At 44.5% G+C, this 53968-nt stretch overlaps 1 long non-coding RNA gene across 1 annotated transcript; it reads right to left on the bottom strand.

The window, feature by feature from the left end:
- Nucleotides 1-5980: 5980 nt before the first annotated feature.
- LOC309678385 lies at nt 5981-44016 on the bottom strand. Its single transcript, XR_014269747.1, has 3 exons — nt 44001-44016; nt 9770-9845; nt 5981-6038 (listed from the first exon to the last, which is right to left on the bottom strand). It is a non-coding gene; the product is annotated as an uncharacterized lncRNA (long non-coding RNA).
- Between the last annotated feature and the right edge of the window lie 9952 nt (nt 44017-53968).

Genomic DNA, 53968 nt, shown 5'->3' with positions numbered 1-53968 from the left:
ACCTGAACTTCAAAAAAAGAAAAACCCCAAAGAAACTAAGATTTACCAGACTGCAAACCTGGTTTTCCTTAAAAATAAAAAAACTGAAGAAAAAAAAAATTCTTCAAACATCTGCCCAACAAGCCAGATAAGTCACAAAAGTTAATACAAAGCATTTCTTTAACCACCACTAAATAATGATTAACTTTAGCAAAGTTTAAAGTTTTAAGAACAAATAATGCTCTTGCAGAAATCACTTCATTTACAACTTATTTAAACCAGGATGTAAGGTCTACAGGAAGATGTATGTGCCTATTAGGATGCTCAGCAGGTATCTGCCACAGGATGTAACCAGTACTGAATTGTTCAGACACTTAACAAAGACTTCTGCGATGGTGTTATTGGGGGAACAGAAATAAAGACCAGGCATGTAGGTTCATACTGTATATGTTTACCCTGGATATCACACCATTCGAAAACTCCTCAATTCCAACAAGTTTGTGTAGACATGTTGTTGAAACCCAACCACACCAGGAAATGCCAGTTAGCCATTCAGCTATCTACTACCCATTTAGCTCAGCTTTAGGTCTGTACACAGAGTTAATGGCATCACTACCTGCCGGTCCATCTGGACTGGCACATTGCTCAAGGCCAGTTTTATGTCAAACAAAGGAACAAAGGGTATCTTCTTCCACTGCTGCCATTAGAGAGAAGGAAAACAGATGACCAGGCAAGCATTTTAAAAATGTACACCACAAAATTGTCCAACGAAAACAAAACACACAATTGTTCAACACTCAATTAAAAGTCCATTATATTCAAACTAATAGAGAACTGCCTCCATAAATGTCGAAGATGTAGATTTCAAGATTTTAGTGCCAGTACTTTCATGATCCAGTTTGACTTGCCACATAGAAGAAGGCTACAGAACTCATCAACAGCATGCAAGATTTCAGCAAAGGCTGACAAAGAGCAATAAGGATGTAAAGCTACAAAGAGATCAGGACACAACAGGTTTGCTGCAGGGAGTTTACTCAAAATAAATATAAGTAAGTCTCAGTTATCTGGATTTTCAACAAACATTACCTAATGCTTTTCCATGTGGTATCACATTAAACATACAAAGTTGGAGACCAGTGACAGACTGGAGAACAGTGACAGCAGTAAAGATCCTGCCCAAAAGAGATGATGACAGACAGCATGGGAAGAAAAAGCTGCACACACCTTGGAAGTTGCTAATGGAAACACTAAACAAAACCCAACAATCAGTCGTCTTCATTTTTAACTGACTAATGGCATGCATACAAGAAAGGTAATTATGGCAGCCGATGACAAAGTTGGGAAGCAATTTGAACATGAAGGTGTATCGAGTAGTTATACACCATGCACCATGGCCCTAAAGACTGGAGACACAAGAGTGGGAGGAACGTCACTAATATACAATGCACACTCACATATATAAAATAAACAAGCCCCAGCTAGACACTGGAGGATGATCAGTGCCTGGAGCAGAAGGGCCTGGATGCGCTAGCCCATCCTAGCACAAAATGTCTGTGAGTCACCGCTGAGACACATCTGAGAAAAATGCACATGCAATCCTGGGATGCATCCAGAAAAACATTTCCAACAGAGATAGGAAGTACAGGGAAGTACATAAGAGGCACTGCTAAAATCCCATCTAGAATATTGCACAAGAAAGGCGGTCCATGTTGAACAAGGAGGCAATAGAAACACAGGAGGCTGAAGGAGGATTTCCAGCACCGACAGCATGCATGGAGACCAGCACGCACAGCAGAGGGATGTAGGGGGATTTATGGGGGATGCAGTTGCTCCCTGTAAGGCAGTAAAGATAACCACTAGGAAGGGAAATAAACCATTTGAGCCAAAAAAGTCTGCTGATACCAGAACAAACAGGTATCAACTGGCCAGGAGTAAGTTTAGGCTGGAGCCTATCAGAAAACAGTAAAGCTTTGGGAGAAGCTTTTGGTGACAATAAACATACATATTTAAGGAGGCCCTTGTTATGAGAAGGACATTATGACACACTACCTGCCTTCCATACCTCCAGCCATTTTTGTAGCTGTTCCATCTAAACATTCATTGAAGGGTCTATAAAACTATCACCAAAAGCAGCTGGTTCAGTTCTCATTGTAGGTGGAGGAAGGTGGTAAATGGAGTGTGAGTTACAGGGGGGAATAAAATAAAAAGCTGATTTATAGGGGACACTGTAAATTGTTATGGTTATCTTCCTGCATACCTAAAAGGCAAACAAATATCCCCTAATTTAAAATAATACTGTTTTGTTTACTCAAAAGTGGGCATATACAACTCTGTCTTCAGCATCATGTCACAAGGAGAACATTTCATTCATTTTTCTCTCTTTTTTTTGTTTCTTTTTTTTTTAGTTCAATAATTTACTAAAAGTACTTGTCCTGGTTTGAGGACATCCTGCTACTGTGACCATCACCTCTTAGAAAGAGAGCCCCTAAAAATTAAATGCTCACCTAATAATAATTGGAAATGATTGACTCTGAAAGTTCTTTCAGAAAAAGAACTCTTTGCTCATAGTAGGAAAAACTAGGAGAATGTCATAGATTATGAGGAGTTTACAACAAATAATCAGAAGTGTTCCCCTCCCCATAACGCATAACTGAACTGTGAATCTTCTTGCCATGGCTGTTAGAGGTGGCCTAAGTAGACTGAAGAGAGAGGGACTGGAATTATTAATGAAATAGAAATTAGGATATGACAGAGCAAATACCAGTCATTGTGTTGACTGTAAATCCTTTTGTAAGGCATCCACTATAAGCCAGACCACTGACCTAGATGGACCAATGACAGACAGACTCTCTCCCTTTTCAAGATGGAAATTAGAGTTCTGCAGCAAACAAAGAATTTAATTTTCCATTGAGACTTGCAATCAAACCCTTCAGTTTTGAGCTCCTCTCCATAAGATGGGGACCAGGTAAGAAAGAATGAAGTGGATGAATTTATCCGTGGCCTCATAACATCACAAAGTTCTCTGTTCACTCACAAAGAGAGAGCTTGAGCACCAGCAGAAGACAAGTTACATCTAAACTTGCCCATTGCCTCCTGTGGAGCCAGGGCTCTGATAGATAAACGTCCTCCTGCAGGTTCAGCTGTGGCAGCGTAAAACATTACTGCCCCCTCTTGTCCATCCCAGCCTTCTGCTAGGGACCACTGCTTCAGAGCTGGAGCACCTTCATAGCCTTCACAACTCAATGTGTTAGCTTAAACACCTGATGAGGGACTGGTTGGTTGTTGTTTATCTTTTTTTAAGGCAAACTCCACCAGAATTTTCCAGCTATGAACTGCTGGGGCTAAAGCACCTGCACGTGGTCCACCTGCAGTGCCAATAGTGGGTAACATCTCGGGGAGCAAGCAAGGTCCAAGATCATTGCAGCAAGATTTGCTAGACAAAGGATGCAAGTTGAAGAGGTTAAATTATTCTTAGTTAAAGAGACAACAATTCTTCTGATACCTGAGACTCAAAACAGGATAGTGCTCAGCAAGTTAATTCAGATGTTTGTACAGCACTATTGTGCTTAGTTGGAAAGCTTTCATCTCACTCCTAGCTTCAAATGTAACATACAGGAAAGGAAACCATGGCCATATGAAATGACGTAAGCTGGGAAAGCCACAGCTGCCCTCAACAACTAGGGCAGAACATCTTTGAACCAAGGTAAGTGTGCCCTGTCCTGGGAAATGTTACCGCAGTTACAGTCCAGACAGGATTACTCCCAAGAAATCTAATAATTTATCTGCAATTTCTTAGAGACTAGTTACCTCTGAGGTTTTGCCATGACTTATCCCTGATTAAAGGCCTAAATGAAAAACACAGCATAAAAGAATAAGCGTAAGAGGGGAATTTGAGTATGGTCAGGCAACGTTGCTGTATTTCCTTGTGTTTGGGAGTGCTTGGGTTTTAGCTAGGTTTATTAATGACATCTAAATTGTGGATAAATCTTGAACGTTGACGCAAGCTCATCCGTGCTTTATAAAAGAATTGCCTAAACTGACCCCTGGGAAGAAGGAGACTCTGAGAAGGGACCTAAATTATTTTCCCAAATCACAGAATCATAGAATAGTTAGAGTTGGAAGGGACCTTAAAGATCATCTAGTTCCAACCCCCCCGCCATGGGCAGGGACACCTCCCACTAGACCAGGTTGCTCAAAGCCCCATCCCGCCTAGCCTTGAACACCTCCAGGGATGGGACATCCACAATTTCTCTGGGCAACCTGTTCCAGTGTCTCAACACCTTCACAGTAAAGAATTTCTTCCTAATATCTAATCGAAATCCACCTTGTTTCAGTTTAAATCCATTACCCCTCATCCTACCACTTCTGCTAAAGAGTCCCTCCCCATCTTTCCTCTAGGCCCCCTTTAGATACTGAAAGGCTGTTATAAGGTCTCCCCAGAGTCTTCTCTTCTCCAGGCTGAACAACCCCAACTCTCTCAGCCTGTCTTCACAGCAGAGGTGCTCCAGCCCTCGGATCATCCTCGTGGCTCTCCTCTGGACTGGCTCCAACAGGTCCGTGTCCTTCTTATGTTAGGGGCTCCAGAGCTGGATGCAGTACTTCAGGTGGGGTTTCACGAGAGCGAGTAGAGGGGCCCAGTCACCTCCCTTGAGCTGCTGGCCACGCTTCTTTTGATGCAGCCCAGGATGCAGTTGGTTTTCTGGGCTGTGATCGCACATTGCTGGCACATGTTGAGCTTCTCATCAACCAACACCCCCAAAGTCCTTCTACCCAGCACTGCTCTCAATCCATTCTCTGCCCAGCCTGTATTTGTGCTTGGGATTGCCCTGACCCACATACAGGACCTTGCACTTGGTCTTGTTGAACTTTATGAGGTTTGCACAGGCCCACCTCTCCAGCCAGTCCAGGTCCCTCTGGATGGCATCCCTTTCCTCCACTTTGTCGACTGCTCCACACAGCTTGGTGTCGTCACCAAGCTTGCTGTTGCCAATAAAGATGTTAAACAGCATTGGTCCCAGTATCAACCCCTGAGTAGCACCATTTGTCACTCCTCGCCACTTGGACATCGAGCTGTTGGCTGCAACTCTTTGAGTGAGGCCATCCAGCCAGTTCCTTATCCACCAAGTGGTCCATCTGTCAAATCTATGTCCCTCCAATTTAGAGACAAGGATGTTATGTCGGACAGTGTCAAATGCCTTGCACAAGTCCAGCTATTAATTGTAAACATCTTTTTTCCTACCGCAATATATAACTTAAGTCTGTCGTGTTCAGAGTAATTCCAGTGATTTATTTTTTTTTCTTTCAAACACTGGAATATTCTTTTGCTTAGAATACGCCCATTATAGTAAATGCTTATGGCAAGAGCAGACACAGTTCTGCCTAACACAGAGCTACATAAAGGACTGCCTTCACAGAAACAAGGATAGTTAAGTACTAGAGAGAGACCTACTGAGGAGTGAGCATGGAAAACATATACAGGAATGATCTGCAGGGTAAGGGATAAGCTTCATTTCCTAATTTCTCTCCTTCTTCCACTTTTCAAGTCTTAAAAAAACCCCAAAACAGTTGCAAGCACCCTCCACTGATTTCCTCTGGCTGACCTTCATAACTACATGTTCCTTTCACTACGGCGGCCCTCTGCCACCTTCATTTTATGCCCTGCCCCAAACCCTGAAGCTGAGTGTCGCCACACTGCACTCTAGGGGAAGCCTCTATTGCACAGCTGGGGTTGCGCAAGCTTTTCCCCCATTGCTCTGATGTTTTCTTTGGTGTGCAATAGATTTATAGATAGCTTTTAGAGCTGTAGGTGTTTAAATAGCCTTCAGTCAGGAAAAGAAAACAATCCCAAAACACAATTCTTCATAGTTACCCACTAGCAAGAAGCAATTGATCGTTATCTTTCATGCTCTGATCTTCCACAAGCATACTTTCCAGGTACTCCAAATTAATCATTTTCTTAGGAATTCACAGATAAAGTTAATAGGAAGAAGTTACCTCGTGGGATATGAGAACTGCAGCAAGTCTTTGGCAGAAGTACCTTTCCTTTACCAGCCTCAAATCTGTAAGGTTCCAAAACAAAAACTTGTAGGTGAAGCATTAGTCACATCAGCATTAAAATTCCCAGCAACCTGTACATGCCCAGCACACCAGACTCACGTCATCTCCTTGAGCTCACTCACGCACACCCCTTCCCTGTCCACATTAAGTTCCTTTTTGCAAGAGACTGCCACCAGGGTCATGAGTCAAGCAGGCTTGGCTAAAAATATCCTCCAACACTGTCCTTCATCTGTCTGACTGTTGTTCACCTCATCCTCTGCCTTGATGCTTGGTATCCTTCAAGCTTCCAAGTTGTTCACAAAGCACCTACTGCTACCAGTGCTAGCACCAGCAAACCCCAGGAGACAGCCACATCCTAGCACAGGGCACAAACCTGCATGGCAGGTATTTGTAGCTGAGGGATCCTCCTCCTCGGTAGTTATTTTACTCCCCCTAGTTAGACTAAACTAACTACATGTATTTCTGTTTATTCACTATTCATAATTCAAATACAAGTGAAATTAAAAGGATGTAGAACGGCAATCTAGTTAAGAACTTTAATGAATGTGAATAGCATTTTAGAAATAAAGTCTATTATAAAGCACTTGAACTAATTAAAAGTTTACTCCCTGCCCAAAACCCTTAGCATTCTGCATTAAGAAAATAAAACCCTTTTAAAGAAAGCTTTCAAATTCTGAACGGCTGCAGGTAAGATCTGAACAGGCAACAGTGAAACTAGCCGCATTTCCTATCGTACCTCATTCACTAGCACAAACAAGGAAAGCACAGTTAAATACACCCAGATCCCAAGAAAAATATATTTTCTTTGTAATGGGTGAAGCCATTTCGCAGTTAACAAGGTGATAATTTTGGGTGCATCAGCTCTTCAGGATCTCTAAAAAATTATAGATATGCATACTCATACTATAGATATGCTTACTCATGATACAGATATGCATACTCCTTTCCAAGGAACAGTAGCTAACAATAAAATAATAAGAAAAAAAAAAATACAAACTTCAACAGAGCTAACAGCTGAGGCAGAGATGGCCTAGCTTATCTTCTCCAGGAGAACCTGTGTACAGGACCTTTTAATTAATGTCTTTTTTTCCTTGTTTACACAAGAAAAGTTTTTTAATACCATCTTAATAGCATTTTTAATTACTCAGAAATAATAGATTTCCAGAAGCCTGATGAAGCTTGAGCTAATTGTAATCTAAAATAACAATGTAATTCCTAAGAGGATGCATTATCTTTACATTGTCCTAGCTTGGTCTTGGTCAAACAGAGCAAGAGAGTAAATTGATATGTTAGAGGTTAAAAGAAGAGGAAAAACCCCAAGTCAAACAGAAGAGCATGCAGCTGAGGAGCCAGAAAACACTTGTGATCAAAGGGTGACACAGCATGGGTGTTTTATTAATCTTGCAGGAGTCCAGCCAACAACCCAGCCACGGGGTTGTCCACGCTCCTCCCCATGGCTGGGGCAGCTCCACCTGTAACAGGCGGAGAAAACCTCACCAGACCGATCTCGCTCACGCCAGCCCTGGAGCTGGCACAGGGGCAGCAGGGCCCCAGCTCACCCCTGGCCACCCTGACTGAAGCAGGTGCCAGCTATTTTTATGTCTAAACTGCTATTTACATCTGACCTGTTATTAAAGTTCAAAGGGAGAAGCCGTTGCAGCAACGCCACCAGGAAGGCAAAGTGATGCGCTCCCAGCTCATCGGTGAAGGCGAGGCTACAGCTGGGAGGGGGCATGTGGTCATGGCCCTGAAACACCCGGTGGGCTGCAGGAACGGTCTGCAGGAACGGTCTGCTCTGCCTGCCATAAACCAGCAGCTGCCTGATGCTGCACAACTTGTGAGATGGCAAAAATCCCTGACCCCTTCCTCCCCATGCATCACACAACCCATTCCTGGCAGCACCAGACTGGGTAGCACACATTTGCTTGGGCTGATCTCAATGTTTCTAGGTACCAAAATGCGTGCGTAGTTTGTAAATAAAGGAGTGCGGCACCAAATTATTACATTTTGAAGTTCTACATGACAGGACACTGAAGTAATAGGCAAATGAATCTTAAACTGATTTAAAAGTTTTAACTGATTCACCAATTCATTCTTGCAACACAGATCTCAAAGGACTATTCAGAATGTAATCAAGTGGCCAACTATGCAGAAGGAATCATGTCCACAGAAGATCAGCTGCAAGTTGATAATTACTTCAAAATCCATTTCAAGTAAATCATTCTCCCGCTACAAAAATCTCAGCTTCTAAGATCTTTTGGAAGATTATTCATTCCTTCATCTCACACTTAAAAGGATGCCAGAATTACTATATCCTGGACTGTAACTGAAGCCATTCAGTGCAAGCAGCTTTCCTAACAAGGGACCAACTTCCCAGTGAGATCCATTATATAAATATCTTAGGGTTTGATTGAGGTATTTAGTATCTTTTTTTTTCCATAAACGCAAGAGCTGAGCAGTCTTCTAATCTCTGAGATTGCAAATGCCCAGCTTCTACAGCTGCAGTAATTAAACCAACTTCTCATGCCATTACCCACATCAAGTCTCTTCCTCTATTCCCACACTGCACTCTTAAATCAAACCAAGATAAGCTATTTTCTAAGATCAGCTGACTTGTCTCTCCCTCGAAATCACTGCAGCCAAAATGATTCTGAACAGATATGAAGCATCTTGCTAAATATCTAAAAGGTCTCTTTTAAAGAAAAAAAAATAGACGTCAGTGCAAGCAGATATTTTTAGCACCTGAGTTGTTCTATATTTATTCCTTTATGTCTATCTAAAAAAAAAGCATGATCTCTGATGAAGCATTACCAGAAAATATATTCTACTGCAAAGTCTGCTTTATGAATCTTAGCTACACGACCACTGCAAGAAGTATATCACGCCACCCATTCAACCAACCATACAAGCCTAAGGGTTAGGAGTGTACACAGAATAATGTTTCCTCAGTTTCAAAGAGGTGCTTAAAAAACCAAAGAAATAAACCAACCCAAAAAAGCAAACTCCTCAGCATAATCATTTTGCCACTCAGCCTAGATGGAATGCTTCAGCCTCATGCTTAAAAACTGCCACCTTGATTTCTAACTGTCTAACCTCCCAAAAAACTCAAGACACCTTGTGGGTTAGCTGTTGAAAAACAAAACGAACCCACCGCCCCGAACTCCAGGACACACCATACTTCAACAAAACCTCAAGTCAGCAGCAACAGCAGCAGCTCAGGTGACACAAATATTCAGGCAATAAAACACTACTTATCTCTTCCTTATTCTCTTTCCTTATAGCTGTCACCTTCTTGACCTGAAGACTCCTGCCCTATTACCTCCAATGTGTTTACCCTAATAGCCTTGTGCCTCTGATCTTATGCAAATTATCTGAAGATTTATTTTCAAGGACAGGATACAGATTATCAAAGGTGCAGGTTATTTGTACAGGAAGAGATACATCAGATAGTTAGGAAAAGCAGAACTGTGTCTAGGAAGCTTCTCCTAGTTGGAGTAAACTTTAATTAAAAAAAGAATGAAAATAAAGTAGTTTAAGACAGGGTCTTACATCCACAAAAACTAGAAGATAACTTGTATTTTGAGGCTAACAGTATTTGAATTTCCTGCTCTAAAAAGATACCTGTTACCTACCCACAGTTATTTTAGATTTTTGAGTTACACTAGCTCTCTTATCATGGACATCAAACCAGGAAGAGGGGGAGTGTATGGGAAGATACTGGTAAAATACTTACCTCTGTATATAAACTTGAAACTTCTCTCTCCTCTGACCTTGAAGGACTCAGTCTTCCTTGCAGATATTCCCCCTACCTACAAGACAGACATGTCTCATCACTCAGCCATACCCTCCAAGTATTTTTTTAACTGGCATTACCTACACATTGACAGCTCTCTGATCTCAGGGTAAACCACAGACATTTGAGGGACTCCAGAGTACAAAACTATACCAGAATCATCTCAGTGCACACACTGGTATCAAATCAGTAAGTTTGGTCAGTGGCAGATTATTACTACTTTCAGACACTGCAAATCACTTTAGTCTGCAACTTGCCACAAGGCACAAGAATGGATTTTTCCAAAATTGTAGGCCTTCCAAGTTAAAATATATGTGCCTCAATTACCTCAATCTCAGACTGACCCTTGTATATTTGTCTTTGAAGACCTTGCACTGCATCACTATTGCACTATGGAAGGCAGCAAGACTTCAGGTTCATTTTACGCAATTTTAAAACAAGCTGCTCTGAAGGCTTTCAGCTGGGCAAACCCATCTAACTGGCATACTCAGTTTTGAACTATGTTTCTACAGATTCAAATGTTTCCCATCCAACTGTGATTTCATTTTAGTCTTCTGTAGAAAACTAAAGACAAGGAAATAGCTAGCTTGAATTCAAGAATCCTCTCTTCATAGCTGGACAAAATTCAGAAAAAAAAAAAAAAGGAAATTCCCTCAACTGTTGCCAGCTCCTCCCCTACTACCAAGAAGCACTTTATCACGGAATTTTCAGAGTTGGAAGGGACCTCTAGAGATCATCTAGTCCAACTCCCCTGCTAAAGCAGGATTGCCCAGAGCACATTACTCAGGACTGCATCCAGGGGGGTCTTGAAAATCTCCAGAGAAGGGGACTCCACCACCTCCCTGGGCAGCCTGTGCCAGTGCTCTGTCACCCTCACCGTAAAGAAGTTTTTCCGTGTATTTGAATGGAACTTCCTATGTTCTAACTTGTGCCCATTGCCCCTCGTCCTGTATCCTTTATCGTTGCAAAGTGCCCCAAAGCAATGCAACAGAAACATCCAAAACCTTAGAAAGACAGAAATCAAATGCTGCATATCCTCTCTGTTTACTAAAAACAAACCAAAAAATACATACTCTAACCAAAATAAAGTTTGCTTAACAGAAGTACATCTGTGGGAGAAGGGACAGCATAAACAATGTATTCTTATTTCCTGGATTAAAAGCCATTCAGCTGACAGGACCATTTTTTTTTTTTTAGACAATTTGTCTATCTTTTGTGAATTGCATAATCCCTTTTTCAAAATGGATTAAATTCTAGAACAAGCATGTCAAGAAAAGTACTCAGGTGACAAACTGACCACATATAACCTATGCATGCAAAGAGCAATATGCAGCTAGGTATAACCCATTTGCAACTACACACAGAGAGCTGCTCACATACCTTTCTCAGCACTAGAACTGTCTGATGTGCTTCTCTGAGCAGACCCACGCACACACCCAGCAGATACGAGCTGGTTCCTTAACATGAGCCACAAACACAAGACTCACAAGGACACATCCAAACAAACAACTTGGAAGGCCACTCCCAGAACAGCCATGCTTCAGTCAAGAGCACACAAACTACAAAAATAGCTTCTTTCAGAGGAATTAAGACAGCAACAAGACCTCCAGCACCTGCCCCTATTAAAAGAAGCCGGAAAAAGCAACAAGTGAAGTCCAGCAAGAACTCCACTAAGCCCTACAATAGCCAGCATCAAAAGCACCAGGGAAGCCACAGTCTCAGTTGATCTATACATTAATCCACAGCCCTGGGCTGCTTTTGAAGAGAATGCCCTATTGCTTCTGCGAGTTGGACCACAGAATGATTTTGGACCACAAGCCAGATTCCCGTTGGGTGAAACCAAATCAGAAGATCCACCTAGAGTGTGACTCTAAACCCCGCCAGTGACACAAGCTGGGGCCAGGGTCATCATACAGGAGATACTGTAAAGACAGCACAGTCTCTATGCTTCTCGTTCCCAGATGCTGCACGTAACTCCTATGAGGGAATATCGATGTTCAGGGAATGGACACTTCCCTTTGTCCATTCTCCCCCATGGCCAACACCAGCAACCTCCTACATTAACACCTCTGATTCCAACCCAGGTAAGCGCACTGCTTTTCTATACCAGTTGCTAGGGAAGAAGGATGTGTGCGTATGAGCCTTCAAGCTGAATTACAGCGCACTGCTCCTGGGCCTGCAGAGAGCCCAACACCACCAGCAGTCTGACTGGGATGGCTGTCATGCCTTTAAAAGCGATTCCACGAGGGCAGAAGATTGTTGTTGCTCACAGCGTGGCAAGGAGATAAACTAGAAAGCATCCCTCCACTCCTTACCCTGTACAACAGCCTTGCTCAGTCCTGCTGACCAAGCACACCCGCACACAGTGTATTCTGCTAACACAGCCCACAAAGGCCCTGACTAGGACCCCCTCCTTCCCCAGTGTAGTGGCACAACCCAAAGCACACAAGTTTAGGTCACCCCTTGATGCAGGCAGGCTGTTGTGTGGCAGAGAGCAGATTCACAGTAGTTACTGATGGGATGCCCTTAAAGGCCACCAAATATTCCCAACTACCTCTCCCTTCAGTGCAGGCCAGCAAAAAAACCAAAAACCCTAAGGGATCAACATTTTTCGGGGAGCCCTTTTCATTCCTTTTTGCTCTCTGCCTCTCCCCTTCCCCCTGCGCTCCCCATGCTTCTCTGCCTTCCCCTGCTGCAGATTTGAGGAGGTCACAGAACAGATTCCTGCACTACAGCACTGGCTATAGCAAAAAGATAATTACCATGCATGGTAGGATATTCTATTCAGAGCTCAACTTCACCTGTCCCTTACAGGAGGATCTCCATCTCCTCCTGCTGATCCCACTATGCTGCAGAAATCTGTCTTTCCAAATCTGGGGAAACTAGTCAGAGTCCTGCATGATATCGATACAGCAAGGACCAAACAGTTTTTTTCTCTCTTCCATAAGGTCCTCTGATATAGAGGAGGTCTCAGAGGCAAAGACAGCCCCTATTCATCAAACCCGGGCATCTTACTCCAAAGTTTCTGCAGGCAGGGGGGCAATATACACAGTGGCAGGGCAACCCACTGCAGCACTGCTAGTCTGAGTGGGTACTTAAGAGGTGAGGAGGAGAGAAGAGAGGAGGGAACCCTGAGCTGACACAAGAATTTAGGTTCAGCTCAATGCCAGATGGGCAGAGCCTGGTGAGGTGGCAGCTCAAACAAACCTGGACACAAGGAAGCCCCAAAGGGTCAGAGGCCCAGAAAAAATGCTGTCAAGGCTAATCAAAAGGGACAAAAAGGGATGATTGATTTCAGTGCCACCAGGAACAGAGTGCACACACGTGTGCACGCACAGGCACACAAACATGGGGAGAGCAGGTTTAGCAGATCCAGAGTAGCATCAGGAATCTCTTGCTTTTTATTCAGCACAGACACGTTTGCACACTGGTAAGTCATGGCACATAGTTTTGTTCCCCCATTCCACTTTGTCTGCTTCCAGCCACTGCTCACGGTGGTTTTCCTCTGTGATAACTGTCCTAGATGAATGTTATGCTGGGTGCTCCGACCTTTTGAAGCAGATGTGGTAGGCGGAAATTACAGCCTCAGAAAAGGTTCACCCACATGCTCAGTGTCCACAGCAGCCACCTGTGATCCAGAAGCCACTGGAAATATTCATGTCTGTATTTTGTGCAGGTGGAACCGGGCAGCACGTTCCACGTCAGTAACCCAAAACATGAGGCCATGGCCCGGAAATACCCTTCTGCAGTCCAAAGCTGGCAGGACTGCCAAAGGGCTGCCCGCACTGTTTACCTAACAGTGGTCCTGCGCCAGGCACCAGGCTGGAATCAATACTGCTCACGCTGCCTGTGCAAAGGCCCAGGTTATCTTGATGATAACTCCCACTACATGGAGGTGAAAGGTTTGGAAGATAGCCTTGGAAACCTTGATCATAACTACACCCAGACCGGAACTGCTCACCCCACATCAGCTTACCACTAGTAGTAGGAATTGAGGGTCACAAGACTTTACAGATGACAGTCAGTCTTTTGCGCAAGGTCTGGGCTGCTAAAATTTCATTTGGTGACAGCAGAGGTGCTGTACCATCTGATGGCAGAAGGCCTTGACTGTGCCTCTTCGCACACAAAAGCTCTGTGCCCACTGCTGGTCGTTTCATGTCTCCAGATCAATGGCATCCTACCAGACAAAGCATCTCCACCAGGGCCAGGGAAAAAGCAGCTGCAAAACTTCAGAGAAAGCTCTTACTTCTGCCTTCTTCCCCAAACAATGGGACGTCCAGGATGCTGAGAGTGTGGTCTTTTGGGTGTGCTCCTGGAGCAGCTGATGGTGGAAAAACACCCATCTTCCCTGACATCACTAATCTCAAGAGTCAAGAGGGGATCCAGGCAGCAGGTTGCATAGGTCACTCAAGAGAGCAGGAAGAGAAAAAACTCTGTTCCAAAAAGAGGCTTACACTGACACTACTGACGGGGCAATGACACGCTAGCATCATCCCTGTGAAAACGGGAAGAGGACAATTTGACACTTCCTGAAGCAACAGTCCAAAGAGCAGAGGTTAGTGGGACAGCTTTCCTTCAGAGAGCTCCTCGGCACACACAGAGGGAGGACAGTCAGTCTAGGGAGTAGGCTAACTCAAATTCAAAGAACATCAAGTAGACAAAGCACATAAAACAGAAATATGATCTGCTGGCCTGCTCCTACTGCAGTGCACATGTGGTTAATGCAGACACGGCCAGCCACGACTCCTCTGGTAAAGAGATTCTCTCCCCCATAGAGAAGAATCCACGGAAAGCAGCTCCAAAAGCCCAGCCAAAGCGCAGCATTAGCACTGCGGGGAAGAGGTGACTTCTGCTAGAAAGCATTATGAGTGTTACGTGCCATACTGCAATATGGTTCTGTTGCTTGGGGTTTTTGTTTGTCTTAATAAACTTTTGCTTCAGGTATCTGATGGACAGGTGCCTTTTCAGTCTTCCCTCCCCTCCAATATGTACCTTTGTTACTGTGGTTATAATCACCACAACTTCTAGAAAAAGCAGGAACTACCACATTTATTTGAACAACCGTTAAGGACATAAAAGCATACCATATAGTCCTTTGATTTCCAGACTGACCAATATCCTGAGCCTGAACATTTCACGCAGGTGTATTTTCCCCCTTCCTCCTCCAAACATGACATTAAATAACCCAGAGGTTATCAAACATAGAGCTAGTATTAAATCCCATGGGGCTCAGGGCAAGTTGCTGTAGAAGCCTCTCTCTTCTTCAGTGGATTTAGTGCTGACCCACAAGCCACACAAAGAGTGGCAAGGATAGGACTCAATTTTGGCACACACCCTGCCAGGCAATGCAGCCACTGCTACTTGAGGCACTACTCTACAGCTAGACTGATGCTGCCAAAAGGCCAGAAGGCCAAGGCTGGTCCAAAACAAGTCAAGTGGCAAGCCAACAGCTAAACAGGGAGGATGACAAGGGCTCCAGTCCTTATGATCATTTTTTGGACCTCTTCAACCAAAGCATCCTCTTGGGCCCTGCAGCAGTAAGAACACTTCAGCAAGTTACACCAAGTGTCTTGCTGACCAACCCACTGCTTCCAAATGTGGCCCCTTTCTGCCTTCCTATGAACCATCACCAGCCTCCCACACAAGGACTCCTCTACAGACATGCATGTAAGATGTCTACTGCCCTGGCCCTTCTTGTCCTTCATGATTTCGGATGGGTACCTAGATCCTATATAAAGGAGATTGCAAGGGATGGAGGGAGTATTTCCTCATATTCAGGCTCATCCTGACATGAGGACATTGTAAGGGCTCTCCAAAACTGAGGGAGGTGAGGACCAGTATTTTAACTGAGGGGAGAAAAAAACCCAGATCTTTATCATTACTTCTAAAGACTGGAATATTTTTTCAGGAATTTCTTATCCTATTTCTGTGCTTTCCCAACGCCTGCATGCTGATCTATCCTCCCAATCAAAAGCATTTATCAGCCATTGAAATCTGAGAAATACCAGATCTCACACACACTCACATTATCACCACCTATATGTAAATCCCCGGGTGGACCTCAGTGTTTGCTCCCCAAAGAGGGAAGAAACAGCTGCAGAACAAAAGGGGAAAAAATCTCTTTATCAGGAAGCTCACTTTGCTTCTAGGGGTTGGAGTAGCAGACAACAGGGAACAGCCAAATCGAGGGGTAGGGAAGAAAGGAATCGAAAAGCTCAATATAGGGAACAGACTAAGCAGAGCTGGCAGCTGCCTGCAAAAGGGGACAGAAATGGCTCCACCTCCAAGTGGAACAACAGGACCCTCAGAAATACTGAGGATAAATCCTGAGCATAGTTGTACATTAATACCTTAGCACCATCCACTCCTCTTCATGTTTGGACAATACTCTGAAGCCTGGGGAAAGGACTAATTTGAGCATAGCTAATCACTGGGCTGATGAATCAGCTCACCAGTGTGCATTCTCCTTAGGGAGAGAGGAGAGAACTGGCAGAGGACAGCGCTGCAGAAGATAGCAATATGAGGAAACAGCTGCTGAATTTGATGCAGGAGCAGCCTGTCGTGTGGAAAACATTTTGGTGCAGTGTTCTTGGCCAAAATCATCATCTCCAGCCAAGCACATCTACAGCACATAAAGAACAAGCACATTCCCTTAGGAAATCCACAGGCTTTCCAACTCCAAAATGCCGGAACAGCAAAACCCAAGGCTTTTGCTACTGTACATGCAAGTAACAGCAAGACAGAAAACATTCTCTATCTCATGGCAAAGATCAAGGGAAACCCATATTGATGCAGTCCTCTCAAGGACAGTATCAACCATGTGCATCCAAAATCTATGAGCTTGTGACATATATACATCTGTATTGCATGAAACCTGTATTAGTTCAAGGACACTTTTTGTAGCAACTTAAGGTTGACTGGCTTAAGGCCTGCACTGTTAACTTCACTCAGTAACCTTTCATAAGATTAAATGCAAAATTAACTTCAAGTGTTTTCTATAAAATTATTTTATGAAGACCTTCAAAAGCCCTCAGACTAAAACAGGAGTGCAAAGCCCCACGTAAGACCACTATGCAGTCCAATGGACTTGCTGCAATTTGCAGTAGCAGTCTTCCTGCCTCTTCAGTGTGTTGCAGAGGTTACTGCACCTCTTAAGCTAAATAAGGCTTCCACTTTTCCCCTTTCCCACTCCCCTCACAGACAAAAAAAGCAGCCCTCAAGACTGCAGCACGAAGCCTTGCCATGAACTCTCTCCCTACAATCCTCCAGGTTGCCATCACCTTAGAAAACAACTGCTTGGGAAACAACGAAGTCAGGGGAATGGCAAGAAGCCATTGCTCAGAGCAACCATAAGAAAAATGTCTTTCTACAGAAGCAGTTCTCTTCTTGTCGACGAAGATGCTAGAGGGAGTTTAAGGATCCTGACATCACAGGCCTCTGCTGGTTAGTGAACTTCCAAAAAGATTAAGGCCAATTCTCTACTGACACACCAGGAAGCCTGATTAGGAAAGGGAAGGCTCAAGGCTAATGGAGACACTCCAAGACACTCTTGGAGCCACTGCTGCACTAATGCCTTTCAGCATACTGCCAAGCAGCTCTTTACACGAAAAGTAGACGCTGTACTGGGAAGCAATGGATAAGGAGCAGTGATACACAGCAATTTCCCAGGTGGCGATGGCCGCGCAAAAAGCCAGGCAGAGGGGAACTATCACATCCATGTGCTCCCACGCAGAGCTCCCCTGGACCAGCACCAGTGCTGCCAAGCTGACCTTCAGCAGGCAGAGGCTGCGCTTCCACCGGCAGCTGCCCTTGTCCTGAGCAGCTATCTCTCCTGATCAGGCCATGCTCATTTCCATATGCAAAAAACATCTCCAGGAGAGGCTGCTGCAGGTAAGGGCATCCAAAAGCAGCAGTTCAATTTCTTCCTCCACCCAGATCAGTCGAGCAGCCACAGCAGCTGAACGGCCCGAGCAGCCAGGCTGCGCAATCACACACACGTGTGCTGCAGCTTAAATATCTCGATGACTCTCAGGATTCATGCCACCAAGCAATAGTTCCACCTTGCTGCCTGACAGCAACCCAAAAATGGAAATGGAAAGGTTAGAAAAAATCACGTGAACCGGTATTTGAGCTTGCACTTGCAAAAATCTGGCGTCCCTAGAAAGGTTTCCTAAAACAAACTGGGAAGTGAATCCTAGAGCACAGAGACCAAACAGCAGGTAAGTGAAGAGCCCACAGCTTGCTAATCTTGCAAAACCAAGCTGCCATGCAAGTGCGTTGATTCAAAGAGAGGTACGTCAAAGCCATCAGGTGGACACGTTCTGAATTATTTCACTCTTATGGCAAATTTTATGCAAATGCATGACTGCACGGGAGTATTTATGTGCAACAAGCCCTTATCTAAAATATATTATCAGTACTTCATATGAAAATCTACCACCACTATTAAAAAAAAGAACCACCTGTACAAACTAAATTCTTTACTCATCCCACAAGATAAAGCTCCCAGGTACCCTTGCCTGTAAAGAGGAAGTTTAATAAATAAGCACTGTTCTAACCAGCTTTTTTCGGTTACAAAGATTTCATCAGCATCCTCCTGTCCCTCCAGCCAGGTCACAGATCAGTTACATTAGACCCATAATAAAAGGTATAAGCCAGCTTCAGCTTTGATGGCCTTTATTTCCAAGCTGCCTTAATGGGACAGAGAAATCTTATGGAACAAAACTGCATTGCACATTTTTGTTCAACCAAAAACTAGTTTACTGCCGGACTACTACAGTCTTCTCACCTGCAACATTTTCAGTGACTGATAATATCCCACCTTCAGGACTGATGTACTCTCTTGCAAAGAACCACATAATGAAAAATTACAACCGTGAACATACATGTGCCTCAAGAGCTTTTCACATAATAGAATCTATTTCACCAAGCAATTTTAGACTTTGAGGAACAAAAGTGGGTTTGTATTCCTATACCAGACTGGCAGATCCTCTCCTTTCTTCGAAAAGTAAATAAAACCTGCTTTCAATTCTGTCAGCGTAGAGATAAGGATCTAACTTCATCGAGAACTGCAAGTAACCCGACCTTTTAATTTTTCCTAATGTTTCACATGTCTCATCAGTGGCATACTAAAGTTTTACTTATTTGTTCTTTTTCTGCATGGCAGAAAAGAGCTTTCAGTCTGCGTGAAAGATGATGCCTCAAGTGCTCCCTGTGGGCCTCTTATTTATTGTTCACTGTAACTTCTTTCTCCTGCTGGCAACTGGAGACTCATTCACCAGATTTCCGTGGTGACAGGTATAATAAGAGACAAGCAGATATCTTCTATCGCATCTCTGGACACCTGCTCTGAAAGAGTTTTCTGTTCTTGCATGCTGTTATTTGAATACGTAAATGACCTTTCCAAGGCAAGTGACAGTTTTCCCCAGAACAGGCTTGGTCTGACTGTCAAATTGAAGAGTGGAAAAAAAGGACTCACTCTCCTCAAATACCTTCCAGTGCTACCTTTGTGAATTGAGAAATCAACAGCCCCCAAGACTTATTTCAAGCCCTGCAAAGTATAAGGCTTAAAGCAGATTTGGCCTTACTGTTGTAGTACAAATAAAACTATTACACTCTGCCTATCTATCAAGATTTTAATAATACAGTCCTGTGTATGAGCCCTGTTGGGTTTTTTCCACTGTTTTTCTTCCAGGTGACCAACAGGACTACTTTCCCCACAAAAGCCTTGACAAGCATCTGGAAAAGCACAGAGTTAGCTTTTTTTAATTCTAAATACTGAGCCACTGAAAACAAAGGCAGGGCACTACGTATATAGTTCATTCCTGAGTCTGGTGAGCCTCATGACTTGGGATCATTGTTTCGTCTAAAGCCAGCCCGAAGAGTAGAACCATACGAACAGTCTTCCAATATGTGGTTCAAGGGCTTTCAAACCAGTCAGTCCCTCTACCCAAAAGGTACAAAGATTAGGTCCTGGGGAAATGGTAAAGAGGAAAATATGCACATCATCAGAAGCTGGGACGCTCCTTGAGCGAGGGGAAGCAAAGCAGGTAAAGGAAATTCCATAGGAGAGGCAGGAGAAGAAACAAGAGCAAACAAAGACGTTGAAGATGCAGAGTGATGGTCAGGAAGCATGGGGAGGAGAAAGAAATAGGGCCTTGTTGTAGCAAGGGGCTGATACAAACAGGAGATGGGGTTGTCATGCATCCACATCGCCATGTCCTGTTCTGCCTTCAGTAGCTCAAGGATTTTGTATACAGACTGAACAGTGTGCGTGGAAGAGCTTCACAAACAATTTCAACCACCAGAAAACAAGTCTTCAGCAGAAGACTCAACAAGGACAGCTGTTTCAACTTTAAAGACAAAAAAAAACAAAAACCAAAACCAAAACCACAAACTTGATCGCAGTTTAAGTCCCCACATGGAAACACGTTTTACAGCAGATTAAACCGCAGCTGTTGGAACTAAAGCTTGGTAAACAAGACCCATCAGCTTCTGGATGAAACAAAAAATTCAGGTCACAAGCCATGTACTTCAGCAAAGATCATCAGCCACTGGAACCACTTACTGAGGGCCAAGATAGTCTTCATAACTAACCATTTTTCAAATGAAGTCTGGAAGTTTTTCTTGGAGGCAAGGTACAGTTTGAGTACAGATTTATGACACGCAGGGTTAGCCCTGGGATAATTCCTACACCTTCTACCTTTGGCTTGTGACTTGCGGACCAAAGGGGCAGGTGTGGGAAGTGGCTGGGGAATGAAAAAGGGGCAGGAAAAGAAAGTAAGAGAAAGTACAGAAAAATATACAGAGGGAAACAAAGAAATCATACTGATAATGAAGTAGAATAAGTAAAAGCAGCCTAAAAAGAGAAAGCAGAAGGATGTACATAATCATTTTATTTCTTTTAGTTGAAGATGCATGGGAGGAAGAAAAGAAATGGAACATGAGAAACCAATTCTGTGCAGGAGACTGGGGCTGGAGAGGGGGCAAGCAGGTGACATGAGGGAAAAGAAAACAACTTTTGTTTGTTTGTTTCCTCAGATCACCAAGTATTTCAACAGTGAGTTTTCCTAACCCAAAACTCCCTATACCAGAGAACTCAGGTCCAGCTTGCCAAGCGGTACGCTGACCGGCCTTGTGTTGTGTAGGCAGTACACAATGCCACGTGACAATAAGCCAGAAAAATGCTAAACCTAAAACATGCCCCCAGTCACACTCACACACAGCCTGATTCTTCAAGGTGACAAATCCTTACACTTAGTGATCCCCTGTCCAAGTGAAACATGGAAGCAGATGCTCTTTTAAAGTGACTGTATTCCTTTGCATGTGGTCTTGATCAACACAGCCATTGTTTATTTACTTCATTGTTTCGAGCTCCGTGACGAGGTACAGTAGCGAAACTTTACCTGGACACCAGCTCTATGGGGGATCGGATGTGTGCAGGCGTTGCGATCTATGCGAATGGAAAGGAGACACCAGGAGACCAGATATGGATACACAAAAGCACAGGAAACAAGGGACTACCTAGCTGGGCTCTTTCTGTTGGCTTCTTTAAGCAACAGCTACAGGATCAAGTAACAATAACCAAATTAAAAGGGTTTGCCACATAACGGTGTAAGTTCCGATCTTTATAGTCAAGAGAGCTGAGGTGGTGAACTATATAGGACAGATCAAAACGTACTGACTGATTCATTAGCCACAGGGGCTTTAAAGCAGGCTGATTTCTCTCGCTTACAGCTCTATCAATGAAAGCAATCAGGCTCTCTGAACACAGCAAGAAAGTGTATTTAGGGCAGCACAGCAGGCTTCTCTCACCTCTGCTAGGCATGAGATGGTAACTTGCTGGGGGAGGCAGACAGAGGGATCAATTCCCTCATCAGATCTAAGTTTACTCCTATCTTTGCTCTAAAAAAATATCACATCCAGCCAAACACAAACAAACAGAAGCTTCTAAGTGGATAAACACTGCACAAAAGCTTACACTTTCTGCAACTAAGCACATAGGCAGAAAATACACACAGCATCATACATGTACACAAAAAGTCACAGGCAAAACTCAAACTCAGGGCAAATAAGCCTCCTAAAAGTCTTAAGTAAGTAAAACCAGGGCGTTTTGTTACCTCTCCTTCAGCTTCCACCTACATTTATGTTTCATCCACGCAGCTTCTTCCACTCGAGATTTAAAAAACAAAGAAAAAAAAAAAACCCAACATAATAACCACAGACATTCAAAGACATATTCCCTTCCTCCCCCCATCAATCCCAAATAGTCTCGTTACAACTTGTGTAATACTACTCTGGATCAGCTCAGTGATCCCCATCCTGCATTAAGTGGTCCCAAGCCGTGTTCGCTCTAGAGTTATCGGGAGGAGAGACAGAAAAAACCTTGCTCATTTATGGACATACTCGATGACTCCAGAATGACTCAAGGAAAGGGGAGTAATTCTTCCTGAACAATAAAGACAGCTGGCAGTTTACTCACGCCCCATGCAGAAAGGCTTTTAAGTGTTAAACAGCATAGTCATACAGAGAGCTATTCCTTCTCATCTGTGCGCTTCCCCCTGCTTCCAGTCACTCTGCTCCTGGGAGCTCCATTACTTGCGCTAAAAAGAGTATTCCTTTTTAATCTACCTACTGTTTTTCAGATTAATTTCACAGGATGATTTTAAAAATTTTTAAATCAAAGGAAAAAAAAAAAAGAAAACACAACATTTGACTGTAAGAAACTAACATTGTCCAAATAAGCCAGTTTTTAATATTTTTTTCTTTCTCCGTATAAAATTTCTAAACACAAAGAATGGCAAAGGAAAAAGAGAGAAATGAACAGTCAAATCCTGAGAAATCAGACTTCTTTTTTTTTTATTTCAGTTTGACAGATCTGGGTCCTGCAGTAAGACTGTCTGCCTTCAAGCTCCATGAAAGAGAGTCAATGGCATCTACATGTCAGAAGCCTGTTTTCACAACTCATTTTCAGCCTAAGCATAGGGTTAGATTTCCTTTTATTCTCATTTCCCAGATGCCACAAGAGGCTAAAATGGAACAGGAGAGCCGCTTCCTACACTAATAAGAAACTAAAAGATTAATAAAATAAAAAAAATGAGACGCCTCTCTACATCCATCATATTCATTTATTTCCACATATCATGGGAGGCAAAAGCTGTCTCCTTATTATCCTCACAGGAAACAGAAATTTATACATAAAGACAACATTTCCTAAGTGTATGAGAGACTTTAAAAAGGATTGTTGTTTCAGGAATATGGAACCTATAAAACAATATGAATAATTAAAGTTTAAAATATTTACTGGCACATGGAAAATAAAATTGCACGTCAACAGAGCATTCTAAGTATAGCACATTCAGTGGTAAATGGATTAAGATCTCATACACACTTCAGAGGAGACATCTAGGGGCGTTACAGCTTTTCTTTACGAGCTCCCAGCTTCACCTTGCCCCCCAGCACAATCATCACCTTAAAATATCAAATCCCAATCCACTTTTAGCAAACTGAGAAATAAGGTTGCACCACTCTTGCTAAGTAACAGGTAATCCTGCAGCACCAAAGACCTGCAGCTGCTAAGCAGGCAGGCTTGGTCCTACAGAGAGGTCCATAAGGAGCACTGCTGGCTGACACACTGCAGGGACTCCAGGAGCAGAGGAACCACATGCCACCCCGACACGGCCAGGGCCTCCAGGCACAGCCCAAGGAGCAGTCTCCCTGACTTCACCTTACGCCTGCACCTCACACAGCTCACCAGGCTTCACCTCGCACCATTTAGGCTGAGTGCCCCGAAGGGACCACCATCCCTACGCTCAAGCGTTCTCCTTAATCAGGGCTCTTTTGCAGATGAAGCGCCCCACGGTACCACCAGCACAAGAGACAGCTGGTCAGATGCTCACGTGTTTGCACACCCTGCTACCACCAGATGTATCCAGCCGCACATGCCACTAGTATGTCAAGATTAGGAAGGCACTGCTAAAACAGCTGGTGCCAGCCCGTGCTGGTGCGGAGCACATCTGGAGAGGAACAACAAGTATGTACTGACCCTTACATGCACACCACCACTCACATCCTTCAAAGACCCAACCGCAATCTCATGTTGCTTAAAATATAAATACCATTTGGAAAAGTCACATAATCAGGGTAAAGGGCACAGGTAAAGCAAACATACAAGTGCCCTCTGGATCTCTGAGGCCAACCCTAGCGCTGTTCATATGCAAGCAGGTGAATTTGAGAAATACTGTCATAGACTTCAACAGGTTTTACGGACCAGCACAAGTCAGTAGGAGCAGATTTCTCTTTTTGAGTGCTTTTTACAGTCACAGGGAACAGTTACGATTTCTCACAAGTGCATTTCGCCAGGTGCCAGACTTGGCTTTTCAATCTGGTGTCCTACCCCACTGCCCAGCCCCGACCACAGTGCTGCAGACTGTGCTGCCACCTCCTACCCAAGCTACATCCACCCCCCAAGAAACATACTCAGCCAGGGGTTTGTCACGGCACAAAGCGGCATTTGATTACAATCCTCAAACACAATCTGAACAATTTAGAAAGCACAAATTATAGTATTATTTACCCATTTCATTATAATGTTATAACATGCTGTCATAAGACTTTCTGCTTTCCAGTGTACATACTGGTGAACAGAATATATTTTGACCCATATACAAAGTACTGCGTGATTTTTAGGCAAAGAACAATAGGTAAAAATAAGCACAGAGTTAACACCACCTGAAATCAGAAACTTTAACTACAACTGCAACCAGCATTTGATGCACTCCAAAGGAAAGGACGTTTGCTTTCCAGCAGTGCAATAACCTGGATTAAACATCATTTGAAGTGCTGGTTACTACAGAGGTAGGCATGATTTACTGAGCTGGAGAGAAGGTTTCTAATTATTTATTTCTAGGCTTAAAGCTCTGCCTATTGCTTGATTCTTAAAAACAGCCAGCCATGCTCCTGTCTTTCTCTTGGACATGGAAAAAAATAAGAGAAAAGGAATATATACTTAAAAAAAACCCTTCTGTCCTTCCACTGTATGCCTTCCCTCCTGTAGAGGTATTTAAAACATGAAATCCTTACTCAAAATACTAAACAACTGAATCTATATAGACCCTTTATATGGATCTACATACAAGGAGTCTTAATTAAAATGGAATGCTCAGAGATCAAGTAACTTGCATCACCTTGATTTCTGATAGGCATTCACACACCAAGAACAACAACATTCAGAGCCTCCTTGAACCTTACCCAAGTTTGCACCATTGATGTGACTGCTTTTCAGAAGTTGGACTTTCTCTTAATATCCACGCTGATCATTCCACAGCTCAAGATGGTTGTCCTATTTTCTTCTACTATGTCCCCTTTATCAAAGCCCAAAATACTCTTTTATGAATGACGATAACAAGAATAAAGCAGCTTCATTCAGGACACAAGGGAATCTTGAAATGAAGAGGACTTAAACATACACCTGAGTGTTTTAGTGAATAACAGAGGATTGGGAAGCATAGAGATGCAAGTAATTTTTGCTAGGGAATGACTTTGTTCTTCACATGACAAATATTCTTCCAAAGCTGGAAACCTCTGGAGATGTTTTCTTCCATTTCTTTAGAACATCAGATTTATTACAAAGCTATCACATAGCGTTCCAATGTATTTATTAGTTTGTAAGTACTGTGCTAAAGGACAGTGGGAAACTATGAAAAAAAAATAATCTCACCATACCAATCACTACCTTAATTATTTGCCTTCGTCACAGCAGAGGCATGCTATTTCATTAAAATGGGTATGACATTGTGGGCCAGGAATAGGGAACAAAGCAAACAATCAGATGCTACTTTGCTCAGCTGCCTAGAAACTACGTAATGCATAATAAAAATATTGATCCTGCCAACAATGAAAATATTAAGGTTTACAGCACTTGCAGTACTTTAAGTATCTGTCTTTGAAGACACACTATTCATACACTTACATATCCCCATTTTTGCAGTGTTGAATCCATGGAATATTCCTTCATTACAGATTACACAGAGGTCTTAATTTCAGAGCGATTTTGAAGAGTCTTATAGCAATGAAATTACGTCTTCATGAGAGTCAAATAATCTCAGACTGAATTCATACACTGACCTCTCGGTGTATTTGCATATTGGCACTTACAGGTTTTAACCTTCAAGTGTAACCTATGGGTGTATTTTTCATATTGGCACTTAAAGACAAACAGTGAAGCAGGTAAAAAGACAACCGAGGTTTGAGGAAAAGTCTATCCGTTATGAAGGCTCCTAGGTTAACAGGCGGAGAAAAGCTTTTCCTTGCAATTCTTATAAACACTTACGGAAGTGATCTATGTTTCTAAACACAGGTGCCAAGCATCATTTTTAGATATTTCCAAGACACGTCCACACAGGACTGGCAGATGCAACACCAGACCATTGGGAAACCTATACTCTTTGAGAGTGGTGGCTCCGGGCCAGGAGAAATACCCTAGAGTGCCTACAGTGACATTCATGCGTTCAGGTACCTGAGTTGCCCCACTAGCCTCTATAGCATTTAATTAAAGCAGAGAAGATTACAACTGGGTTTAGAACCATCCTGGTCCCTTCATCGTAGCCCCTTCCAGCCAGTTCATTTGGTGGACGGCTACATGATTTCAGTGTGCAGAAAAGAAAGCTGTTTCCTCAGAGTAAATATTTGGAATACTTTGCATGGCATCAGTCTGACAAATAACTGAAGAAACTTTTCAGAACAGTGACCATGAGAGGAAGAGTGTATACTAAAAACTAAGCTGCACAGAAGGCAAGTAGAAGATAGCAGCACGAAAGGACTAGGCTTTCACAACACGTCAAGGGATTTACAACACTATTTCCCACTATCACTTTGTGAGAGATCATGGCAGTTTCTCTTTTTATTTAAAAAAAAAAAAAAAAGAGCAAAATCAGGCTCCAATATGGAAAAGCACACATTTTAAACTCAGAAGCCTATTTTTTAGGTATCAGAGACATTAATTAGCTGATACGCACGCTTTCAGAAAGCGTTTTCTACCTGCACAGAGCTGCTAGCCTGTTCTCCAAGGCCACTGCGATTACTGATGGGAACTACCATGATACCATGAACAAAGCTGACATTAGCATGGCTTAAGACTCCAAGTACTCCACCTTATCTTACCCAAGTGTTATTAAGTTTACTCTGCTCACTGGCAGGACTTTAAATTTCAAATACATACTAGGAATGAAATAGGTCAAATCAAAGCATAGCCACAGCTGATTTGTACAAAAAACACTAAGCCAAAAGGAAATGTTTTTGTTCCCCTTTGGGCTTTATTGCTTTCACCAAAGCATTTCTGTTAGACCGTCAAAAGCACATTTAATACAAAACAGAAATTAGTGTTCAGGAATCTGAAATGAAACCATGTCAGGAAAACCAATCGCTGCCAACAGGAAAGACCACGAGTAAAAATCAGCTTGAACACTTCAATTCTTCCAACTTACATTGTGAGCAATGCCCAGCAACCAAAACATACACATACAAAATAAATCAGCCTTGGCTGAAGTTTGATTTTTGCCCCGATTACATTCTTCTTCCCAAAATAACCTCTCGTCAAACAACTAAAAAGGCAGCAGTTGAGAACTGGCCAATATATCCCGGGTCTTTAGCAAGCTTACGTAGCTCCCTCCACATGCAGAAACTATCACTTCCATCACAGGAACTGCAAAGCTGTCTCTGCTAAGTTAACATCCAAACGAGCCTTAAGATAGGATCTCTACATAAATTAGAATTGCATCCAGACCTGAAGCAGGAAACTAGGGCTCCAGAGAAAAAGAAGAGAGATTGCCATCCTAAAAAGCAGGCAGCAGCTCTTAAATGCCAGTGTGAGCCCTGCGGAGAGCAGCCCTGGCTTGTCATCCTATGACAAGGCAGTGGAAAGTGTCTCGGCTGGGTACAGGAGGGAGGAAGAAGCAGAAACAACCCAACGGGTTCATGGTGGAGGAAATAAAGAAATTTGACAAACAGCAAATTCAAGATGTGAAAGACAGATCCCGGGAAGCAGTAAGTGAGGACAGGAGGTAACGTGCTGTAGGAATTTGGAGCAAGACAAGCAACAGAGAGTCCCAGAAAGTGATGGATTGAGCTGATGAACCTGCACAGCCCCCCCAGCATCTCCCCTCACACCCTCCTCTATTTCAGGCAAAATAATTTCCAAAAACCTGCTGTCTTAATTCATAGCTGAAATAATAGCAGCACCTATCGGTCACTGTTACATTCAGGTCTGCTGGCTATGTACACGATGGACTCGAGAGAGAAGAGCCACAGCCCCCACAGAGGCAGACACACTTACATAAACATAAATCCAAGAAAACCCAGGAATAGTTAAAGACCCTTTTCATTCCCTTCATGCTCCTTCCCCTCTCCCCCCATGTACTTCTAGTACAGAAGAAAAATGGTTAGAGTTACAATAAAGAAAACCTGATCTAATTACACTGGAAGTACAAAAAATGAAATACACAAAGATAGTTGCTAGTACAATTACTTCATCTATCATGCAATACATCATTAAACTTACCTGCTCATTACTGCAATTTGGCAACAGAATCAGACGCTTAAAAAAAAGCCCTGACAAAACCCACAGGAAGGGGGATGAAACGAGGAAGAGGAGGAGAAGGTGAACAAGAGAAAATTACACCAAGAGACCAAGATAAATTTGAGATGCACAAATTCACCAGTCTGAGAAGATCAACCCTTTTCTAAAGAAGATCTGCAAGCTAAAGTTTCAAGCAAAAAACTCAGTGAGGAAAAAAATCTCCACTCGGTTACCAAGTTGTATGTGCTCGGCACCACTAGAACCTGTTAAACACAGCTGCCGTCAGACGGACACCCCGGCAGAGAGGGCCTGGATCAGTGCTGTGTGTTTTTAATTCGGCTAACAATTATTCTCAGGTTTAGAAGCACACAGCTAATGAGGACTCCCTGGCTAGCCAGAGCAAACATGTATTGCGAAGTGCAGGTACTGGCTTTCTGCTGTTTATACCCTCTTTCATAGGTGTAATTCCACCAGATTTGTGAACTCCAAATATTACGTTATCTGCAAAAGACAGAGTCTTCCAAGATACGAGGTCCATTTACCAAACAGTAACATCCAAAATGCTTCCAATGTACAGAATCCCATTTTAATGTTGTTCTGGAATCAAGGCAGAAACACAGCAGGGCTCCCCTCTCATAAGAGCATATGGCATTTTAAAAAGCAGTGCATTACAAATTCCCCCAACAGCTATTGAGTCATTCAATAGAGGCTCGATTTATCTCAGTTCTGTCTCTCCTACCTAGGCACACGCTCCATAGTCAGCGACAGCAAGATTGAAGTTCCTCGTGGTCATAAGGAAGCAAGCTGTGTCTCATTTATATTAAAGATATACAGACTTCTGATGAGTTTTTCAGACACAGTCGATGACAGCTCAGCACTGCCGAGGTTAGGCACTGGCCATTGCTGGGGAAAGAACTCAAAGAACAAGAAGTTCCTTGTATGGAGCATCCTAGATCGCCTGTGTTTTACCAACACGCAAAGACCATATGTCCTGCCAAACAATTTTAGGCATACCATGTATAAAAGAAAGCATTTCAGGAAGCTGCATGGTATTTCTTTTCTGTTCATACGGAGTGACAGACCATCACAGTCCATAAATTTTCTGGTACTTCATCTCTAAATGCTTGCTAGTGAAGTGTTCGCCAGGACAGAGAGCCAGGAACTCGACTCAGATTTTATTTCATTGCTTATCATTCTGCAAAACTACTTCAGCACCCACCAGCTTCGTGCAATGGCTGTAATACCAAAAAGGCAAGCAGTACCCTGTTGTAGAGAGAACCCGCGCTTGCATTGAAATTCTGCAGGCACATACCAGCTGGCTTCTGAATGAGGTTTACCCAGCCTTTCAGGTTTTGTTTAGTGCCCTCCATGCATTGCTGGTAGTTACTGCTTCTGGCCACAGAGACTCTAAGGTACTTTGGCTGGTCGTCAGGAATTAATTCTGTGCCACAGAAACTCACCGAGAGCTGAATAGCGGAAAAATAACAAACCAACGGAAACGAGCACCAGGGTCTTTGCAGAAGCTGGGTTCAAGCTCCAGTTTTGAGGCTGATCTGTAAGGTCAACACCTTCAAAGCTTTGCTCCACCTTCTGCATGGAACATACGTGGGCTGCAAGTGAATTGTTTTCACATACTTAAAGTGGAAGATATGAAGCAGCCACTAATTAAAAGGACCCCTTGTCAGAAAAGCTAAAATACCAATACCCTTCCCGGGGTCATTCAGTCTGACGCACAGATTGATCAGTGTTGCCCTGTGCTGGAATTTGCAGCACATGAGGCTCCAGGAGCGGAACAGGCTTGCAGCATGAGTCTCCACCAAAACAGAATTACAGTGTGCACAGCTGAAGGGGATTTCAAGAGCTCACCTAACCCAGCTGCCCCCAACCTTCAACAGCTAAGCTTCTCCATCACCTTTAACTTCTCTTCTTCATCATGAACACTAATTTCTTATCCTCCATCCATATTTTGCATGGTGACATAAGGAACGAGCAGGAACGGCCAGAATTTACATTCTTTGGCTCTCCCCTGCCCCCTGCCCACATCTCGTAAGGGTGCATTTCCCACGAGGGACCCAGCACTCTAGTCCCCAGTGCAGGATCACCAAACCCCAACCCTTCCCACAGGCATCTGCCAGGATCTTTTCTTTGTGTGTTCCTTCCAGCAACAGAGATTTCACAACTCCCATTTGGCAACGGAAAGCTTTTTCCAAAGCTTTCCAGCTCTCCCGTCTGCATCTTAAATCCATAACTTCTTGTCCTCTCTACAGCAGGCATGTAGAGCAGTTCACTCCCTTCTCTGCAGCAGGCTTTCAGATGTTCTTCTGTAGAACAACTTTCATTCTGTAAACTTTCCTTTCGGTAATGTTTTCTAGGCATCCCTGTGAATTTTTTCCCTCAATTTTTCTTACAGCTTTGTCAGTGGGCAAAGGTGTTTCTTAAAAGGCAATGCCTTCATTTGCATGCCATAGTCCAGCTCATGCCAAGAAGAACCATTTCACAGAAGCGTGTATGCATCCCCATCTACTGTGCTTGCTTTTTTCTTTTGGGGTCAGAGAGAACAGGAAGGTTTGGAGTTTTTGTGCAACCATGTAAGACTGACTCACATTCAAGTTTGCAAACTGCTAAGTGAAAGCACTACGTTTTTGGTTATTATCAAACCAGGTATTTGGTAGGAATACAGGCAAGCCTGGGGCTTTCTTTTCATCAGATGTTTTGCCAACCTACCTGTGTTAATGAACAGCATTAAAGAAGAGACTCCAGCATAAGTTTAGAGGCACAAACGAATGTAGGCAATGATATCACCAAAACTGAGGCTGTTGTGGTTGATCTTATTAAAGGAGAGGGATTAAGAGTACCAGCAAACAGACTCCTCCCTTCCAGACTAAATTGCAATCCCACTAGAAAAGATGCTGCCAACCTTACTTCAGTGTTGATATTCCTATTGGACTGGGGAAGAGCAAGGAGCCAGCTAGATAGGAGGTAAGCAGCCAGTTTTCTATGCCTGTGACAAAATGCTCCCACCCAGGAGTACTCCGCTATTCCGCTACTCCCCATGCTGGAGCAGACAGGAACCTGAACACACAAGAATATGGCTCTGTGCTCTCTTTAGGGACCCAGATCTCAGGAAAGTTAAAGCTGATCAACAAGAAAAGGACAGGCACGCTGGAGGAGAGGAAAAATGAGGAAAAAAAAAAAAAAAAAAGGAACGCTGTGTGTTATTTTAGGTCACTCAGTAAAACCAAAGCATCTGCATAATGCTGCAAGGTTCATATTTAGAGCTGAATTCATGAGGTTCAGAAAGGGAGCTTACAAACGCCACAGTATGCTTCAGACCATTCTTAAAGCTTTTTGGCCTGAACCTATCACTTTAAAAGCCAGCAATTTTTTCACCAAGCCCACCCTTCCCACACTCCTTGTCACAGAGCAGCGATACAGTAGACATTTCTCTCCAAACAAATTAAATCCACTTTTTCTTGAAGGAGGAGGGTCAGGAGGATGAGGGCACCACACTTTTAAAAAGGACATTAAAAAATAATTATGCTAAACCACGTATCAGCACAAATTAAAGAGAGACAGTAAAATGCCTGCTTTCAAATTGCTTAAATATTCAATTAAAAAAGCCATCTAGGCAAAGTCTTATTAAAGCACATCAACTAAGGAAATGCTCATTAAACAAATCTGAAACCCATGTTCTTTTCAGATATTCCTTCACTGAAAAATAAGTCTTCACTCTGCCATTATTAACCTGATCATGTCCTCAACGAATGTGCCTGCCTTCGCAGCAGCAGTGGATGTGAAGAGCAACCAGTGCTAACTTCAAATGCAACACCAAGTGCTCCTCACACAGAAACACATCCTCTGCCCTTCTCAGGCCCAGCAAGCCAAGTTATCCATAGATAACCCTTCCCAGTAGTTCATAGCTTCCTCTGGGATCCATCAAGACAGCTTTTTGAACTGGTGCTAACTGGAAGAATTAGTGCAGGTGGATGTAAAGTCCTCCCTTTCCACCTGTAATGCCCTGAAAGAAAATCAAAGGTTCAACCTTCAAACCAGACCTACCATATGGGTGCTTGACAAATACTGAGATCACTGCATTTGTAGAAAATGTTTAAGGTTTAGGACATAAAAAAAATGACAGAAAAGTAAAACAATGCAAGGGAAAAAGAAAGAAAAGGATTATATCACTTTCTTTTGCTGTAGAGAAAGGTACAGGCACATTACCAGAAAGAGGTAAGGCTCATAGTGGGTTGCATACACCAGGTCCAGTTATTTAAGTGATGATGAACACCGTCTATTTGGTTTTTGCTATGAAATATAACCAAGATGATGCTGTGAAGGCCAGTTCATCAAACTTTGTTTTTTTTCCAGTAAAGCTAATGATACCTTCGGATCTTGGAAAGCTACAAATCCTATTTTCCAAGCTACTACATAAAATTCCCTTTAATATCATCACCCCTTCAGTCAGCTCCCTTTCTCCACCATAATATTGCTACTGAAAAGCCAATATACTACTCCAGCAGTATACTGTATACTGTAAAAATCCCATAGTACACGGTTAGATTAAAATTAAGCTTTTCAGCCAGTAAAGCTTCCTTCCTTATTGATAAGCTTTTGCTAGCAACTTACAAATTAAAAAAAAAAAAAAAAAGACAAGTACCATAAAGAGGGCTTCTGTACAGACACAGCTGCATCCAGGACAGCTTGCTAGCAGTGCACGTCTAATAGCATAAGCATACACACATGTTTAACGGACACATCTTCATTCTAAGACTGCGCTCCAAACCCTTCCCATGAATAAAGGTTATGGTCCTCAGTTCACAGCCATGGGTACAGCTGCAACAAGCAAGCAACAAGCTATTTTAACCAAAGTTATAATGTGAAGTGCAAGGCTGAGTGCCTTTTCTAGGGCTGAGCAGGACCCGGGCAGCAAACAGGCATGTCTGTACCAGGTCAGAGCCAAGGTCCATCCAGTCTCACGACACATCTCCCGGCAGTAGCCAGCAACTGATGGCCAGGGAAGAGCAGAAGACCCAGGCAAGCATATTGCAACCTTGCTGCTGCTTAACCTCCCAGCATCAAGCAATTTGCAGCCAAGGCACTTCTCAAGGTAGGAGTAGTGTCGCTGCCTTCGGAGTTCAGCTTAAGACACGCTGCTGTACGGTTGTTAGAAAATGAATGCAAACTCAGTCCTTTCACAGTAGCAGAGGGAAGGGGCTCGTTGAGTGTTTTCTGATGAGTATTTGGGCAGGAAAGCTTGAAACGAATCCAGCAGTGTTTGGCAGCAACAGCTCTTGCACCATCACAGAAAGACGTTGGGGAAAAATGCAACTGGGGAGTTAAGCTGGCCAGTTCAGTTTCCACCATCAAAAAAAATTCAACCTGAGAGGACAAACCAGAGTGAACAGAGACTGCTAAAAGGCATGGCACTCTGTCCCTTGAAGAAAAGCTGGCCGTAGGGTGGCCAGGAAAGCAAGATTTCTTTGGCCAAGAAATCAAAGACAAGATGAAAACCTCAAAACACAAAATACAAAGAACCACCTTGATGCCATGATCCCAGTGATGAGGGCGTTTTACTGGAAACGGGTGGAAACGAGTAAGGATCTGTAATCTGGCCCAAAGTCCCAATGCTGCTTATAATTTTAGCCAAAGGTACTTTACAGGTAAAGTGAATTCATTACAAAAAAATCCTTAAAATAGAGACAAGAGCCCCGTGCTCCCTAGGAAGAAAGGACCCCAACCGTCTGTACCATGAGCAACCCCAGGAAGCTGTCTGAGGAACCAGAGGCATCACCTTCTGCCATGACCACCAGAATGAAAACCAATACTGCTCTGCCGGCCTGGGCAGTTTGGGTCACAGCATCTTCACTGACTTCAAGAAATGAAACCCTTTCTTTCCCTTTGGTTTCAGCCATATGGATGCGAGAGAAGCCGTTCAGCTCAGACAGGCTGGTAGGGAGTCCAAGACTGCAGGAAGGTATTTGGAGGGAGGGGGGCCATGGAAAAGCACACACTATGCAGCATAAAGTTGGATCAATCAATCACAACTGCAACTGGGAGATGAACGCTTGCATTAGACATTAAAGATGTATAGCCATCAACTGTATAGCCACGCATCTCTGCTCAGCTGGGAAGAGGAACAGCATTCTCACTGAAACCTGACTGAACGCTACCAGTCAGGCTAATGGGTTTAAAAATCTACCTTTATCATATAAACTGATTATAGCTGTGTTATTTACCGGTGTGTGAGCCATTATGAAAATCTGGGTCCATAAGCAGTCTAGTCTGCATCACCTCCAGGAACCTGAAAGCTGACCCAGCAGGAGAAGACTGAAAACTGGTAACACTAAACCATCATATGAATTATGTTAAGAGGAAAGACAGGCTGTTTCTGAACGGGCACATAATGCACACATTTCCACCATCGCGTTCCCCTGAAAAGACCAAATCTGCATTCGAAGTACCGACAACTTCGAATCTCCAGGAAAAAAAGCGTTCTTTGTACAGAGTCAAGCTTAGGCAAATCTTGCAACAGTAATTACAGACACTGCCTCCCCAAGCCATCTGCTGTGGCATTTATAACTCCTGGAAGGGCAGCAGGCAGAGCTGGTGGAAAAGAAGAAGAGACACGCAAATCTCAGCAACCAAAGCCAAGCTGTGCAGAAAAGCTGTGACATTGGCCTGACCCGAATGGGAACTTACATCCTGCTTATCCAGACTTCCATCAGCTTACAGATACCACCAGTGTTTATGTAGCAGAGGAAACAGCTGGATCTGCAGCCTTTTTGGATCAAAGCGAGTTAGAAGACCAGCATCAAGGCAACTCGTAACTTTGAGCAAGCCCAGCCTGGCAAGAGCCCAGCAGAAAGAGTCCCACCAGGACCTCATCCCACAAATGAGCAAACTTGTGCTCTGAAGCCAGTCTGAGCAACCCAGCTTTCACACGGACAGCCTTTACAGACACCAGCACAGCCAACAGCTCTGCACATCTTTCCTCCAAGAAGTGATGCCACTAACATGGGCAGAATAATTTAGAACAAGCTAAATTCATCCTTTATGAGGAAGCGTAGGGTCCAGCCTGATGTATGCACCTGCATGCTGATGACTACTGCACCTGCAAAATGTTTTCAACAGCACAGGCACAGCTCAAAGAAGAGGCAGAAAGATGTGCTCACCCACCCCTTGTTCACACAATCACAAGTTTTAGCAGTGAGCCAAGCCGCGAGCGCTTTGAAAATCCCACTTTCGCAGTACAGCTGGAGACAATGCCGATTAATTGTTTTGCCATCCATAAAAAATTACTACAATACTCACTTCATAGGGTTGTCACAAGGATTATTTAACATCTCTGAAGAGCTCTGAAGAAGAAATAGTGGCTATTGTTCTGAGTACCATAGAATTTGGAAAGATCTCACATGAATTTTGCACGATCATGCATGTGTGACAGTTGCAGCAGCAATATATTATTTTTCTCCACAAAAAAAAGCCTCACAGAAGCTCATTTACTCTGGACAACACTTTAGTCAGAAATGTATTTCGGTTTGCTCGTTAATATATCCTAAATAGATATCAACTTTGACTATTTAATTAATAGATTCAGGTGCTGTTTCTAGTCTTTCTTAATTAAGGGAAACATTGCATTTTTGACAAAGAACTGAGTTTAGGCTGTCAGGGCTCCTAACAAACACACTATAATTACCTAAGTAATGGTAACGCACGAGAACAATAAAAGGGGAGATGGGGGAGCAACTAAAAATTTCACTGAAATCACATTTCCTTCACAGCAAATGAGAACGTCTGTCTGCATGGAGAAGAGGTGCTACACACAGAAAGAGGCCAATGTCATACCAGTTATGCCTGACCATTAAAGAGCTCAACCCTGATGCAGAAACACTAGAAAGGTTTTAAATAGTTTTTTTCCATGAATACACAAATACACAGGAGGTGATGGATTCTAAATGTTCTGCCATACACTCAGATCCACCTCTTCTGTAACGAAAAAGTCTTTAACTGCAGTTAAAGACAGTAAGAAGAGATTCTTTAAGTATATCAATAGAAAAAGGAAGACTAGGGAAAATGTAGGCCCACTGGTGAATGAGACAGGTGCCCTAGTGGTGGAAGACACAGAGAAGGCAGAGTTACTGAATGCCTTCTTTTCTTCGGTCTTCACTACTAAAGCTGTCCCTCATGAATCCCATACTCTGAAGGCAAAGGGGAAGGTCTGGAGAGGGGAAGATTTTCCCTCAGTTGAGGAGGACCGGGTCAGAGACCACTTGGCCAAGCTGGACATTCATAAGTCCATGGGCCCTGATGGCATGCATCCGCGAGAGCTGAGAGAGCTGGCGGATATTATTGCTAGACCACTCTCCATCGTCTTTGAACGGTCATGGAGAACAGGAGAGGTGCCGGAGGACTGGAGGAAGGCTGACATCACTCCCATCTTCAAAAAAGGCAAGAAGGAGGACCCAGGGAACTACAGACCGGTTAGTCTCACCTCTGTCCCTGGGAAGGTAATGGAGTGGCTCATTCTGGATGTCATCTCCAAACATGTTGAGGAACAGGAAGTTATTGGAAGTGGTCAACATGGATTTACCAAGGGTAAATCATGCTTGACCAATCTGATAGCTTTCTATGATGTTATAACTGGTTGGCTGGATGAGGGGAGAGTCGTGGATGTCATCTACCCTGACTTTAGCAAGGCTTTTGACACTGTCTCCCATAACATCCTCATTAGGAAGCTGAGGAAGTATGGGCTAGATGAGGCGACAGTGAGGTGGATTGAGAGTTGGCTGTGGGACAGAACTCAGAGGGTTGTGATCAGCGGCACAGAGTCTAGTTGGAGGCCTGTAACCAGTGGTGTCCCCCAGGGGTCAATACTTGGTCCAGTTTTGTTTAATATATTCATTAACGACCTGGATGAGGGGACAGAGTGTATCCTCAGCAAGTTTGCTGATGATACCAAACTGGGTGGGGTGGCTGACACCCCAGAGGGCCGTGCTGCCATCCAGCGTGACCTGGACAGGCTGGAGAGCTGGGCAGAGAAGAACCTAATGAGGTTCAACAAAACCAAGTGCAAGGTCCTGCACCTGGGGAGGAAGAATGCTAGGCACCAGTATAGGTTAGGGGCAGACCTGCTGGGAAGTAGCTCAGAGGAGAAGGATCTGGGGGTCATGGTAGACAGTAAATTATCCATGGCCCAGCAATGTGCCCTTGTTGCCAAAAAGGCCAATGTAATCCTGGGCTGCATAGGGAAGAGTGTGGCCAGTAGGTCGAGGGAGGTCATTCTCCCCCTCTACTCTGCACTGGTGAGGCCACAACTGGAATACTGTGTCCAGTTTTGGGCTCCCCAGTTCAAGAGGGACAGGGAACTGCTGGAGCGAGTCCAGCAAAGAGCAACTAAGATGATTAAGGGCTTGGAGCATCTCCCTTATGAGGAAAGGCTGAGAGAGCTGGGACTCTTTAGCCTGGAGAAGAGAAGGCTGAGGGGAGACCTTATTAATGCTTACAAGTATCTAAAGGGTGGGTTGAAGGAGGATGGAGCCAGGCTCTTTTCAATGGTTCCCAGTGACAGGACGAGGGGCAATGGGCACAAGTTAGAACACAGGAAGTTCCGTTCAAATATACAGAAAAACTTCTTTATGGTGAGGGTGACAGAGCACTGGCACAGGCTGCCCAGGGAGGTTGTGGAGTCCCCTTCTCTGGAGATTTTCAAGACCCGCCTGGATGCAGTCCTGAATAACGTGCTCTGGGCAATCCTGCTTTAGCAGGGGAGTTGGACTAGATGATCTCTAGAGGTTCCTTCCAACTCTGAAAATTCCGTGATTCCATGATTCCGTGAAAATTTCTACCATTTCACACCAAAAGTGTAAGGAATATATATGCCCTTTCATTCTCATAAAACATAGGGAGCTCAACACCAACTTCAAGGATAAGCATTTTTTTTTCTAATGAGCAGTCTCAAACTACAGCAGTAATCACAATTAGACAACAAAGCTGTACCCAGGGCGAAGACTCATCTGGCTGAGAGAACTACCATTTACACTACACAGAACTTCAAAGGATCTTTAAACTCTTTGGGACACTGACTACATCTTTTGTTTGGAAAGCAAACACCACATTATCGATACTACTGCAAGATAAACAACAGTATTAGGACTAGTCAGTACACCGGCTTTCATTCCCCACATTCCCCATCCAAGATGCAACAGAAAGTTTCCTCTCTTCTTTATTTCATCCTAGCTCTCTACCAAGGGACTGGCACCTATGGGTGCACAAACATGCAGCATTGCAGTAGCAAGCCTCTCAGAGCCTAGGTCCCAAGTTCACTGATTCCCAGAGGAAGCAGCAGACCAAAAATGATGTGCCTGCTCCCCCTACAAAATACATAAAGGAAGTTGCATGCCTGAGAATAGCAAATGGGGGCGGGGGGGAGGGCAGGAGGGAAGCTACATGAGCAGCTGGGCTGATTTAGCAATACCCAGCCAGGACATGTACCTCAATCCCAGCTTTCCCCAGGTTTATGTCAGGTAGAGATCCACAACTTTGGGGGAAAGTTCAGGGTGCCGAGACTATACCAACCCTCTCATAAAACAGGCATAAACTGATCAGCTCATTTGCCCATCAGTCGGATGGGCAGCATCCGCACATAGTCTGACTTGTATATCGTTTCAATACAGTTTTCCTTGTCTTTTCCCTGGGAAGTATCATAACCTCCACCCTGCACTTCCTTGGTAATGCACGAGGGCACCCTGGCACAGCCGGTCACCACGCTCTCCTCCTAAAACTGTTTGGATTTTGCATGGGTTTACAGACAGAAAAAAAAAAAAAAAAAAAAGAGTCCCTGTGGCTCTCAGTTCCTTTTTACAACACTGAATACCCATTTGGACAAGGACAAGAACCCAAGCCTCCTGCTTCCCAATATGAATGCCCTGTCTACTAAACTGCCCAGTTATGCTGTTTACCCCAAGCAAAGTTAGACAGCTACAGATAAAGACACAGCAGAAGGAGGTGCTGTTGTGAAGGCCTGGATCCAAAGGTGGCAATCCTAGATCGGTCTTTACAAAAGAGAGAAGCATGTCTTTCATTTTTGCTATGACTTGTGTGGAAAAGCTGGAAGTGCCCAGCTTCTCACCACTGTCATGTCTTGCATACTCCTAAATGTGTCCAGGCTCAGAGACACAAGAAAATTTTACAGGTAAATCATAAGCATCCACTGATTTTAGAAGCATTAAAAAAATATATAATATGTAAGCAAGGGGTTTTCTCCTTTTTAACCATTTGAAATTTGGATTTCTGCAATTGGTAAACCAAATAGGAGACAAAGATTATTGGTTTGGTGCACCAGCAAATTAAACACTTCCTAGATTATCCTGATTTTACCTATAGGTGCCTGTGTTCTGGTGATAATCAGTCCCCAACTTAGGTGCTGACTCACTCCTGGAATCCTGACATGATCACGCAGCAGATGGCAAATTGATTTTCATGTAACACATCATTTAAGAGTATCTTCATCATACATGCAGTAGAGGCCTTGAGATTGGTGTTTCTTTCTCTCATTTTATGTTGGTTAATATCACAGCTAAACAAGAAATTTGGATAACGCCTTCTAGTGCCTTTCCATTCCCTTCCTTTTAGTTTTACTTAAAAAGATGTTATTGATTACTGTCATGGTTTAACTCCAGACAGCAGCTAGGACCACGCAGCCGCTCACGCAGTTCTCCCCTTTCCCCCCAGCAGGGTAGGGAGAAGCAGGAGAAAAGGAGGGGACAAGAAAGGAAAAAAAAACCCTCATGGCTTGAGGTAAAGGCAGTTTAGTAGAACAATAATAGAAAAAGGAAAATAATAATAATAATGGTAAAAGACTATACAAGGTAAAGTAATACAACACAAGTCACTCTCACTGCCTGGTGAATTGGCTGCCCAGCCTGTCCCAAGCAGCGATTGTGGATTCTCACCCCCAGGCCAACCCCCATTTATATACTGAGCGTGATGGCTTTTCCGTTGTTCTGTCCATGCTCCTTCTCAGCTTCTGTTGGAAGCTGAAAAAAGTCCTTGGATGGTATAAACATCACCTAGCAACAACTAAAACCAATATGCATTATTGACACTCCTGTCATACCAAATCTGAAACACAGCAACCACTAGAAAGAAAACTAACTCTATCCCAGATGAAACCGGGACAATTACTTATGAAGAGCTACCCACAAGCAAAAGATCCCTGGTATTAGCCTGAAACACAAGCACAAAGAGAGAAGCCTTATTACTAGGGGCTCAGCACCAGAAGGTGGTTGAACAGTCTGAGGTACAGTGAAATTTTAGGTTCCCTTTTCTTTTTGTCATTTCTTTTGTTCTTTATCCTGTAATGCTCAAGGTACCAATTGCCTAGTCACCTGTTCTTTGTTCAAGCACTGACTACAGACGAACATGCATGAACCAACACTCAGTATTAACACTAAAAAAAAAAAATAAAATCATTGAAATAACAGGACATTTTTAGCCGTTACAGATGATAATCTGGAGAACGGATTGAGAGCAGCCCTGAGGAGGACTTGGGCGTGTTTGTTGATGAAAAGCTCAACATGAGCCGGCAACATGCACTCCCAGCCCAGAAGGCCAACCACAGCCTGGGCTGCATCAAAAGAAGCGTGGCTACCAGGTCAAGGGAGCTGATTCTGCCCCTCTACTCTGCTCTCTTAAGACCCCCACCTGCATCCAGCTCTGGAGCTCCAACATAAGAGGGACATGAACCTGTTGGAGCAAGTCCAGAGGAGGGCTACAAAGATGATCCAAGGGCTGGAGCACCTCTGCTGTGAAGACAGACTGAGAGAGTTGGGGTTGTTCAGCCTGGAGAAGAGATGGCTCCGGGGAGACCTTATAGTGGCCTTTCAGTATCTAAAGGGGGCCTACAAGAAGGCTGGAGAGGGACTTTTTACAAGGGCACATAGTGATCAGACAAGGCGTAATGGCTTCAAACTGGAAGAGGGTAGATTTAGAATAGGTATTAGGAAGAAATTTTTCCCTCTGGGGGTGGTGAGGCACTGGAACAGAAAAGCTGTGGAGGCCCCACTCCTGGAGGTGTGCAAGACCAGGGTGGATGGGGCTTTGGGCAACCTGGTCTAGCAGCAGGTGTCCCTGCCCCTGGCAGGGGGGCTGGAACTAGATGATCTTTAAGGTCCCTTCCAACCTAAACTATTCTATTATTCTATAATTATCTTTGTCAGTATCTTGGCCATTCCTATGAAGAATTATGTTCTTATAAGCAAAAGGAACAAGACTGAATACAACCTTTCTTGGGTTTTTTTAGCATTTGCATAACCTGTAGAAGCAGCCTACCATAATTTACAGCTATCATAAGTTTAGTACAGGTGAATTCACTACAGTTAACAGCAATACTTTATTCCCACCAGTTCCCCACAATATGTAAGCCTCAAATCCAATTATTCTGTAATAGGTTTGTAAGTAAACAAAACACCATTTAGGATTTGCAAACAATGCATCATTCTGCAAACTGAGGCAGAAAGAAAAAAAAATGAAGCTAGCACAGGCCTGTGCAATAGTTTTGTTTTGTAATAAGATTAACACAGGGCAGAAAGCTTTGGCTCTGGCTGGGAAAAGAACATACACTTTGTGCTAGTACAGTTCGTTGTAACTGTAAGTGGAATTTTGTCCAGTTTATTAATGCACCTCTTCAGAGATAAAAGAAATCACACTGGGAAGAGGAAACAGCTTCCTTATTCCTCTCCAACATTACCTCAACTAAAGCCCATCCTGGTTTCAGCCCTTGTCAGGTACAACTCGCACACCCTAAACTAAGCTATCTGTAATGTACTGTTAAACTGCAGTACAAAGTTGTGATAAGTGGTCCTGCCATTTTAATCATGCTCAGCAGGGACAATCTGGTCAGGTGTTTTTCCTGTGCTTGTTGAATTCAAGCTATATTTGGAGACCAACTGTTCTCTATCCTGCTTTCTCCAATTAAGTGTGTGTACAGGGTGGAGAGGTGAAGGTAGGAATTAAGAGAGAACAGGATAATGAGACTTCTTAAGAGTACATAAGATTGCCCTTTAAAAAGGTTGAAAAAAGGCACTGAATGCAACGCACATAATTTTAATCACGAAGGTTCGGTAACAATAGCATAAAGGGGGAGAAGATTAGAGTACACAGAAAGGAACCAAAAGCCAAGACTCCTGTGAAAGTTACAGGAAAGACCAGAACGTTTAAATCATCTCAGGTACAGCTGCAGTCTTGAAAGAAAATGAATGGAAACTGTACGGGTTTTACTGCTTGTAGAATCAAGCTTGAAAAAAAAAAATATAGGTACCTATCTGTGATTATGTTGAACTTTGCCCAAGTTCAAGCAAAGAGCCTCAAGTGAAGAGCGTCACTGTGAAAGAAACACTGCCAAGACAAGTGGAGAGCTTACTGCTTTACTCTCAAACATGCTTGTACGTATCAGCAATTCACTGATGGCACACATGCAACCTTGGACTCTAGCCTATTTCCCTTAGAGCGGGAAAGGCCATGAAGTTTATTTTGGACTTGAAATTAATGAGTTTGATAACATGATGAGGTAATGACATTATTATTGCTTTGAAGTAGGAGCAGCAAGATTACTGCAAACTCTGCTGCTTTCCTTTCTCATCCCACACCTGCTCTCTACCTAATCAAGGAGGCAAGATGAGAATTCAAAGAGGAAAAAATATTGGAGGGGAAGAATACACAAGTGAGGCATCAAATAGGTAGCACTCAGTCTCAACACAAAAGTTCCCTTAGAATACGGTGCATGAAAAGCAATAAGGGGATAATCAATGTGCCCACTGATTTAGGTGCCTACACATTAGGTTAGCAGCTTATTAAATCCATCAGCATCATCTGAACAGAATCCAGGCACAACAGCATCCTATTTGGTTGCCGCTCTCAGATCAATAGGCTTTGCTCTTCTCCATTTTGCACTCGCAAGCCGTGCACCCAGGTACAGCCTGGCTCTTCGGAAACCGGCTTTCCTTCTAGATTTTGTTTGTTTGTTTGTTTGATTTCTTTTGTTTTGTTTTACACCGCTCTCCCACTTTCCCCCTCCTCCCTCCCTCCCTCCCTCCCTCCCCACAGGCTCGGCTGCCACCCCCCCAGCAGCGAGCCGCCAGCCTGCGCCTCCTTCCCTCCGCACCCCGCGGGGAGGGCGTCCATCTCACCCGGGAGGGGAAGACGCCTTTCAGCCGGGGCCCGGCCGCGCCGCCGGGACCATTGTGCCCTTCCCGGCGCCGCCGCCATCACCCCCTCCCCAACCCCCCCCGGGTACTCCCCGCCGCCGGGCCCGGCCCGGCCGCCCCCCCCTCCCCCCCGTCCCCCGCCCGCCGGCGCACAAAGGCGACTCCTGTCGCCGCCGCAGCGAAGGGGGGGGGGGGGGGGGGGGGGGGGATGAGCGGGGGGTGGTTGGGGCCTTCCCTAGAGGGGCGCCCGGCGGAGCCGCCGCCACCGGCAGCCTGAGGGAGCGCCGAGGCGGGCGGGGGCCGCCCCGGCCGGCGGAGGGCTGGCAGGGCACGGGCAGGGTCCGCCGCCTGCCTTCCCCCGGCACCCGCGCCTCGCCGGCGGAGCGGCACCAACCTGCAGTCCTCGCCGCCGCCGCCTCCTCCTACACCTCCTCGAGAAGAGCCGGAGCTGCCTCTGCCCGCCTCAGCCTCCAGCCCCGGGGCGGGCGGCCTTGCCCGCCTCCGCCTGCTGCTGTCCGCGGTACCCCCCCGGCGGCGGCGGCGGGCTGGCTCGGCGCCGCTGCCCTCGGGAGGCGGGGAAGGGGCGAGCGGGGCGGGCGGCGGCTGCGGGAGCCTGGCTCATTGAGTGCGGCAGCCCCAGCTGTCGCCGCCGCTGCTCCCCGCAGCCGCTACTTCCTGTGCAGCGATGGTTCAGTTCCTCCCGGGCGGCGGGGGGCGGAGGAGGAGGAGAGGGGGAAGGTCGGGTCAGATAACGGGGGCGGCAGCGACCGCCGCCGCCGCTCCTCCCGCCCTCCCCTCTCCGACCCGGCCCCACCCTGCCCCGGCCAGCGCGGCGGGACCCCCGCCGACCGCTCTCGCCGCACCGCAAAGCACCGCACCGCGGCGGGACGCGACGCGGCGGAGCCGCCCGCCCCGCGCCCAGCCGCCGCCTGCGCCCCCCCGCCGCGGGGCGGCCGCCAGGGGGCGCCCGCCGCTCCCGCCCGAGGCGCCCCTCACGGCGGCCCCGCTCCTCCGGCGGCCGTTGGCGGCGGGCGGGGGAGCGAGGGGAGGCGGTGTGCCCAGCCGGCGGGTGCGGGGTCGACCGCCCGGACCGGGGAGGGGAGTGCGGCGCTCCCGCGTCCCCACCGCTCGGCCGGGGCCGAAACGCCGCTCCCCGCTGGGGAAAGCCCGCTCCCCCGCCTTGGGGAGCGGCGGCGCCTGCCTACCCGGCCCCTGCTTGAGGAGGGGGAGCCGCCTCGCCCGGGCGCTGCTCCTCACCCGAGGCGGGGCTCGCTTTGCCGCTCGCTGCCCTCAGGAGGGGCGGTCGCTGTCCTCCCGCCGGCCTGGCGGCGCGTCCCGGGAGGTGCGGAGGTCTCCCCCCGCTCGCCGGCCTGGCCCGGCCCCGCCGCCCCTCGGGGCTGCGAGCGGCGGGGCGGGGGTATGGGACTGCCGGGGAAGTGTAAGTGAAGCCCCCCGGTACGTACATACAGAGGGGTCGGGGGAGTCTGTGTGGAAGAGACGCGAAGATGGCAGCGGCAGGAATCAATAACGGAAATTCTCAGTAACGCAGGAAAGCGCCGCGTAACGCTGTTAGTACATAAAAAGACAATCCCGGGGCCGAATGCAGGAGAAAAAAAAAAAAAAAAAAGGGTTGAAGTGGGGCTGTGGGGGTGGCGGCCCGCCTGCAGCTAAGTGGGGTGCCCCGCCAAGGGCTGGACTTGGGGGGAAGCTCTTCGTGAAAGGAGCAGGCTGTCACCTAGGTTATTTGATTTCGAACAAGTGTAATGCTCGGGACTGACAATCTCTTTTGTGTTCCTCCAGGCTGGAGCAACCTGGTCTAGGGGAAGGTGTCCCTGCCCGTGGTGGGGGGGTTGGAACTTGCTGATCTTCAAGGCCCTTTCCAACCTAAACCATTCTATGATTCTGTGTCCCATAAAGAAGCAGGTCAGAACATACCAGAATACAGGTTTGGTCCATTTTTCAGAATAAGTTTTGAATGATAACGTTCTTGTTTGAAATCTTACTCGCTCTCTTCAGGGTGTGACAGGACTGCATGTGGGGGCTGCGGCAGCTGCGTTTGTTCTGGCCAGAGAAATTCAACTCAGTGAGGCTTTCATGGGCAAGAATGAGTAGGAGTAGGGAGGTCTTCCTCTCCTTTCCCGGGTGCAGCATGAGGAAGTGTCAAAGCTTGGAAGTTACAGATTTCTTATATCAAATCTTTAAAATTCAAGTTACATTTTCAAATACCAGTATCTAGCGTTAGCCTTCAAGCTCCTTACTGATGCCGCTAAATAAATGGTTTTACTTTTCAAGGTGATGAGAACTTGCAACTCTCAAAAGTTTTTGTTCAAGACTGCAGGTGTTCATTACCTCTGAAAATCAGTTCCTTTTATTTGGTTCCAGAATACGGATTTTGAGGAGGCCAGTGTTAGGCAGCAACATGGAAAGACAGCGGTTGTTATGCTCTGGATCATCATAGTAAAGTAAATACTACACTCAGCAGTTATGAGATACCTGTGGAAAAAAAAAGGGGGGGAATTTTAACAGTTATTTGGGCTCCAAATGTTCCCCTCTTTTGCCTGCAGTATGTGACATTCAGAACATCTAACCACGACCTACTTTAGCAAAGTACACACAAGTAATATCTAAATATGTTCTGTGTTTACTTGAAGTGCCATGAAATCCCTTAATTGTCGCGCTTTTACTATGGTTGCAGAGCTCACTACTGGTTTCCTGTTGTACGTAAGTTCACGTAAGAGGCAGAGATTCTGCCCTTAGATCAGGTGCACATGCAGTGTTTTCTTCCACCTCTATCTCCTCCAGCACGGCCCCTTTACTGGCACTTCTGATCAGCCTTATCTAACACTGCTCAGCCCATGCTGGCTTGGCCAATCACAAAAGCTTTGGCTGGTCTCCTAATGCCGGTGTAGCTTTATAGTAGGATGCCATGAATTACAGCAGCGACCTCCATGGCTTCCTGGAGAACATCACAGGTGATTTCAGTCCTTCGCATTAGTGCAGAACTGAGACAGGATAAAGGCAATTTAGCATTCCTCTACAGGTCCCGGTGCTGAGCGTTCTGTTTGTCTTCATTTTCCACACCGGTATTTGCAGCTTATTTTTCTGCAACTTCTGGTTTGCAGAAGGATGCATACAGAGTACAGCTTCCATTTTTTCTCTGTGTGCACTTTTATCATAGAATCATAGAACGGTTTAGGTTGGAAAGGACCTTGAAGATCATCTAGTTCCAACCCCCCTGCCATGGGCAGGGACACCTCCCACTAGACCAGGTTGCTTAAAGCCCCATCCAGCCTGGCCTTAAATACCTCCAGGGATGGGGAATCCACAACTTCTCTGGGCAACCTGTTCCCCCTAGTCCTATCACTACACTCCCTGATAAGGAGTCCCTCCCCATCTTTCTTGTAGGCCCCCTTTAGTTACTGAAAGGCTGCAATAAGGTCTCCCCAGAGCCTTCTCTTCTCCAGGATGAACAGCCCCAACTCTGTCAGTCTGCTTTCATTAAAGCTGTGCTCCAGCCCTGTGATCATCTTCATGGCCCTCCTCTGGACTGGCTCCAACAGGTACACGTCCTTATGTTGTGGGCTCCAGAGCTGGATGCAGTATTCCAGGTGGGGTCTCATGAGAGCAGAGTAGAGGGGCAGAGTCACCTCTCTCAACCTGCTGGCCACACTTCTAATACAGCCCAGGCTGTGGTTGGCTTTCTGGGCTGGGAGTGCAAGTTGCCGGCTCATGTTGAGCTTCTCATCCACCAACACCCCCAAGTCCTTCTCCTCAGGGCTGCTCTCAATCCATGGTTTGCCTTAGTATAACTTTAGTATACCTTACAAGTCTGTTTCCAAATAACAAATGCTTATTCAAGGAAATGGTCTAATAGAAGTAGCTTTTGATAGTTTGATTGCAGAAACAGAATATGACATAATTTCTTCAGTCAGAAGACTTTTTAGATTGTATCACTAACAGGAAGACAGTTAAGCTTGCCTGACCCATTTCTGGTCCACCCAAATTTTAACTACAGCAAAGTATAAGTTCCCTATTTTTTTAATATACTGGCAGTCCTGCTTTGCAGTGCTTACGTGCTTATAGTGTCCACCGAGTGTTGTGCATGTAACAATCAAATCATCAAAACTAAAATCTGAAAGGATGGTGCATTCATCAGGTATTCTAGCATGAGACAGATACAGAAGAAAAAAAAAGAAAGAAAATACAGTTAAAGTTTGGGAATAAAAATGGTGAATACAGAAACTGCATGAAAAAAAAAATAATCCCCAAAGGTAGGACCTATAAAGTTTGCCAAGAAATTCATTTCCACCTTCCTGCTCAGCTGTGTTCCGACATCTTGTTGGCAAACAGCATTTTCTCTTTCTCAGCTGGTAAGAGAGCTCCGTGAAGTGCTGACCATTACCTCTGAAGTGAAACTGAGAGCAGCCATCCTGATATTCATCCATTATCATCCCCAGGCTTAAAATGAGCTCTTCCGCGGGAGCAATGTTGGTTATGCGCATGAAGCAAGGTTTCAAATGCAACACTACTAGCCTTTTCTACTGAGCAAAAAACACTTAACGTCTCGAAGTGATTGAAATCTAGTCAAAAGCATCAGGAAAGCAGCCATTTCCGATCACCCCAACAGGTCTGCAGAGTCTGCTGGAAAGTCGCTTACATTGATCTTCACTTGTCTTGCCAATTTTCTGAAAATGTGAGTGTAATTAGGAGGAGCAGATTTTCTCTCCACCTGAAGAGACTTTTTCAACAGTAACGGGGGTTCAGTTCTCGTAGTTTTTGAAATGTATCCCTTTTGTACTCACCGCACTGCTATATATAGCCCCCCCCCCCCCCCCCCCCCCCAATCTCATTCTGGTTTCTCAAACCGTAGAAATCACTGGAGGACTTTTCCGTGTTAGTTTTCAATACTGAGCCATGTCTGGGTCACGTTCAACACCCCGGTCTGGAGGCAGCTCCTCATTACTTCCCATCAACTGCAATGAAGCCCTGATTAACTTCTGGAGCGAGCAGAAGCCAGGCAACCACTTGCAGTTCTGCACGGCAGATACTGCACGAGCCGCCGTAGGTCAGCTGCGGAAAGGTCAAGGAGACTTGAAGCTGATGTGGAATCGTGTCTCATCTGTAATTGAAAATTCAGGGGCGCTCTGACAAGCGCACACACACAGCACCGGTCGTGTAAGTGAAAGCATGGCCTAGCAACAACACTGCTATTTTCTCGTGTTGACGCATCTGATCCTAAATTTAAGCTCTAATTAATCTGAGGTCTTAACCAAAAACACATGCCAACACAATGCATTAACGAGGATGGGATACAAAAGATACAGAAGGCCAGAATTCATCTCCTGAAGAGGTTAATACTTTAAATCCAACCTAACTGAATATCCTCTTAGCTTACCAAATGGTCAACATTGCCTTTATAATCATCTCCGCAGTATTCTCTGCTTTGTTGTGTTCTCAGTAGCGTTATGCAGTTGATTTTGACAAATGAGCAGAAACCTAGCTTTTTAACAGTTACCTGAAAATTAATTACCAGTAGTGCTGAAATTTCTCAACTCATAAAACTCTTTTTTTTTCCTTTGGGAAAGTATAGTCAGCTTCCATTTGGTCACTTTGGAGTTATGCAAGCATTAAAAAAAGTCGTATTGCCATAATTACACGTACTTCCAGTATGTTAGAAGAAAGATGACTAGAAATAAAGAAGTCACAAGCTAAAAATACATGCTGATTTGGAGTGCCTATAAGGGGCCTGCTTTTCAAAAGCTGTTGAGTTTGTATAAACAGTTCCCTTCCAGATGTCCCAACTACAGCTTGATTTTTTTTTTCTTTCTTCTTTCCATTCTAGTGTTGGTCTCCATTAGAAATGATCGGAGAAAGTCTGATAAGACAGGGTTGCTTATGAGACTGGGACACAGGACTTTCTGTTTTAGGAATGCCAGATCATTTTAGCCAGAGGTGGCATCCCTAGATTTTTGTCTCCGTGTGCATAGTTGAAAAAACTTCGGGCAGCTAAGCAAAATTTAAGCAGAAAACTTAGGCACCATTGTGAGTCGGGAGGCATGGAAGGTGGCTTCAATTCCCTTCGTGCAGTTTAGACGCCTAAGTGCTTAACTGCCATTGTGGTCGGAGATGGACTTTATATCATATTAAATCCAAGTGTAATTTAGTTTGGATTTTCCTGATGCCTTGTTACATTTTTTAAATAAAAACGTAATGAAACTACATACTGCCAACAACAAGTAAGTATGTGCATATGCTTTATGCATACGTATCTTTCAAAAGGGCTGTGAAGTTTAAATAAATAAATAAATAAATAACAAATGCAACATTATACTATTTTATTGGGCAGAATTAAGGAAAATCAGATTTGTATCTTTTCCACTGGAAAATTAATGCTACTTCTTTACAGAAGAGTCCTCCAATACAAAAATCACATGATTCTGGGAAATAGGTCATGCTGCTCAGCAAAGAACAAAACCTCGCACAATACAAATACACAGTACACATTTTGCTGTAACTACAGGTCCCTATACTTTCTCTTGAAATTGCATTCATTATCTTCGGATGCCCTGAGGTGGTTTTTAGTTCTGTTCTTTTCACAAGGCACTCCGAGCTGAACCAAACACTCTTGACTTATACTGAAATTGCATTTTTTTTTTTGCCCTGTAATCTAAGGGCTGTATCTTGTGCATCTTCTTAAGGGAAAAAAATACCCATTAATGTTAGTGGGAGTTTTTCTGTACAAGGAAAGCAGGAGCGCAGTCATATACGTAACTAGATCTGAGGAAATGTTGCATAAACGCTACTTTGATTTAACCCCTCTCTTAACGGTGTATTTTTAACCTCAAAGCCAGAGCAAGGCTTGCTCTCCTGGTAAGGCCAGTGTCCCACTGGTAACGCAGGGAGCCCAGCTCCCTGTAAACAGCTGTACCGCAGCTGCTGCGGGTTAGGTGAAATGAACCCCGCACACGCTGTGTTGTGCAGCTGCAGAAGTATGGGACTGGAAGGGACCCTGGAGATCACTTAGGCCTCTTTTATCTTGTCCAAAGGCTACATAACCACCTCAGATAAAATTAAGTGAGCTTTTCTGGTAACGCACCCATGCTGGTTTTCAATTACAAAGAGAAAGCCTTGGGTTCAGCTCTGAGTGTCTCTTTACTAGGTTTCCTTTCATGAACTTGCTTATTTTCTTGCTTGCACGCGTGGAAAGATGCATGTATGTTTGATACTGAGTTTTGGTGGCCTGTTCATCAGCCACCTTCTGACAGCTTGTGAATCATGCACGGTTCCCAGACCAAGTGTGGAAAAGACTGGTCCAACTGATCTGTAGAACACATCTGTTCAAAGAAGTAGGACGGGGTAATGAAAACCCCACTTAATGCATAGAATCAAGGAGACAGAGCTGAGTTTCTTTGAGGGATTCTTAATTCTGAGTTTTCTGATAATTGCTGTAAAAGTAGGAAACGGATTTGTCATTATTTGAGTCTTTAAAGCTATTTTGGAAGCTTAGTCAATTTTTTTTTCCTTTGCATTGCCAGAATGGTGGATGGGGGCCAAAACGTGAATGCAAATGGGATTCCTCAGCTTCAGGACTGCCTTTGGAGAGCTTGTCCATCAACCGCAGTACCTTGCTTTCTAGCTCTGGTGGCACTCGCATACCATTCAGTTTTTTTACATTTCTACTGGCGGTCACCACCGTAGGCAGTGCCTCCGTACTTATAATTGAATGTTGACAAACCAACGTACCTATTTCATGCATTACGCCAGCAAAAACCTACCCACTCGGAGCTAAGCTGTTGCTGCTGCTTTTGGCTGGAGCTGCTGGCAGGCTGCCCTGTTATGTATAAACATGTAAAACATGAAAAGATAAAAGACTGCAATGTGCCAGATCCCCAACATAGATGAAAACTTGATTTCCTACCTCTGTGTTGAAGAAGTTGCTTTTCCCTGGTTTTGGAAGCATTTGCAGTTCAGTAAGCTGCTGTTGCATGGAAGGGGATATGCTTTCCCACTATGGTTTCAATATACTTCATAATGCTTTTCTGGAGTAATCCGTGGCTTTGCCAGCCTGAAACTCAATGAACATGGTTTTAAAAGGACAAGGATTTAGTGGTATTGCTGTATGTATCATCATAAAATAAATCTCTGTTGATTTATTAATGTATGAATGAAGCCAGAGAAGATTGTCCAATATTATCTGTCATCATCATATACTACCCCTGATCTATGGACCTGACTCCCTGGTTTCTCAGGTGTGGTTTGGTGATGCTAGCGGAGTCAGACTGGCATTACAACAATATACCCCAGAGGAAAACCGCACCCTATTTGTGCCATCAATTCATGTCGTGGGCTAAGGGTATTAGATAGGCCCCCAAACCCAGGTGGGAACTACTAGGCAAGGTTGTGGCAACATTTCCATTAGACAGGCTTATTTGTATGCTTTTGGAGTCTTTCTGTATGTGTTAATATTTCCACATGAGTAATTTTCCCAAGACATCACCGAGATGAAAATTGAATGTCACAGTATCTGTTTGGTCCGTACATCTGTTACTGATGCTCTGGTTTACATAATACTGCTGAATTGTTGTGCAGTTTAGAGCATATACCATTTTTTTTACTGCAGATTTCAATGTAATTGTCACATTTCTGAAGATAAGGACAGAAGAGAAAGGAGCCAGTGGACATCCCCCTCCCTCCCCCCTGCGAGCGTGAAAGGCATTTATAATTCGCACAGACTTAGAAATCCCATGGCTGATGTATCGTTGCTTCAAAATCTACTTTCACGAACCAGAAGTTCTGAGAAATGCCAGTTTTGCGGTCATGTTACTGCCTGGATTTGCCAGAAATGGAAATAAGGGTAAGGTATGGCAGACTCGGTGTCATCAGCAGTGCTTTAGCATATCTGCAGTTGGGAAGAAATGTTTGGATGCCTTTGTGTCAGAAGAGAAAAGCAGCAATTACTGATAGGGAGTCTCTGAGGCAGATCCAAGTGGATCATCATATGAAGCAGACTGTCTCTGCTGTCAGATGAAAAAAAAACAAACATATTTGAAAGAACCAGGGATTCATGAAGTGCTGATTAAGTGTAATGCACAGTAATCAAATGCCCAAGTAAGAAAATCTGCTGCAAAGAAAACGGACAACAGGTGCTTCACAAGCTTCGGTACGGAGAGTGGGGTTGCAAAAGCCTGTTATCGTTATGCTCGCTCCCATATATACACTGAGAATTAAGAGATCGTTACAGCAAAATAAGCATGGGACTGATAAAATGGAGTCTAGATTAGAAAGCACTCCTTAATGCAAACATTTTCTGGTTAGAAGTAGAGTATCCGTTAATTCAAGTGCAAGAACTACGACTGGCTTCACAGTAAGACCTATACCTCTATGAAATCATATATGTAAGTCAGTAATTAAAGGATTCATGAAAGAAGCACTTTCCATTGTTAACTACAGACTGAGTTTGGGGAACTATTCCTAAACACCCTTGTTAAGACAGAAAAAAAAAAAATACATCTGGATACCTTTTTTCTAATATGCTTGCTAGGGATAATCTGGTGGTAAAGACATAGTTAACATTTCAGAGCTCAAACCAAGCAAATCCGAAACAACATGCAGGGAAGAGGTTTTGAGTAGCGTAGCACTATGGCTCAGAGTTGACTTAACCAGTAACACCATGTGAAACACTACGAGAGAAAGAGGACAGGCAGAAGAGAACAGGAGGCCAGATGAAACCATCCCAGGAAATAGCTCTACATTACAAAGTGAATCTAATCAAAAGGATGAGTGGATATTTACAGATCTTCCGGAAGATCTCTGCATATAAACGCACCCAAAGGGGAGCTGGAAGTTGTAGATTTGACATGGCATTTGAGGTTTGCCAGGATAGATGAAAAAGGCACTGCAAGAAGCTAAAGATACTTTTCTTCTGTTACACACCCACAGGGCACATGGTCTAAGAGCAGAGACCTTTTTTGTACAGCCCTATTTATAAATCAGGATTTATCAAATTATCACTTGAAGAATGGAAAAGATACCAGCAAGAAGCTGCATGACAAAGTTCACTGTCCCACCCATGAATCCTTCTGCTTCAATCTCACCAAAAAGCACTGAGGGGAAACTGAGCCTGCTAAATCATCACAGAAGGCTACAGAGACGTGCTATTTCTCATGTTCTCCAAGGTGATGGGACCAAATCAATCATCACTAAAGGCACGGAAGCCTTGTACGGTGCCTTGGATTCAGCAATGCTGTACTGCACTGGAATATTGGAAAACTGCTGCTGCTTTCTTCTTGTTTGGTGTTTTTTTGTTTCTTTTTTCTTTTTTTTTCTGAAACACAGTCCTGGGCAAGATTCACTGACAATAAT

The sequence above is a fragment of the Vanellus vanellus genome (genome assembly GCF_965231255.1).
Source record: "Vanellus vanellus genome assembly, chromosome: 1".
Lineage (NCBI taxonomy): Eukaryota > Metazoa > Chordata > Aves > Charadriiformes > Charadriidae > Vanellus > Vanellus vanellus.
The sequence above is the reverse complement of the archived record's forward strand: the minus strand, read 5'-3'. Positions and strand labels throughout refer to the sequence as shown.